Here is a 72,089-nt window from a genome sequence, read left to right as displayed (position 1 = left end):
GACAAATGTGTGATTTACAAATTTGACTCAATGACAACTAATCCAGAAAGCAATTCTTTATATTTATATAAACTAGTATGCCTAGTAAGGATTTAAAAATTGTTAGAATATATTTTTCACATTTATTTGTAACTGTTTATTTTTAATTTTTGTTGGTAGTGGGGATTGAAATCTGGGCCTGGACATTGTCCCTCAGCTCTTCAGCTCAAGACTAGTGCTCTACCACTTGAGCCACTGCCAGTTTTCTGGTGGCCCATTGGAAATAAGAGTCTCACGGACTTTCCTGCCTAAGCTGGCTTTGAACCTTGAGTCTCAGCTCTCAGCCTTCTTAGTAGCTAGGGTTATAAGCATGAGCCACTGACTCCTAGCTACACAATTATTTTTTACAAAGCTATGAAATATTGCTTGATAATCCCATTCATTTATATGTTGTGTAATAATAAAGCTACATCATATCCATTAATTTCTGCATATAAAATTTCTTTTTAGAGAGAATGCTCAAAAACTTATCTTCTGGCTAGGATGAAATATCTATTCTTAACTATAATCACTTTTCTTCTTGTGGTATACAATTAATATATTTAGTTTTAGTCCTGGAAGTCTGCTAATTAAAGTGACAAACAACATGAATTGTAAAGTGAAAGAAATTCATGGTTCCATTACTTGTTTTAAGAAAACAATTATGCCTTTTGTTTCCAATTATATTTCTGTAGGAATGTGTAATATGCATTGATTTAATTGTTAAAATTTATAACCGTTACATTATATCAAGTTGATTCAAACTTGTTTGGTCCTGGGGCTTGAACTCAGGGTCCCTGAGATTTGTTGCAATTTTTTAACAATTTACCATTTCAGTCATGCCTCACTTCTGGCTTTTTTGCTGATTAATCAGAGATAAGATTATCAGGGAGTTTATTTTGTGGGCTGCCTTCAAACAGCAAAACTCAAATCACAGCCTCCCAAGTAGCTAGGATAAGATACATGAGCCACCTGCTCACCACTTGTATATGAATTTTCATAGGCTAAATTGTTTTACACTTTCAATGAGTTCAACTCTTTCATTTTCCTTTCCTATAATTTTAATGCCAAATCTCAAAATTGTCAAAACATCTTCCGTTGCTGTAAATTTCCATCTCTCTTTTTGTTTTATATGCCACGTTTTAATCCTGTTTGAAGTTAACATTTGAATAAATTGTTATGTTTAAGTCAATGTTCACTTTTTAATTTTCCTAAATACTGCCTAATGTATCACCACTTATTAAACAGAACATCATTCCACAAATGTTTGGTTTTAGCCCTTATTAAATATTCCTTGATAATATTTATGTGGATCTAATCTGGTGCCCTACAGACCCATTGAGCTGGATAATCTTTCCTCTACAAATATAACAATTTTACACTAATAGCTTTAATATTGGACAGAGAAATATATTCCAGATTATTTTTCTTTGTCAATGACTCAAAGAGTGCTAGTCAGGTGTTCTTAGAAATTGTCATAAACATAAATAAAACTATGAAGCTGAGTGTTGTTGGTTTATGCTTGTAATCCTAGCTGCATAGGAGGCTGAGATCTGAGGATTGTGGTTGAAATTTAGCTGGAATGGGAATGTCTGTAAGACTGTTATGTCCTATTAACCACCAGAAAACCAGAAGTGGCACAGTTGCTCAATGAGTAGAGCATTCACTTTGAAATGAATAGCAGAAGGACAGCGCCAGGACCAGATTTCAAGCCCCATGAATGACCAAAAAAAGGGGAAGAGACAATTTATATCTTTTCTCAATTGTATCCTCCAATCGACAAAAATTATGTCTCCATTTATTTAGATGTTTGCTTTTATATTCAGCATTGTATAATTTTCAATGATGGTGAGTAAATAGTACTTTAATACATTTTGAGAATATGTGAAGGTAGCATAAAGAAATTCAAAGAAAACAGTTGAAATATAAAGGGCAATGGAAATGGAGAAAGCCAGAAACGGGTTAATCAGGCCCTTCATCAATATGTGAGAATGTAAAATATTGCAATAAGATATCTTCATATAATTAATATGCACCAATTAATAACTATCTTCCAAAGGCTTTGGTATTCAAGTATGACATAAAGGATAAATACACAGTCTGTGGTGAAATGAAAGAAAGATAGATGAGAAAATGCATACTTATAATGATTGTGTAAATAAACTAAGAAATTCAGTCAACATGCTGAGGGCTCATGGCTCATTGGACTCGAAAGTTGCTGGTATCTAAGATAATTCTAAAATGTTAGACTTGATCCTATCTTTAAGACTGCTTAATACTATTGCTTTTTGAGGCAGTAATCTTTTCCTTGTTGCTGGTTGTGGTGGTGGTTCTGGGCCTTGAACCCTGGGCCTGGGCTCTGTCCCTCAGCTCTTCCACTCAAGGCTAGAGCTCTACCACTTGAGCCATAGTATCACCTCCGGCTTTCTGGTGGTTTATTGGAGATAAAAGTCTCATGGACTTTTCCTGCACAGGCTGGCTTTGAACCATGATGCTCAGATCTCAGCCTCCTGAGTGCCTAGGATTACAGGCATGAGCCAATAACTTACAGACAAATAAAAATTATAATATATGTATCTCTATATATATATGTATGTACACATCTGTATATTCTTATATATGTATACATATATAGGTATTTGAATATATACACATATAAGTATGACTATATGCATATGTACATGTAGTGTGCACACATATATGTATTTATTTAAATAGACTTGAATCAGAAATATATTAAGAGCATATTAATGCCAATGAAATACTTTAACCATCCTGAATAAGTTATCCAAAAATCCAAATACATATCTCTATAGTAATATAACAACAATCAAGGAACATATGGAAAGATCATAACATACCTAGACATTACATACATATAGAGATTAGTGGAAATAGAAAGAATAAGATAGTCCTGCACAACCATTATGTAGAAATTGCAATCCTTATACATTGGTGCTTGGCACTTAAAATGATATAGTCAGTTTCTTAAATATACTGGAAATCTTTAAGACATTACACATAGAATTGTCTCTATGATCCAGTATTTTGAATTATAATTTTATATACAAAATAGGTTACAACATATGTCCAATGAGACACATGTACAAGAATATACATAGCAAAACCCTTCATAATATCATATAATAAAACATGGAAATGCTCATTGAGGATGTTATTCCAATATACACATGCATACAAAAAAATATGCTCTATCCATGAGAAAAATTTACAGGGACTTACTTTGGAAACAGTGATATTACACGGGAGAAATGGATAAAATAGACTACATTTTCTAATTATATGAGGTTTTTAAAATTGGCACATCTGTAGAGGTAGAATATGAAATAATAGCTGCTCAAAGGGAGAGTAGGTTGAAATGATGACAGGAAATGACTATTAATAAATATTTGAGTATTTTGAGAGGGTAGTAATGATAAAATGTTCCTGAACTGAAGGTGATGTTCTTACTCCAACTCTTTAACATTCTAAGAATCATTGGACTTTATCGAAGAATCACAGATTGCATTTGCATTAACCTTAGGAAAATTTTTAGAATAGTAGTGGGTTAAACTGAGTGATAATTTAGAATTTAAAATCACAGAATTCTATAATGCACAACTTTAGTATGTTGATGAATAAGACTATCAAGAAAATATGATCTGTGATATGTCCTCTGAGTGCCTATATATGACATTAAGAGACAGTGAGTATTCTACAAATTCATGTAAATTGAGTTATGAGATAGGATTAAGAAGGATGAGGGATAATGATCATAAGATGCATTGTATTGGCCATGGAATGTGGCCTAGTGGTAGATGCTTGACTTGCATGTGTGAAGCCCTGGGTTTGATTTCTCAGTACTATATAAACAAAAAAGCAGGAATTGGCACTATCACACAAGTCATAGAGTACTAGCATGAGGAAAAAAACTCAAGGACGTTGCCAAGGCATGAATTCAAGCCCCAGGACTAGGCAAAAAAAAAAAAAAAAAGTGCATTTTATTAAGCCGGGCACTAGCGGCTCACGGCTGTAATCCTAGATAATCAGGAGGCAGAAAATTGAGGTTTGAAGCCAGCCCAGGCAAGAAAGTCTGTGATATTCTTATTTCCAATTAAATCTCAGAAAAATCAGAAAGTGCTGCTGTGCCTCAAATGATAGAGTTCTAGCATTCATCCAAAGGAGCTCGGGGACAGCCCCCAGACCCAGAGTTCAAACCTCAGGAGAGGAAAAAGAAAAAAAAAACTCACTATACACTGCTAATATACTGCCTTGTCAAACAGCAAGTCCCCCACAACTACTTAAAGTTAATTAAAAATATGATAAAATACAAGTCATTTTGGGAACCAGACAAAGATGGTATACAGGGGACAAAGTAAATATTATATCATGCAGTTTGAGTTGAAATTTGTTCTATAGTCTTCTTAAATCATTTATGAAATTGACAATGCTGCCAATTATAGGTCAATTTCCTTGAGGAACAGATTGTATGCTGCTGTCTTTTATACGAAATCATGGAGGTGATATTTTGCCTTGTATTGAACTATATCTGATATTTTAAAGTAGATTTGTCCTAATATAATATTAATTTAATCAATCATTTCATTAAGGTGATGTTGGTTAGATTTTTTCCAGTAAATCTTATCCCCTATAATAAATGAGAGCATGCTGTGACAGTCTCCTATTAATATGAAAAAATACTTTATAAAATTAACTTAAAAGGGGGAAAGATTAAACTTGACTTCTGATTTTATACATTTCAGATTATGTTTCCTATCTTCATTGACTTGGGTTGGTGGTGGCACAGTACCCCATGTCAGGAATATGTGTTGGAATATGTGTATTCGTGGAAGACAGGAATAGGAGTGGGAGAGGGCGATGGAGGAAGAGGGAAGAGAGAGAGGGAGAAGGAAAAGAAGAAGGAGAAGGAGACAGAGAAGAAAAAGAAGGAAGAAGAGGAAAGGACTTTGATCTGAACACCTTTGATCACAAGTTCTCAGCGACCAAATCTCTACAACTATGCCCACATGAAAGGTTTCACCTCTTTATGGCAACTTAGTGAAAGCTAATTATTAATCTCAATCCTTTATGATTTCAGATTTAATTTCTAGAGTGTTGGGTAAATATTTCTATACATTGTGATAACTTCTGTTCCTAAATATTTACTTGAATTAATCAAAGAAGCTATTTGGCATGGAGGTGGTTTGGTTATACCATTGCTGGAGAAACATTTTGAGTGCAAATACATTTTATTTAACAGATAAGGAAGCTTCAGAGATTTCATTTGGTGACCTTCAAAAATGACTATTTCATCTAACTCATAATGACTTTAATTTTTCATAATTTTATGACATTTCTATTCAAGTTTTTGTCATCTATAGTTAGATTCTTTCTTTCTAGTTGAAGGAAAAATAAATACTATCACAATCATTTATTTCTTAATTATTCCATAGAGTAGGAATAATATGAATTTCCTACCATTCAAAAATAAGTTATATTCAAGTCTATAGGAATAATTCCATGTAATGGAATATCTTGCTTTATTTCATATGGAGACTGATTCAATTTCTAAAAATCACTGTTGACATAAAATACATGAAATTCAGTGTTTCTCTGAAATGTCTCGGTACTCAAACCTCAGAAATAAATAACTAGTAATTAAGATTTTTTTTTTTTTATTTCTTCTTAGTTTTTTTTAATAATCTTTAAAAAATTTAACAAATAGAAGACACTGAAAAGCAGATAGTATGGTAGGATTTCAAATATATTTTTCTGTTATTTATAGATTATATATCAATTGATGCCATGAAGAAATACCTTGGGGAGTTACATGACTTCATTCCCGGAAGCTCAGGATATCTGGCATATCATGTTCAAGATGAAATTAATATGTCTGCTTTAGATATGAATGCCTCTCGGTTGAGTAAAGCCAAGGAAGTAGGAGCTGATTTCATTCTCCAGATCAACAAGGAGAGTCCTAAGGAAATTGCCAGTAAAGTGGAAAAACTTCTGGGGTCCAAGCCGGAAGTCACCATCGAGTGCACAGGGGCAGAGTCCTCCATCCAGACGGGGATCTATGTGAGTGGACTGCAGGCGCTGAGCTGGGGGGCGGCTCAGGGTCACCACAGGGATGGACGGAGCCATCCGGAAGTTCTGGGCAGGATGAATGGGTGCTCGCAACAGACCTTCTCTCTTCGGCTCTTACACGAGCAGTGTGGCCCATTCCTCTAGTTCCGAGGCCTCACGCTGCAAAGGTGCCAGCCACCTTTGGAAATGGGCAGCGGACACGAAGGCCAACATGGCAGGCGGGAAAACAGCGACGCAGCACAAAAACCAGTAATTAAGATTTTTATATACTCCAAAAATGTATGAATCTATATTTTATGTCGAAAAAAGTTTTGGTTTAAAAGAAGAGAAAATCATGTGACCACAGTAGATAATATTTAATTTAATGAAAAATTACTTCATTCACCCTAACAGAGCCTATTGCTTTTAGCTTACATGAGAAATTTCATTAACAAGCCCTTCATCACTTTTGAATATTAGAGTATTTCAATTTGTGCAAAGATTCTGTCACTTAAACCTTTGAGTGTATATTTTTTCATAAAAATGAAAACTTTTTTTTCACACTGCAGGTTCAGATTCACTAACTAAATAAATATCTAAATATTAATTTGTTAAATTGAGCCTCTAGAATTCAAATAATAAGAAATTTATTTTATTCTTACATATATTATATCAGTGCTGAATATGGGTATCTCAAGCTTGTAATCGTCACTACTCAGGAAGCTGGGGTTCAAAGCCAGCCTTGACAACAATGATATCATCTTATAACTATGTTAGAAACAATTACAAGAAAAAAACATTTGAATACTTATTTTGGGGTCCATTTCACCTAACATCAACTTATCTGACCTTTGCTGCTTGTCTCAGATATGTCCCTCCCCCACTGCTTTCATTGTATTTGATGTTGGTACAATTTGTAGAGTGGAAGGGAAAAAGCAAATGGTTTAAATAAGGATAAAGGTGGACCCATTAAAACTATGAGGTGTAAAAGTCGTTATGTTGTAAAATGAACTTTACAACTTTGGCCGGGTGAGGGGCGGAGGGGGGGTAGATGGGAAGGTTTGGGAGGGGGAAACAAAGGAGGAGGCAACAATGCTTGATAAGAAATGTACTCATTACCTTGCTCATGTAATTATAACCCCTCTGTACAGTATTTTCACAATAAAAAAAAAAAAAAAAGAGGCCAGACTTGCCAAGAGTTTGTGAGTCGCATCTCAATTAATCACACACACATCAGAACACACGCACACACACACAAAGCCAGAAGTGGAGTTGTGGCTCAAATGTTAGAGCAATGTCCTTGCTAGGTAAAAAATCAAGGGATAGGTCTAGAGTTCAAATCACAGGAACAACACACACACACAATATTATGTATAAATTCTTATTTTAGTTTAAAGAAATAAACAATATCATGGAAAGTAATATTTGTTACATATCCTGAAATTTTGTGAAGTTGTTTTTATTATCATTTGTCTTAAGATACAACTTAGGTTATTAAAATTAATGTTAATATAGTATATTTATAATTACTCATAACACCTTGGAGTATAAGAGTTGGTATTTTTTCTATAGCCATAAGAGATAGTCTGAGTAAAAGAAAGAAAGGAAGAAAGGAAGAAAAAGAATGAAAGAAAGAAGGAAAGAAAAGGAAGGAAGAGAGAAAGAGAGAGAGGAGTAGGGATAAAGGGAAGGAGGGAGGAAGGAAAGAAGAAAAGAAGGAAGGAAGGAAAAAAGAAAGGAATTGAGGCACAAAGAAACGAAGGAAGGGAGGAAGGAAGGAAGGGACAAAAACAATTTAATTTATAAAATGTGCTATTTAGCCCAACATAAACTTGTAATTAACCCTTTAGTAAATGCAAGTTTGCAATTTTCATTTCTCTGCATGTTCCCAATGCATAAATGAAACCAACAAATGAAGGTTCAGAAATAACCAGGTGAATCTGTTTGCATCTGTAGTAAATATGTATGCAAATATTTTTCTCATTTTCCATACATCATCAAATAATTATTTGCAAACAATTTACATTTAGTTATAAATATTCTAAAAATTCAAGTAACCAAGGGATGTCAATATATTATATAATGTGAATACTAGTAATTATAATGCTATTAATATTAGTCTTTATGTTATATTAATTGTAACAATTTTATTATGTGTTTTATCAGAGAAATTAGCATACTCTAATTAAAATGAAAGGAGATCTGTATTTGTTGGCACAAATGAATATTTCTGAAAGCAATTAACTCATTGGAGATTGTTCAAATACATCAGAAGGGCCTTAGAAAGGCTGTACCACGTTAACATGGTTACCTATGATGTGATTCAAGAGCCACTAAATAATCATACTTCATTTGGCCATCACTATAATTATTCCCATTGTAAGAAGAATAATTCTCATAATTTACATGATATAATCTTGTCCTTAAGTTATTATGTTCTATGAAATAATATCCAAATGTACACCACACTGAGTTAAAGAAAAAGTAGCAAAATGTTTTGGATGATGTAACTCCTTCCAGATACACATGTTAAAATTCTATTCTCCTGTCTGGTGACATTAGAATCTACCTTTCAGAGATGACCCTGCAATAATGATTCTGATGAAAGAAGCCCAATATAATTACTCTGCCATGTGAACGCCCAGCAAATAGATTCTTATGAATCAGAAAGTAGACCCCCATAAGACAAAAAAATTGCTTTGAATAACCATTTTTAAACTCAATGTTTAAGCTTCTGGAGTATGGATAATATACTCCTGATATTTTTAAGCCACTTACGTTGAAATATTTTAACAGCCCAATGGCTGACAAAAAGCAAAGTTTTGATTTAAATTTCACAAATTCTGATAAAAAAGATTCATAAGGTTTTATTATTTGAATTTTATTCTCCAAGTCTTCGGGTTTTAAATGGGAATTGAATTGAGGTTCAACTCTCTATTCAACTATCATAATTAATTTTTTGAATATTTTTATTTTCTTTAGTTGTACAAAGGGGTTGCCATTCACTGAAACAGTATATGGATACAGTGCATCTTGATCAATCTCACCTCTTTCAACACTCTCATCCAATCCTTATGTATCTCAATATTATATTATGGAATTCCTTGCCATTTAACAAAGCAGTTTAGGTGTACAATGCACCTGGAATTGTGTCACCACTTCAACATCTTCAACCTCATTTCAAACTATCCCTTGCTTTGTATATTTCAATTCTGGGAAGTATACAATGGATTCTTGCCTGTATTCTATCCTTTTCCCCTTCAATTTCCTACCCCTCTCACATTGCCCCCCACTATCCTCTCTTGCACTACATATTTACTGGTATTCATTTTGTTGGCTTTCACTTAGCCTTTTAAGAGAATTATATTATTTTCACTCTCCATGGACTCTGACACTTCAGCTAATTCATTTGTACCTCCTTGCATACCATCCAATGTGTTTACTTTTACATTTATAGACACTCCTATCTACCACAAGTGAGGAAAGTCATGCAAACTAAGTTTCTCTGGGTCTGCTTTATTTCACTTAATATTATTTCTAAGTGTTTCATTTTTCCTTTAGAATGGTGCAATGTTATTCTTTCTGATGAATGAACAGAATTCCATTATGTATGTATTTATATGTTTGTATATATATATATATATGCATATATGTTTGTATACATACATTTATATATGTACATATATACTTGTAAATTGGGACCAATAAAATTAGATATATATATGTATATATAATCTAGATATACATATATATTTCTTGATCTCTTTTTACAGTGAGAGGCATCTGGGCTGATTCCATATGTTGGCTACAGAAAATAATGTGATAATGAACATGATTATGCTGGTAGCTTCAGTGTGGCCTTGTTTCGGCTCTATTGGATAAATGACTGGTGGGTAGCTCTCTATTCAGTTCTGTGAGCAATTTCCATACTGTTTTCCAAAGTGATTGAACAAGATTACATTCCCACCAATAGTGTAATAGAGTTTCCTTTGGGCCACATCCCTATCAGTATCTGTGATTGTTCATTTTTTCATAATGACATTGTAAGAAGGGTGAGATGAATCTCAGTGTTGTTTGGATTTGCATTTCTTTTATGGAGAGAGATGCAGCTATTTGTCATTCTTACTTCTTCTAAGAAGTTATCTTTAAGTCTTTATCCCATATGTTAATTGGGTTCTTGTTTATTTGAGGGTTTATTTTTGTTGGGTTTAACTTTTTGATCTCTAAATATGGGTTAGTTATGAAAACACTTGTCTAATGCTTAGCTAATAAAAATCTTCTTCCATTCTGTTCTCTTTCTATATATCCTGCTAACTTTTTCCGTTGCCATGTAGAAACTCTTCAGTATGATGCGATTCTATTGATCCAGAAATAATGATATTACACCATTCATAAGAAAATGGAAAGAGTTGGAACAAACTTATATTAAGTGAAGAAAGACAGACTCAAAGAAACATAGGTTGCCTAATTTCCCTCATTTGTTGTAGTAGAATGTGCCTCTAATTCTACAAGTAAACACAATTGGATGGTAAAAGAGAAAACATTACACTTGGACATGATAAATTGTATGGGATTCTAAACATTTATACAGTGAGATCAAAGGAGGATGACCTTTGGAGAGGATCACAAAGGATCAATAGCTGTACGAATATTATCATATAAAATAATGTTCATTAAAATTATCTCCAAGAAATGATTATGAGAGTTTCTTTATTATTTTGCTTTTTCCTTCAGTGTTCTGATGCCATTTTTTTTAATTTCTGCACCTTTGGTCTTATATGCACGTTTGGATAGGGCAACGGGGAATACAGAAATGGTGGGACAAAGGCTTAAATGCAGCAGTGCTACTCAATAGACATTACATTGTAAATGAACTATACAACTTATGCGAGAGGGAGTTTGAAAGGGAAAAACTGGGAGAATATGTGTGAAGAGGTGACACTGTTCAAAAAGAAATGTGCTCATCATCTGACTTATGTAATTGTAACCCATCTGTAAGTCATCTTTACAAATTAAAAATGGACCTCATAAACAGGCGAGTAGCTATACAAATATTAGATTAAAATGGCTTTAAAATAAAAGTAGTATGAAAGTAAAAAGAGACAAAGAAGGACATTAAATATTGACAAAGAAAACTCTCCATCAGAAGGATATAAAAATTCTAAATATCAATGTCCTGAATCCTAGAGAAATTCATCAGAGAAATCCTACTTACCCTAAAAACATGCATATATCCAAATAAATTGTTGGTTGCTTGAACAAATCTGGACAGGCCATCCAGGTGAAAACTTAGCAAAAATTTTTAGAGCTAAATAATTGTATTGACAAGTTATACCTAACAGAAATCTACAGAGTATTTCACCTACCAGTGTCACAATATATATTCCACTCAGCAGCCCAAGGAATGTTCTCCAAATTAGATCATATTTTATATCACAAGGAAAATCTTTCATAATTCAAAAATAAAAACGAAACTACTCTTTGTATCCTGTCAGACCATGATGGTACCAAATTAGATCTCGACATCAAAAGGCATCACATAACATTCTGAAACCCACAGAGATTGAATAACACATTGTTAAATCATCAGTGAGTCACTGAAGAGATATACAGGAAAGTTCCAACGTTTATGGAATTCATTGGAAATGAACACACAAAATACTACCTCCTCTGAGACACAGCAGCAGCACAGACAATACTCAGAGGAATATTTATAGCTTTGAGTATGTACATCAACAAATTAGAACAATCTTAAATCAGCACTAATGATGCACCACTAAGTCTTTGACAAAACAGGAAAAATAAAACCAAAAACCACTAGACAGAAATAATACAAATTAGATTAAAAAATAAGTGAATCAGTCTCAAAAAACATACAATCATAATTGACTTTTATCTACTAGTAGCTCAAAAATTCACCCAATGAATGTCAATGTAGCTATTTTCAGAGATAGACTCAACAAGCTCAAACCAGTGAACAAAAAAATCTAGAATTCTAACAAGCAACATTCTGTTTGACTTTAAAAAATTCTCTGTTGTTATTATTAAGGTGATTTATAGATGGATTCTAATTACAAGGATCAGGTAATGAGTACATTTCCTTTTGTGAAATGTCTTCAGTTCCCTCACTTGTTCCAGTCCCACCCTTCTGTCCCCACCCATGTGTTAAATAGTTCACTTTCATCAATGTTCAATGAACTCCACTGCTGCAATTTTTCACTCTTTTCCCTAAAGCTCTGTGCCCACCCCTCACCTTCCTGAAGACACACAATGAATATACCAGGCATAAGGTAAAAAAGACAGAATTATCACAAACTATAAACAACTACAAACACAAAACAAAAAAGAAGTTTTCTGTTTCTGTATCTCATAGTTCATTTGAGTATGTATATGTTGTTATATAAATCTAATTGTTTTTTATCATGAAGTCAATTCAGGGATTAAGGTGTAATAACATAATATTGCTTTCTATTAGTAATGCTTTTTATTTTAATATTAAAGTTGTAAGTAACACAATTCAAGTCCTAGTGAAATTTGAAAGTTCATATTTAGATGTTCCAAATGTCTAATAATTCCCTTTTGGCAACCAAAATTAAAAAAAAGTCATGTTTTATCCTCACGAATGTCATTATTTCATGTGTAAAAAGGAAAATAAATGTAATGTTAATTCAGTGGACATAAGGAATCAAATACTTATGCAATGCATCAGTACCATAGATTATGACATCTATTAATAAAATTAATAAAACTTGTTTTAAGTAGATTACTTCAGACATGAACCAAGTGATAATTTTCTTTTCTAAGTGAAGTTATATAGAAATCACAGTCCAAAGATTCCAGAATTCTGTGTGCTTTATACATGTCAATTTACACATATGCTAGGCTCATCTCAACGTTATTTGAAGATAACTGAGAACAGGATTAGAATAAAAAAAATCACTCAAATGGTTAGCTGTATTTTGTGACTAAATAGGTCTCTTTTATATCTCTTTATTTTATTTGAAAAATCTGGAAAATTTATTTAAGTCACATCAAAAATAATGAGAAATATACACCCTTAGCTCCTTAAAAGACAATCAATAAAAAAAGGAAACAACAAAGAAAAAATTGAACCTCATTTTGCACGTGGTCTTTGTATATTGTGGTGCTTTGTTACTGTGGATTATGTGACTCTCCCATGAATCTGGACTCAAATCACAAGGGCTACAGGAAGAAAATTTCAAAATCTAGAGCAGCTAATACACCTGTGCAGTTGTTTGTAGGTTTCACTAAAGTCGCAGCTGGACATCAACTGTACAAAGGAAATAATTCTACTTCTCTGCAGGCAAGAATGTGATGGAAATCATAGTGTTATCTTCTTAGATGAAATAAGAACACCACACTTTAAAAGCTGACTAAATGATCAGCCCTTTGAATAACAGTGCCATTTTTAATGCATTCTAGATAATTCAATCCTTCATCCCTCCACAACCATTAATGACATTCACAAATCATTGCCGAGGGGAATTTCCAGTTCTATTTGATATTTCAAATGGATTAGGAGTAACATAAACAATAATTGCAAGTTGTTGAGAATATTTAATTTAGAATAAGCAAACAAATCAGATTCAACTCCATAGCATAACCTTTAGGAAAAGTGAATTAAGGTATATGGCATGTCCTTTGTAATTTAATTATAGACATTAGGGCAAAATGCCCGAAACACTCTGCAAGAAGGAAACAGAAGTCTTTGATAAGATCTATTAAAGATTACAAGTAATTTTACCTACAATTTCTATTATAAGATAGCATATTTTTTCTGCTAATCAGAGACAAAAATATTTTTAATTATGATATGAAAAATGCATCATCATGAATGAATGAAATCAGGGAGTAGATGGCTCAGCGCTGGTTGGTTCTGTTAAATATTCTCATTATTTTGAATGATCTGGTGTTTTTGTCTGTGTGGAATTATGAATGCATTTAATGTCTGGGCTGGAAAATTTGATTATTAGATCACTGCTGACACCCAATGTCAGGAATCTAACCTGAGTCAGAGTGGTAAATATATATGTGTGCGTGTGTGACTGTGTGAGTGCCTCCAAGTCTGTATTTAGAAGGAAGTATCTTATTTCCCTCAGGGTATATACTTAATTCTATTAGTTATACTTCATTAATGACAGCAGATAAAAGTAATTGGAAGGATATGTAATCATATATGAAAATACAACATTTATTGATTTTCAAAAGCTACACTATTCGAGAAATATTTAGTAAAACAAGTTAAATTATGGAAAGATAAAAGTAATGTGATTATTTATTGCATACAGTTTTATATTTTAGTTTCGTCAAGTAAAAATGCCATTTATTTCTACTGTATAGGAAGGTAAACCCTAAATATTACAGTTTGTGCCATATTTCACAATGAGAAGGTTTGTTTATATCAATAAGTTTATTTCTTTTAGTTCTGCTGTCCTATTCATAATTCTTCTCATAGTATTCTTCTATGGACTTTTTCTTTCTGCCAGTTTGGGGCTTGAACATACATCATGCTCTCAGTTTTTTTGTTTTATTGTTTTTTGCTAACAGTGGTCAGTCTACTATTAGAACCATGCCCCAGCCCAGAAATTTTTGTAGTTAATTGGAGATAGAACCTCATGAATTTCCTACTAGCCTGAAAACCATTATCCCCTAAGTCTCGTACTTCTTAATCACTAGGATTATAGAGATGAGTCTTGGATCCGAAGTGTCAATGACTTTTCGTGTCTTATAGCTTCCACATGTTTGCTAGTAATTGCAATAATAAACTACCACAGATTGGGTAGCATTAATATTGTAAATACATTGTCTCTGAGTTGGTGGAATTAGAACTCCAAGATTAGAGTTGGCTTCTGATTCCTCTTTCATTGGCATATTCAAGGCATTCTGCTTCTTTTGGAGTAGACTTCAACTTAAATGCTACCTTTGAGATTCTGTTTCCCCATATGCAATCACTTTGTAAAACAATGGGTTTTTTATCTTTAGTCTGATTTCAGTGGGACATAACATATTACTTAATAGATAGAAGAAAATCTCTAATATGAAATTATTTGTTTGGGACATGGAAGTTATGGTTATACTTTTAAAAAGTAGCAAAAGAGGTAAAGGTTTTATTAGAGCTTGTAAGACAAGTATGAAGTCTTGACCTTAGACATGCCACATTTAAATTCCCAGTGCTATTGGAAAATTGAACTCAAAACCTATACTTGTGAAACAGCATCTCTGACACTACCATACCTGCAGATTATAATTTGATTGCTTATTTTGAGGTAGTATCACTATGCCTGGGCCTGCTTGGACTGAGGTCCTCCTAACACAAGCACAAAACATTTTGCCTGGAACTGGAATTCTCTAAGTTCTGTTTTCCAAGTAGATAATATTATAGATTTGAGCCACTTTATTCAGTAAAGTATACAATTTCAAAATATCTTGGTATTGCCTATATTTGTGCTTAACATATATAGCTAACCTTAATTTTCTCCCTCTTTTGTTTAGTACTCTGAGTTGAAACCATTGGCTTTCTTGATATACATGGCTTTGTTTTGGATGGAATGCCATCACAATAAAAAAAAGTCTCACAAAAGTTTATGTCAAAAATCATGGAAAGAAGGCTTCAGGTTCGAAAAAACACTGATCTTTAAGTTATAATTGCAGTATTATTTATAGTGTTAGTCAATTCTTGCTTAAGTATCAGGAGGAAGGCAGAAATGTGAAAGATGTCAGGTCTCTGTAGAAATTTTGTAGTTGTCATTTCATGTTATCTTCCTTCCTTAAAGCTTGTTTTATTAAAACCCTCTGGGTGTATATTGGTTGGACTGATTGGTAATCATCTCTGGAAATAAAGCTGATTTTAAAGGCTGGTGGTTTGGTAAATAAAGGAATGATCAGAATGAGCACAGATATTGTCACAGATTGAGCCGACCAGGTTAACTGCTGAACAGCCAAAAAAAAGCAGTTTCAAGTTTGATGATCCACATTGGAACATATACAGATAGATAGATATATACATATACATATACATATGCATATACATTCATACACGAAAAATTAAATCTCCAGTAGAATATAGAGAAACTTGGAGTGACAGGTATTAAACTATATCAAAATGGTTGCAGGAAAGGTACAGTAAAATATAGATAGTTTAGCATAGATTTTGTAAAGGATGAAAATTCTTCCTTCATTATATACTTTACAAATATCCTTATTATGTTTTAAGTTTTTTTGTGAAAATACCATACAAAGGGGTTACAATTACAGGGACAATGTAATGAGTATATTTCTCATCAAGCATTGTTACCTCCTCCTTTCTATCCCTTTATCATCCCTTTCCATCTCCCCTTCCCGACCCTCTCTCCCATCTTGAGCCAAAGTTGTAAATTTCATTTTTCTACATAACATCTTGTACATCTCATTGTTGCACTGGGTCGACCTGTATCCCTATTTAAACAATTTGGTTTTTCCCTTCCCCTCCACAAATTATACCAACATCAAATACAGTGAAAACTAGGTTGTTGTTTTTTTTTTTTTTATTGTACTAGGAGCATCTATACAATGCTGAAAATTTGAATTACACAAAATATGCAACATGGGTAGGCACTGGTGGCTCAAGGATGTAATCTTAGCTAGTTAAGAGGCTAAGATCTGAAGATCACAGTTCAAATCCAACCTGCATAAGAAAGTTCATTAGATTCTTATCTCCAATTAACCACCAGGGCAAATGGAGTTCCAGTTCAGATTGTATGTCAAGCACTGGCTTAGAACACAAAAACACCATCCAGGCCCTGAGTTTAAGCCCTGGGATCAACAGAAACAAAAATATGAAATAAAACATGGAGTTAGATATTTTATAATGAAACATAATTTAATATACTCTACATTGTTAGAAAGACTAGACTTATGTGTTAGCTTTATAACCTACCATAATAAGTGATGTTGTCTACTTATTAAACAGAAATGCTTATTCAGATTTCCAAGTTTGAAGGTTTCAGTATATGTTCAGTTGGTTTTATTGCTTTGGGAGCCTGTGAGAAGACAATGGCAAGGTGGGGAGTATGTCAAAGAGAAAATTTTTTTTAACCTAGACTGATTAAAAGATAAAATAATAAAGTAGTTGAGAGTCTATGTTCTCATAGCTTTCACACTGAAGAACTTAATCTCCAGAACTATTCAGATATTCTCCACATTCTGGGAGGAAATAGAAAGTCACTTTTCTTTAACTCATAGATCTTTCTGGGGCATTCTAAATTCAATTGGCAACACCTTCACAAATGATAATGACTTGTCCAGGGGAAGAAGCAATTAGATATTTCTGTAAATTCTAATCATAACTCAGCAGACTAAATATTTTATGGAATTCCTATTAAAATATTTTCTTGCAGACGGAGTGGGTCTTTATAATACAAATGTGTGTATCTGTATGTTTGTATGTGTGTATGTGTGTGTTGAATAAACTAATGTAACAATGTAGCAGAGAAAAGTATTAGAGGGGCTGGGAAAGTGTCTTAGTTGTGGAGCCCTTGCCTTGCGTGCATGAGGCCCTTGGTTCGCTTCCTCAGCACCACATAAACAAAAAGAAAAAACTGGCGCTGTGGCTCAAGTGGTAGAGCGCTAACCTTGATCTGAATAGCTGAGTGACAATGCCCAGGCCCAGAGTTCAGGCCCCACAACCGGACCCAAAAAAAATATTAGTATGGCCTTTCGTTTTTCTTCTTATACTATGAAGGTCTGCCACAATTCCCAATCAAATCCTATCCAAGATTCAAACATTAATGCTGTCCCAAAAGTTTTGCATGCATGAAGGGCTGGGAAGGTGGCTCAGTGGTAGAGCACTTACCTTACTTACCAAAAGTTTTGGGTGCCAACCCAAGTACATCTACTGCATTTAAGATGGCCATGGTATATAAAATTTTAAGTCCTTCAATTACGTTGTCACCAAAGAAACAACATATAATATTTCCTTAAAAATACCTAGACTGTAGAACACTTTACCCAGAAAATTGAAGGAATATACTTTATAGGATTTAATTTAAATTTAGTCACTGAAATGGATGTTCTATATCCACAACTCAGAGCCCTATTAAACTACATAATTTCAAAACTCATCTATTACCATCTTCTATGAACACAATCCTTCCTGAAAACAAACCAGATGTGGTAAACAAATTACCGTGTGTGCCATTGTCAAATGCAGCTGTTCTAAAGCATGGAACTGGCAGCAATTAATGCCTGTAAACAGCTGGTTCTAAGGAGTATGGAAAGTGATTTTTCCACTATAAGTAGAAAAGTCCACAGATGTTTCAGATGGTTTCATTGTTTGCATTTGTGAGATATATTTTGGAAAGCACAATGAATGAAAGCGTGCTGTTTTGTAAAACTTTGCTGGCTGACACACCAGGGAAGGAAAACTTTTGAAATGTTTCAAATGAAAAGACAGAAAATAGGGTGGGTAAGCTGTGGTATGCAGTTTAAATACAGACTGAAGCAAACCAAAGAATGGGAAAAAAACTTTTTCTTTAAGAAATGCTTTCTGGGTATATTGTGCTATACACTATAATGAGGAAATGATCATTTCTTTGGAAAAGTAAGGAAAAAACACTCACCTGTTGAACTTCTTTTTAAAGTGAATCTTAAATGACAAGGATGAAGAAATTTAAATGGATTCATATTATCCAGTATTACTTTAATTTTTTATTAAAAGTTAAAACAAACTGACAGGCTATTAGTCCATGAAGATTTACAGAGTAAGTTTCTGGCATATATTTTATTTTGTTCCTCTTTTTGGGGGAATGATATAAATATTTTATTTTAAAGAGGCAACTTGGTTTTAACCATTACCCACAAAATGTATGCAGTCATAGAATAAGAATTTTTTTTATTAATTTAAGACAACACTAGGCTCATTTTATGCCAACACAAAATATAAAAAAGAATGACATTTTCACTGAACAACCACTCATTAAAAAATCATGAAATAATATAGTAAAACTCCATGCCAATTTTTTTTGTTGGTTGTGTGCCTTGAACTCTGTGCCTGGGCACTGTGCATCAGCTCTTCATCTCAAGGCTACCACTGTACCATCTGAGCCACAGTGCCATTTCTGGTTTTAAGGTGGTTTATTGGAGATAAGAGTCTCACAGACTTTTCTGCCCAGGCTGGCTTTCAACCACTATCCTCATATCTCAGACTCCTGAGTAGCGAGGATTACAGGCATGAGCCATCAAAGTCCAGATCCAAGTCAATTTTTAAAAAGCAAGTTTATTGAAACTTTTAGCTTTTTCCAGTAAACAATCTTATTTTTTCAGAATTAGCTTATAACTGAGTTATTTTTAGATGTAACCGTGAATTTTTTATAGAATCAAATATAATTCTATTACTCAGTATTTCACAAAAATCCACTGTAATTGACTTTCTCCAAAATCAATTATTACATACTATCTCACACACTATATTCATAACATTCCAAATAGTTTGGACCATTTCATATAAATTCTAGGTGCTATTTTACATTATAAATTCACATCTGTGGTTTTAAACTAAGGAGAAAAGATTTTAGAGGTAAAATCAAATATGAATTTATAGTGTGGCCCAATTAAACCAAAAATTGTGAATTCATACAGACAAAATTATTTTCTTTCCACTAAGTACGTTGAAGTAATACCATTGGAAATAGTGAGGCAGGAAGTGGCAGAATTCAAATCTCATCAATATCTCTGTTATTCTGCTAACCACTACACTAAGAAACCCCCTTTTCCCAGTTGTCACAAAACTTCAAGTGTCTCTCCTTGAATTCTATTTGGAAAAGTTCTAAATCACTGATTCTTTTTGTATATAGGCACAAAACAATTGAAATAAAATGCACACATATTTTGAAGTCATCACAGCTGGAAAAACAACCAACAAATTGGAACTTCCCCAGGAACAAAAACATGTTGTGCCCAGTTTATTTTTTAAACTACAAAACTTTCAAACACATGTAAATTTAAGTAGAGCTATAAGTATAACTGTCTCTCAGAAATAAGGTTGTGTTACTTTGTAATTAAATTCATCTGGATCAACCTAATATAGAAAATCCCTTGAATGGATCAAATTGTTTAAAACAAATGTAACTGTATGTAAAGAAAGATCTGCACATACTTAAAAGAAAAAATGCTACAGTATGAAATCACAAAAATCATAACATTCTTAAAATTTCTGAAATGCAATTAGTAATTCCAAAATATCCATAATGAGAACTAAATACTACTGACTTAACAAGAACAAAATTTTCAAATAATAGAATCTGAGCAGTGTACATGAGTGTACATAATTTAAAAATACTCCAAATTATACAGTTTTTAGAAGACTGAATGTGGATTATCTAAAGGAAAACATCAGCACATTATATAAATGAAATTAAAAATCTCATGAAAAGAGAGAATAGTAGTAGTTTCTGGAAAATAATACTTTAATAAATGGTGGTCTAAATCCAGTACTGACTAAATTGTATACCTAATTAGTTAGATCCAAAGAAGACCGAAGTTACTCGAGCTGATTTGAAACTGGCAAAGTAGTAGAATACATCAGTAACATTATTATTGATATTGACTCTGGCATGGAATTCATTTCCTCTTTGATCTGACAAATGAATATATGAAAGAACATAACTTCTTCAACTAAATATCAAGACCTAGCTAAACATATAACTAGAAAAGTCATCATGCAATCTGTATTGCAACTGGGATAAAAAGAAAAATCAGTCATACTGATTCTGTATTTATTTTAAACGTTGGCTTTTTTCATAAATTATTTCCTTTGTCTTGCATTTTTAAAACGTTGTGTTAAATGATTTATATCTTGGTAACTAATTTTGGATGCCTCCTTAAATTTTGTTCTGGATATAATATCTCAATTCAGCTCCTAACCCATGAAATGATGTTGTTTACAAAATAAATTCTAATAACCTCTGTTTATAATACACAAAATCTCATAAGATGATTTCAGGAAGCATATGTTAACATTTTGATATTGTGGTCTCATGACTGATCAGGCCTATCTGCATGAGTAAAGTTGTACCTAGATTCCTCAGCCTAAATTTAGCCACTGTTAAAAAATGTTTATACCTTTATCTGTCACCCATCAGAGGTTAAACCTGAGTATAAAATCTAAGGAAAATCATAAGGTAAGAATTTAGCTCTTCTGGATATAAAGTAAACCAAAATGAAGCATAGAGTAACTCATTTGACTAAAGTCAATCTATTTCTCTGAAACATGTTAAGCATTCCCTTACAATGTGTATTATTCTCAAGAAGGGAATGAAGAATACGAGACGAGGACTAAGCAAGTATTGTCTTCAAATATACATAATTTGGATTTATATCTTTATTTCGTTATAGGCATTTTTGATAAAAACTGTTTGAATAATTGATTTCCTGGTCAGGTATAATATATCCTAGTTACGTTTACCAAACTTCATTCAGAAAATGGTATATAGTAATTGAGTAGAAAGATATTCAATTAGTAGCAAAATGTGTATACCTATAGGGTAATATTTTGAAGAGTCAATTGGAAATATTCTAATATAATAACTTGAACAATTTCACATTGACAGTAATTATCTAGAATACTTTAATGCTAATTGGACAAGATTGTCCTTCTAAATGAGCAAAACCAATTTCTCCTTCTACTTTATCAGGGAAATATCTCAGCTAAAAATGGAAATTAACCTATGAATCTGTAACAACTGGAATGAATTTTACTTTTTTTTTAGCAAATATCAATTTCACAAAAGTATTTTATTGTGTTATACACATATATCCACATAATGTAGTTTGTTAAATTTTATTCCTTTTATTAATTTCATTATCCTATTTTTATACTTATATTTTATTATGTCATCATACGAACTTATGAAATATTTGAACATATTTACTCCACAATATTTCTCTTCATCTCCTCTCTTACTTTTTTCCAAACTTAATCAGTTCCATCTTTTACACCTGGGTCATTCATTTTATTTTCTTGGTCTAGCATTTGCATATGAGAAATCTAATAATTGTTTTTCATAGTATCACTAATTGCTTTAATATGAAGGTTTCCAATTCTATTTTCTTGAAGATGATGTGATTTCATAATTGTGTGTGGCTAAATAATATATCATTGTGTGTATATATATATATATATATATATATATATATATATATATATAACAGTTTCTCTCTTCAATGAGTGATTAAGGAACATGCAGTTAATTCTGTAGTTATTTATGCTTTTTTATGTGGGAGAAGGAAGGATGAAAATAATGATGTTTGGAATAAGAAACATGCTCTTTAGGCAGGCAATCTACTATTTGAAACATCTCTCCACTGCTCTTTCATCAGTATTTCAATAATGCATAGTGTTTAAAAATAAAATTTAATTACATTTGCAAAGGTGTTCTTTTTCAGTATATATATTATTTTTTATTACAATGTTACATTTAGTATGTAATGTGAGTATGGGGATGTATGTGAGCATGAAAATCTAGGCATGTTTGTACATGTAGCTGACTCGAAGGAAACTGAATGTATGTGATATACAGGATTCAAATAAAAGTTTAAGACCTGTAAGTTGCCAAATTGATATATATGTCCAGTTTGTGGAGTGTGATTTCAAGATCACATTTTGGTAGGTTTTATACCAAGTAAGTAGCTGTTTCTAATCCAAAATCGTAAGAATTAAAACAACAACTCTGTTTCATAATCATTCAGTCTTAGTAACCCAGACATTGCAATAAGTGGAAAAAATGATTGAAAGTATGGTGGGTCAGTAGTAAGCCTTTAGACACTCTACATTTTCCCCAAAATCTTCAGATGTACTCTTTGGATATAAATTACAATTATATTTATAAATGTACAGATATAATATGATCTTATATATGTAAATATATGTATATGTTATAAATACATCATATATTTACTTATATTTTAAATGTGTATCACAAATATTGATTTATATTTAAATGTAATTCATCTCATCATAGATACATAGACAGACAGACAGACAGACAGACAGACAGACAGACAGACAGAGACAGATAGATAGATAGATAGATAGATAGATAGATAGATAGATAGATAGATAGATAGATAGATAGATAGATAGATTTTTTTTTTGGTCAGTCGTGAGGCTTGAACTCTGGGCTTAGGTGCTGTCCAAGTGCTCTTCTGCTCAAGGCAAGAGCTCTACCGCTTGAGACCTAGCGCCACTTCCAGTTTTCTGGTAGTTTATTGGAGAAAAGAATTTCATGGAATTTCCTGCCTGAGCTGGCATTGAACTGTGATCCTCAGATCTCAGCCTCCTGAGTAGCTAGGATTATAAGCATGAGCCATGGGCACCCGACTATACTTATATCTGAGATTTGTTAGTGGAACAAAAGATACAGAAACTATTATTCTTATCATGAAAGGACTTCACGCTGACAGGTATAATTACAAGAAGAAAACAATACCTATTCACAGTGGCACAAAAATTCCTTAGGTGCCTAGCAAGACAGCATGTGTTTCCATACACTGCATGTGGTGTGAGCAGTTTGAAACCCAAGTGACTGTGGGAGATATTGGACCCTAAACAAACCTGACAATTGCATAAACACCGCCCTCTATGACAGATTTAGCAAGGCCTATCTTAGAGATTCTTGTTAGGGACATGATGAAAAAATTTATAGTTTAGTTGTGATTACAGAACTCTTTTACACATATCACTCAGCCATTAACTATATTTCACATAGTTCCTATTGCTCTAACTTATATTTTCTTGGTTCAGTAAACTGTTTTTTGTTTGTGAAAACTTAGCTGTTCAAAACATAGACATGGGTTTTCAATATTTTTGAAATTGCTGTCTGCATAATGTTGTATGAGATGAGCTTCTCTTTACCATTTCATAGGAATAAATTTAATCTGATTCAAACTTGGAAACAGGTAGCTTGTTCTCTCTCCTAGAAAGCATCTATATAGACTTCTTTACATGTAAACAGACCCTCATTTACTTGCAAAAGTCTGTCAGTGGATCAAACCTAACTCACCCAAGTGAGATGAATTCTTCTCTCATGCTTCCTTTACATTAAAAGTGGTAAGAACTGTTCAGTAATGTGCATACTTTTTAATATGAAGAGTGACTTCTATTTTCCTTAATATGAATCAAGCAGAGGAATCAGTTTAAGATGTGAAAGAGCCTTAGAAAGAGTCTTGGACCTTGGAAACTGTCCTTTGTATGAATTTTTGGAGAAATATCCCTTTTCAAAGACAAAGGACTCATTTTTTTTTAATATTGTGCTGGTACTGGGATTTGAACTCCTGGCCTTGAGCTCTATCTGGGCTTTAATTCTCAATGTTTGCTCTATACCACCTGAGCCACACCTTCACTTCTTCCATTTACCACAAGTGGAGAAAAGAATCTCTTAGGTTTATCCACTTGGAATAGCTTCGAATTTCAATTGTCAAATTTGAACCTACCGACTATCTAGATGTAAGCCACTGGTGCTGTGCTAGAACTCACTTCTTAAGAATAAAAAAATCACAAAAAGAGGAGAAAAAATATTTGTTCAATTATTTATGTGTTGTCTGATAAACCAAAGCACTTGCTACTGGAAGGGAAAAAGAGAGAATATAGACATGAATATGCAGGAGAGAGACACAAAGAAAGAAGAAAGGAAGGGAGATTAAAAGAGGGGAGGGGAGTGGAAGGAAGGATACAAGAGGAGGGCGTAGCTGAGTAGAATTGTCTACTCTTCACTAAGGTTTTGTTGGACAATCAGTACCTTTGCATTTATGTAGCCAAAGCTTTTTATTTTTGGTAGTAGTAAGCTGAGATATAAAATACCAATTTACAGGTAATAACCTGTTAGTGTGCTTCCTTCTGCACCAAGGAAGTCACAGTTAGGTTACTGTCAGAGAGAAGGCAAGAGTAAGCAATTTAAGTGATTCTGAGAAACAATAATTGACATGCCAGGAATGCTCCCTTGTATGGTGAAGTCAAGCTTCACTCTTGTTCCCTGCTCCAGTCTTCCTCTCAACAAGAACAGCAGAAACAGGAGAAGAAGGAGATATGTGAGTAATGATCATCTCTCTGTTTACCCTCATCCCTTGGTCTCTCAAAATATAAAGTAAAAGGAGAATTAACCTGAACTAGTGGGGAACATGGGAGGAAAAAGTTCAGTCTAACTTATTGTGAAACTTTTAAAATAATTGGAGCAGCATTTCAAATACTGAAATAAAACTTTTTAAATTATTAACAAAAAGTAACTCGAAATTTATCGAAAATTTAGAAGACTACACAGCTCACTACATAGTGGAATCTGAAAATTGAAACTGATTCCTGCCTCTATCATCAGAAATTGAAGATTGTCCCTAAACGTCTAATACTAGGTAAATTACCCTTGATATTCACTTATACTGTGTGAATATAATGCAGAAAATATGACTGCTGAAGTGATAAGCGATGGGAATTCATGATGGATAACATAATGCTGACAGCATGGAAATTATTTCCCTTCCATCTTCAGTGAGTAGAGAATAAAAATGCTCTATTGGATGGCCCTGAAAGTCCAATTCTAAATTTAGGACAGAAGGTGAATAGTAAAGAAGATCTATCTTAGCCAATCTGAGATTAGAAATGTGGAGAAATATACTCATTTATGTATGTCAAACATGGAAAAGAGGATGTGGCAAGCCCATAGCCAAATGCCAAAGTAGAGATATTTAACAAAATACCATGAAGTTGAAACAAGTCTTAAAAGGAGATCTGGGCTAAAAGGGAGTAGGGTAAAAGAATGGAGAGGGAAATGGTGGACTAATACAGTCATACCATTCAATGTACACATGTCAGAATATAAGTAGGAAACATGAAGGGATAGGTGGGGTTGGGGTAAGGGAAGGAAGAAAAATGCACTGTATATTGAAATGCACACACACTCTATTCAACACTGACATGATGAAGCAAAACCCCTTTGCACAACTAGCTAAACATAATTTTTTTGAAGTTTTAATATTCAGAGACCAGAAGCATAAACCTTTAGAGATAAATAAGAAGAGAGAATTGACATATTGTTGAGGCTTATTTCCCTTTCAATATACAAAATTTAATGTGTGAAGTCTGCTGCAAATATAAATTTTATTTTGCCTATTCTTTTAAGCAAATTGCTTAAAATGTAGAGAACCAAATTCCAATTTCCCTTCATTTCCAATAAAAAAATCATATGCACCTTTAAGTTTCTCAGTTATTTCTAAATACCTAAATGCAATGCATTATTGGAACTAATTTCATTCCATATTTAAATTTATTTTTTTGTTGTTGTTGTGAAAATACTGTACAAAGGGGTTTCAATTACATGGACAAGATAATGAGTATATTTCCTATCAAGCATTGTAGCCTCCTCCTTTGTTTCCCCTTCCCATAACTTCCCGTCCTCTCCCCGCTCCCCACCCAGTCCTCCCCCCACCAAAATTTTAAAGTTTGTTTTCGACATAATGACTTGTACATCTCATTGTTTTAATGGTCCAACTGTATCCCTATTATATAAACGATTTGTTTTTTTCCCTTCCCTTCCTCAAATTATAACAACAAGTTCAGTGAAAGCAGGGTTTGTACAGTGGGGGAGGGACACACAAAGCAAAAAAGAAATATTCTTATAAATGTGTTAGAAACAATCACATGAAAGGGAAAAACATTTGAATATATAGCTTAGGGCTCATTTCCCTAACATCAACTTGTCTGACAGTTTCTGTTTGTCTCAGACACATACTAGTTATTGCAAATAAGGGAAATCATGGCACTAATGTCTCTTTGGGCCTGGCTTACGTCACTTAATATATTTTTTCCATCTTTCCATTTCCTAACAAATGGAGCCAATGTCATGCTTTCTGATGGAGGCATAGAATTCCAGTGTGTATATATACCACATTTTCTTGATCTACTCATCTACTAAGGGGCATCTGGGTTGGTTCCATATATTAGCTATGGTAAATAATGATGCAATAAACATAGTTGTGCTGGAAGCTCTACTGTGGCCTTGTATGTGAACATTTGGGTAAATACCCAAAGTGGGATTCTGGGTCATAGGGGAGCTCTATGTGGAGACTTTTGAGGAACCTCAATACTGATTTCCAAACTGCTTGAACAAGTTTATACTCCCATCCACAATACAGTAATGTTCCGTTCTGTCCACATCCCCTCCAGCATCTGGTGTTATTAGAGTTCTTGATTATAGCCATTCTAACTGGGGTGAGGTGGTATCTCAATGTTGTTTTGATTTGCATTTCTTTTATGACTAGGGAGGTTGAGCATTTTTTCATGTGTCTATTGGCCATCCTTCTTTCCTCTTCAGAGAAGTTTCTCTTTAAGTCTTTAGCCCACTTATTTTTGGGCAGTTGTTTCTTTGAAGATTTGTTGGGGGATTTAAATTTTTGAGTTACATGTATATTTTAGATATGAGACCCTTGTCCCTTTTATGGCTAGTGAAGATCTTCTCCTAATCTGTGGGCTTTCTATTGATCTTGCTAGCTATGTCCTTTTCCATGCAGAAGCTCTGCAATTTTATGCAATCCCATTTGTCCAACCATTCTTTGATTTGTTGTGTTTCTGGGTCTCTATTAAGAAAATTTCGGCCTGTGCCAACAAGACCGAGGGTTTCTCCTATTCCAATCTTTAATGTTTTCAGAGTATCTGCTTTGACTCCAAGGTCTTAGATCTATTTAGAGTTGATTCTGGTACAGGGTGATATATAAGGATCTAGCTTTAGTGTTCTACAAGTTGTTAACCAATTTTGCCAGCACCATTTACTGAAGAGGCTATCTTTCTTCCATTCTATTTTTTAGCTCCCTTACCGAAGATTAGATGGCTATAGGTCTGTAGGTTCATTTCTGGGTTTCAATTCTATTCCATTGGTCCTGAGGTCTGTTCTTGTGTCAGTACCAAACTGTTTTGATTACTATGGCTTTGTAGTTGAATTTGAATTTGGTATTGATATTCCTCCAGCTCTGTTCTTTCTGTTAAGGATCATTTTTGCTATTCAGGGTCTTTTATTGTTCCATATGAATTTTTTGATTGCCTCTTCTATTTCCTTGAAGAATGAGGTTAGAATATTGATAGATATCGCATTGAATTTGTAGATAGCCTTGGGAAGTATTGCCTTTTTCACTATGTTGATCTTTCCCAATCCAGGAGCATGGGAGTTTTTGCCACTTTCTAAGTTCAGTTTTGATTTCCTTTTTCAGTTTTTTAAAGTTTTCATCATAGAGGTCCTTCACTTTTTTGGTTAAGTTAAATCCTAGGTATTTTATTTTTTGTGGGGCTATTACAAATGGAGTTACTTTCCTAATTTCAGCCACACTTTTCTTATTGTTGGCATACAGAAAAATCCATTGATTTTTGAGTGTTAATTTTATACCATGCTACTTTGCCAGAGTTTTGAATCAGCTTGAGTAATTTTGGAGTGGACTCTGTGCAATTCTTTAAATACAAGATCATGTCATCTGCAAAAAGGGAGAGTTTTACTTCTTCTTTCCCTATAAGGATCCTTCTTATACTTGCTTATTACTGTATTTAGGCATTCCAATACTAGATTGAAGAGAAGTGGAGAGAGTGGGCATCCTGTCTCATTCCTGAGTTAAGAGGAAATAGCTTTAGTTTTTTACCATTAAGTATAATGCTGGCTATAGGTTTGTCATATAAAACCTTTAATGTATTGAGGAATGTTCCATGGATTCCTCATTTTTCCAGAAACTTCATAAAAAGGATGTTGGATCTTGTCAATTGCTTTTTCTGCATCTATTGAGATAACCATGTGGTTCTTATTCTTGCTTCTGTTGATGTGATAAATTATATTAATTGATTTGTGTATCTTAAACCAGCTTTGCATCCCTGAAATGAATCCTGTTTGATCGTGGTGTATGATTTTTTGGATGAATTGTTGAAGTCGATTGGCCAAAATTTTGTTGAGAAGTTATGCATCAAAGTTAATCAAAGAAATGGATCTATAGTTCTCTTTCCTTGATGAGTCCCTTCCTGGTTTTGGGATGTGTGTTATGATGGCCTCATAGAATGAGTTCAGTAGTGAACTTCCTTTTTCAGTTTCATTGAAGAGTTGGAGGAGTATTGTTGTTATGTCTGCTTTGAAGGCTTAATAGAATTCCGCTGTAAAACCATTTGGTCCTGGGCTTTTCTTAGATTGGAGGTCTCTTATTGCTGTTTCTATTTCAGTGCTTGATATAGGCCATTTAAGATAGTTTGACTCATCTTGGCTTAGTTTCGGCATGTCAGTGTTTTCTAGAATAAGGTCCATTTCTGCCAAGTTCTCAAACTTATTAGTATACAGGTTTCAGAAGGATTCCCTTATAATGTTCTGAATATTAGTTGTTTCTGTGATGATGTTTCCATTCTCATCTCTGAGTTTATTTGGGTGTGTTCTCTTCTTTTTCTGATAAGATTTGCTAAGGGTCTGTCAATTTTGTTAATTTTTTCAAAGAACCAACTCTTAGTTTTGTTGATTCTTTCTATAGTTTTTTTTTTGCATTCTAATTAATTTAATTCTGATTTAATTTTAATTATTTCTTTCTGTCTACTGGATTTGGGTTTATCTTGCTGCTTTTTTTCAAGGAGGTTCAGATGTCTCATTAAATTGTTGTTTTCAGATCTCTCCAATTTGTTGATGTAGGAGCTCAGAGCTATAAACTTACCTCTGAATACTGTGTTTGCTGTGTCCCAGAGGAGCTAGTAATTGGTGTGTTCAGTTTTGTTGAATATCATGAACATTTGAATTTCCTTTCTAATCTCTTCCATGACCCACTCGTGATTCAGCAGTGTGTTGTTCAGGATCCATGTGTTACAAGACTTTCTTTGGTTGCTTTTGGTGTTGAGTTCTAAATATATTCCCTTGTGGTCTGATAGAATGCAAGGTATAACTTCAATGTTTCTGAATTTGGACATTTGCTTTGTGGCCTAAAATGTGGTCTATTTTGGAAAATGTTCCATGTGCTGCTGAGAAAAATGTATTGTCTAATGCTGCTGGGTGAAATATTCAGTAGATGTGGGTTAAATCTAGTTGGTCTGTGCAGTTGTTTATATCTGCGGTTTCTCTGTTGAGTTTTTGTGAAGTTCATTTATCTAGTGGGGAAAGTTGTGTGTTAAAGTCCCCAACAATTAATGTTTATGGATCTATGTGGGATTTGAGGGAAAGTAGAGTTTCTTGGACGAATTAGGGTGCTCTGCTGTTTGGCAAATAGATATTTAGAATTGTAATATCCTCCTGAAAGAGTGATCCCTTAATTAGTATGTACCAACCTTTTCACTAATTTTAATTAAAAGTCTATTTTATCTGATATTAGGATTGCAACTCCATCCTGTTTATGGGAGCCGTTTGCTTGGTAGATTTTGTTTAAGCCTTTAAAATTGAAAATGTGTTTGTTTTTGTGGGCAAGATGTGACTCCTGAAGCCAGCAGATAAAAGGATCTTGCTTTTTAATCCAAGTAGACAGACTGTCGCTTAATTGGTGAGTTAAGTCCGTTAATGTTGAGAGATAGAACTGAGAGGTATTTGGGAGTTCCTGCCATTTTATCCAACTACTTCAGGGCTGTGGCACCTGTGTTCTTCCTATGGTTCTTGGATTCTCAGTTTGGGTGATATTTCTTGGCCTTTATTGTGGTCTTGTTGGTTTTCTCTCTGTAGGACATCTTTAAGATTCTTTTGTAGGGCTGGTTTGGTGGAGATATATTGTTTCAATTTTTCTTTGCTATGGAAGGGTTTTATTTGACCTCCGATTATTAAGGAGAGTATAGCTGGGTAAAGTATTCTTGGTTGATAGTTGTTTGTCTTTAGGGCATAGATTACATCATTCTAGGCTCTTCTTGCTTTGATTATTTCTGCTGAGAAATCTGAGGTGATTCTAGTTCCTTTTATAGGTGTTTGATCTTTGCTCCATGACAACTTTAAGGATCTTTTCCTTGTTCTGAATTGATCCTGTGAGTATTATAATGTGACAATGAGATATCCTCTTCTGGTCTAGTCTATTGGGAGTTCTAAAAGCTTCTTGTATCTGAATAGACCTATCTTTTTGCATGTTTGGGAAGTTCTCTGCTAGGAGCCTGTTAAACAAATTTCCTAGACCATTGACTTGTGGCTCTAGGTGCTCCTCTACACCCATTATCCTCAGATTAGGCCTTCTAGTGGGGTCTTCCGAGGCTTGAATGTTGAATAGATCTATCATATTTCTTGGATTTGTCTTTGATGGTTGTATATTCTTTCTCTATAATATCTAGGCTGTCTTCAATCCTCAGGATTCAATCTTCTGCATGGCCTATCCTACTATCGAGACTTTCTACTTTTTTTTTTCTTTTCCTTCTAGTTGGTCGGCTTTTATGGCTTCTAATTCTTTGTTGGATCTTTGTTTTAGATCTTGTATGAAATTCTTTACTTCCTTAATTTAGTGTCAAGTGTTTATTCTCAAATCACTTCGTTGATTAGTTATGGTTTCCTTGGACTCCCATTACTTCTGTTGGGATCCATTCAGCATTCCCTTTGTGGACTCCCTGACTTCTTTCAGCTCTCTGTTTATGGATTCCATGAATGCCTCTAGTGAACTTTGTCTATGCTCATTCTGCTCTTGAAATTCCTGTATTACTCTTTGATCAGCTTTCTCACGTTCATGCAATTCCTGTAGTTCTCTTTGACTAATCTGAGCCTACTCACACAATTCCTTTATTTCTATTTGAGTGTTCACAAGCTGCTCATGCAATTCTTTTATCTATCTTTGAGTAACTTCCTCACACCTATGAGCTTCCTGTTTTGACATTTGTTTGCCTCCTCTCTCTATATATCATGCTCACACAGAGTCCTTTGAAGGTTTTCAATCTTTTTATTTACCATGTTTACCATTAGTGTTTTTAGAGCTTTTTGGAAGCTCTCCTCTGGATTATTCATTATCTGTTCTGTCCACTGATTATCATGAGTGGGAGTTGAGATACCTGGACTTGCCATTTTTCTTGTGTTTTTCCGGCTTATTCTGCCCATTTGGCATGAGAGTAACACCAATTTTGTGCTAGAAAACTATCTTAAGGGAAGCATCAACAAAGTCTGTAGTTGCACAGTCAAAAGCCTGCAGATCCTAGTGAAGGAGAGATCCCTTGATTAAGTATGTAGCAACTTTCTTTATCTCTTCTCACAAATTTTAATTTGAAGTCTATTTTATCTGATATTAGGATTGCAACTCCAGCCTGTTTATGGGAGCCGTTTGCTTGGTAGATTTTGTTCCAGCCTTTAACATTGAAAATGTGTTTGTTTTTACAGGCAAGGTGTGACTCCTGAAGGCAGCAAATATTTTGCCCATGTAATTGTAACCGCTCTGTACAGTATTTCCACAATAAAAATAAATAAATGTTACAAAAGCCTGCAGATATAATCTAGTTCAACAGATACATTTTCAACATCAACCAACTATGTATTAATAGGCTATGAACCGCAAAGAAGAATTTGGCAAACCAGAAATTATTAGGTTTAGTGAGAGATGTGGGTATAAATAGGAATAGAGGGATGTGGAAAGATAGAGGGAGAGCTAACTTAGTCCTAATCTCAAAGTAGGAAATAGATTCGATAGAATGATAGTAGACAACGGGGGAAAAAAGAAAGAGAAAAAAAAGACAAGGAAAAATAGTAAAATAAAAATTAAAAAGTGAAACACTTAAAATTATGCAGATTAAGAACTTAATATTCAGAGAAGGATGGGAATATGATAAGAGAAGGGGAGGGATAGAAAGGAGACGTCAAAAAATAAAAATGCTTAAAATTTTATATAGGTATATAGAGGTAGTACAGCTATTAAAGAAGTTAAATCTAAGAGGTTTTGAATTCAGTAATAAATTTCTGGATTAAGTGTGTATACAATCGGGGATAAGGTCTAATAATCGACTACAGGTATATCTGAGAATGAGCAGAAATGCGACTAAATCACGCAAAGAAGAACGAAAGAGAAAAAAAAGTGAAAAGAATGAGAAAGAAGGGAAAAAAGGATCAAAAGGTCAGTAGTGGTAAACAAAAATGGAAAAAAAGCACACACACACACACAAACACGTATACCTGTAAAATAAAAATTATAAGAGGAAGAAAAAAAGTTAATAGAAAACAATTTTTTAAAGTTAAAAATTAAAAATTAAAATGTTAAAACAATTTTAATAAAAGGTGACAAAAAAGAGTTCGTTGCCTTTTGGGGATGAGAAGGGATGATCCTGTATCTCCCTTGTGTCCATAACCAGTCTCTTGTTGGAGTCTCTGGTCTGCTTGTGGTATTTGATTTTCCTGTAGCTTGGTTGTTTTCTTAAGTCAGTTTGTTTGAACAGGCAGAAAAATGCTTTGATTTACCCAGGATTTTGTCATCCTCCTCCCAGGCTAGTTCAATGGGAGGGAGATCTGCTTTGAGTATCACAAAAGATAGCTGTTTCTTCTAGTTTGGAGATGCTGTGATGGGGCTAGGTTCTGGGTAGAGTTGAGGCCTTTCAGCAAACAGTAGCTTTTCTCTGAGGCCTAGCTTCTGAGGCAGTCACAGAGCCTAGCCAGCAGCCATTCTCAGGGTTTATTGTTACTGAGTTTCAATTGATTGTCTAGGGAAGATCAGCCTCTGGCTCTGTTTACCCAATGAAGAAAGCCACTCCTGGGGCTGGTGCAGGCCCGGGATGGGTGAATTTTCCCTGAGTGGAGCTGAGCCTGGCAGGTCAGGTTAGGTTCCTGTGACCTGTTAAATGACTGTTTGTTTTCATCCAAGGACTGAGTTGGAGATAGCTGCTCAGCCAGGCCTTTGCCAGTATCAAAGATGGAGATCTCCGGTAGTGGGCAGAGAGGGGTGGCCTTCCCTTCTCTGCTCCCTGAGAAGGAGTGAGGAAATCAGGCTTCTACTCACACAGGGGTCTGGTTCCTGGATGATCTCTGATCTGCGATATGAAGGATGAAGATGTCTGCTCCTTGTCAGTTCTTGCTGGTGTTGAGTAGAATCCTCTCACCTGCTGCATCTGGCGCCTTTGTCCTAGACTCTCTGTGTTGCAGGTATGGTGGTTACAGCCGCCACCGCCCCCGCCATAGTTGCAACCATGGCTGCTGGCAAGTGCTCAGATTGTCTACTTGCCTGGATTTTCCCTCTCTGGCCTAACTCTCTGTACTGTGATGGCACATTTGGTGTGATTCTTTGGCTTAGTTAAGCTTCCAGCTTCTCCTTCGCTATCTTCCCGGAACCATAAATTTAAATTTTAAATGATAAATTCTTTTAAAATTGTTTCACTCGTGCACAGGTATGGATAGATAAGTGATGTGGGCAGAATCAGAATTATTCAGAAGGTTGTAAATGGATGCTTACCTAGTTTTCTCTCGGCTGGATCATAGAATACAGACTGTCCTAATTGAAAAAGTTAGCCTTCCTAGGTTTTTGCATATAAACACTCCATCAACATTTTATTAGAGGATTATTCAAGATTAGCTATATGTTGATTAATAATGACTGATCATGACAGAAATTTGAGAGAAAACCATCTACACTTCAGTGAGGTTCTGATTTGTGCTTCACAAACTGTTATGAAAGCTCTACATGAGAAATCTAGCAGCTGCATTTCTAAAAAGACCTTGGGTTGTTACACTTTCTGATATTATCTCAATTCAAGTACTTCTCCTTGGAGTTCCATACTATTCAATGATGCTGTATTAGCTCCTTGTTACAATTTTCAGACTGGTCTTTTTGATAAAATTTGTGCTTTTCAAAATTGCTCTCCAAATTCCATCCACAAACTGCATACAAAATTTATCTGAAAAAATTTGTATCTGTTTATATTGCATATACTTTTAGTTTTCATTACAAATATGGAATGTAGTAAAAATTCTCATAACAATTATACTGCGCCAGATTGTGGGCAGATTCTGATGTAAATAATATACTGTGTTCATGTAGAGATTTTGAGTATCCAAAGTAATAAGCCTGTGGTCCTAAAACCAATACCTTACTTATATTGAGTGACAAATACAACTTCATATAAGTACAGAAGTTTTCCTTGTATCTTTTTAACATATATTTTTATTATAAATACTGTACAGAGGGGTTACATTTACATAAGTAAGGTAATGAGTACATTTCTTATTGAGCATTGTTACCCCTTCCTTTGTTTTTCCCCTACCATCCCCTCCCTTCACACCTCTCCACCTCCCCCCTTCACCCATCCTCTGTTAGAATGTCTTGTATATTTCATTGTTACAATGGGTCAACCAGTATCCTTTCCTTATATCTTAAATGAAGAAATGCTGTCTTGATTTATGCTGATTCTACTTGTGTAGACACATCTAAAATCACTGCCCAAGTCCAAGAGCACATAAATGAAATGCCATCATTTTTTTGTCAGTTGGTATTTGTGTTCTACACATTTATTGACAGGTTACAAATTATTCTCAAACTTTAAAACATTAAAAATACTTTCTTTTTTTCTTATTTTCTTCGCCAGGAAATCAGCAAGACCTCAGTCAGCATTTCTCACCTAGGAATTTTCGCATGGGTTAGTTAAATGTATACGTAGAGTCCAGTTTTCTGAGGACTCACTCATCTGCCTAGGAATTCATGCTGGTTGTTGGAAAAAGAGCTCAAGTAAGGATGCCATTTAAAGCCTTATAACTTTACTCTTTACCAGGGTATTCTCCTGCTACTTTGGTTGTTGAGAATGTCTACAAGAGTAAGCATTCCGTGAGGAGCAGGAAGACACCATATGACTTATACTTACTGAGGTTTCCAAGTGACTTGCTATCACTTGTACTGCATTTTGAAAGTCAAATCTCTCTAAAACTACCAGTTTTAAGAGATAAGAATGGAAAATGAACTCTTAGGGACAAATACATCTTCAACATACATTGTTCCAATTATTCCTTTTAAGGCATATTCAACAACTGGTGAAACTTGTGTTGGCTGTAATTATGTGTCTTTCTCCATGAGTGCATGTATACATGAGAATATGTATGTGTGTGAATAGTAACATACATGTGTACATTATGGCTTATATCATCATTTATTCCTTGCTAACAAATAAAGAAGGAATCACTAAAGTTTTAACAGAAACTGTGTAGTTAAAGTCGAAACTCTTCACTCTGCTCCTTTACACAAAGACTTTGCAACTTCTCATTAATAAAGTTTCCATAAACTCTGAAATGTACATACTTAGTACTTAATGTCTGCTATCATAAATCTTAAATACTTTACAGAAAAGTTTTATACCTGCCAAACAGTCCTATTTTTGGCATATATAAGCAAAATCCCAAAATTCAGCATATTTAAAACATTAAAACTTTTAACAAACCTTAACACTTGCTGCAATGTTCATTTTGACAGGTGCCTTGTATAGAATAATTGAATTTCTCCTCCTACACATCTCTTGAACTACAAATATCTGGAATTAATTTGTTTTTGGCATGTCTATCTTGATTTTATTCTTAAATGTGTGCTTATGTAAGAAATACATGATTCTATAATTTCACAACAATTCTTTTGAACTTACTTTTTGTTGAATTGCCTAGCTTAATAAAATCAATTAAAAATTATACTTTATATATAAAAACTGTTCTGTGCTCAATTTAGCATCACATACACTAACATTGGAACGATACAGAGAAGATTAGCATGCACCCTGCGCAAGGATGACATGCAAAGTCTTGGAGCGTTCCATATTTTTACAGCAACAGATGCTGAAACGTATGTGGCCACAAGGGAACCGTACTGCATTCTTGGTGGGAGGGTAAACTTGTTCAACTACTTTGGAAAGCAGTATGGAGGTGCCTCAGAAGACTCCACATAAAACTCCCCTATAACACAGTAATCCCACTTTTGGGGATTTATCCAAATGATCATAAAAAAGACCATACTAAAACTACCAGCACAACTATGGTTATTGCAACATTATTTACGATAGCTAAGATATGGAACCAACACAGATGCCCCCATTAGATGAATGGATCAAGAAAATGTGTTATATATACACAATGGAATTCTTTGCCTCCATCAGAAAGAATGACATCGCCCAATTTGTTAGGAAATGGAAAGACTTGGAAAAAATTTATTGAGTGAAGTAAGCCAAGTCCAAAGAAATATAGGTCCCATGATTTCCCTTATTTTCAATAACGAATGTATGTCTGGGATAAGCAGAAAAGTTCAAAAGATATGTGCATATAACCAGATAAGATGATGTTAAAGAAATTGAACCCCAAGATAGGGACACAAGTGGTTTTTTGATTCTTGCTATTTTAGTTTCTAACGTACTTATAATGTGTGATGTCATTTTTTTGTTTTTTGTATGTTTCTCCCCACACTATAACCCCTGTTTTCTCTGTATTTGAAGTTGGTACACTTACATCTTGTATGTATGCTTCTCTAATTTGGGGAGGGGAAGGGAAAAATGCTCAAATAGCAATACAGGTTGACCCATTGTAACAATGAGATGCACAAGACATTATTTTGAAAAATGAACTTTACAATTTAGGTGGAGGAAGGAAGAGGGAGGGGAGTGTACTTGTGGAGGTGGGAGGGAAGGGATGATAGGGGAAATATAAAGGAGGAGGTAAAAATGCTTGTTAGGAAACTTACTAGTTTCCTTGTTCATGTAAATGTGACCCCTCTGCACAGTATTATTACCATAAAAAAAATATTAAAAAGTTCTTAGATGGAAGAGTTTATTTCCTCTATTTTACCCATATAATATTGTTAACAAAGAAATTAATTCAGAACACTGATATGAAGGTAATTTGAATAAATGTGTGTGTGTGTGAGTGCGGCAGCACGCAAGCATACACGCACGTGCATGAGAACACCATGCATGTATATTGGAATGCTCAGAATTTAAATCAGGGCTTCAAGGCCTTGCTAGGCCTTTCCTATCTAGATTGATGAGCTACGATATAAGCTACATCTCAATTCTTGGCTCTTTGCTAGTTCATTAAACATTTTGAAAAATAATTTCATGAAGTTTTTTTTTGGCCCTGATTAGCTCCCAAGTGTTATCCACAGATCTCAGTCTCCTGAGCAAATACTCAGAGTAGATAGGATTATAGGTGTGACCAGCCCGCACAAGGCTTTTAGAACAATTTTTTAAAAGTAAAAGAAAATTTACTTCATGGGGGCCTGTTTTATCATCACCGAATTTGAAAGCCTTTTGAGTGATTATATGTCAATTTAATTCGTTTGGGGATTGTTAAAAGATAGTAAGTGATGATATTTAAAAGTTTTAGTACTTTTTAAAAAAGAAACTGGAACTGTGGGACAGAAGAAATTTGGCTGTCTTCAGACCTCAATTTGTAAGCTCAGCTCTGTGCATGATAACCTAATGTCACCAACACAGTCTGTGTTGAAGACAAAATGTGACAGAAAACAATCACCATGGGAAATATTTGCTATGCTATTATTTCTTGGAAAATATGAATATTGAATTGAGAGTATAAGAGAATGGAGAGATTTTACCCACCTTTTTGGTATTGCTGAAAGACTTTTGGAAACTTTGACTCATTTTCTTCCTCACTGTGTGTATCTTTGGGCCATGCACTTACAGTTTTTTACTACAATTTTTCCCAACACTACAATGGTAATAACATTAGCATTATACCAAATGTTATCTTAAGAAGTAAGAGAATAAAACTTGTGAAACACTTAACATAAACCTATGAATGACCTTTGAGTTTAGCCAGCATTCTTTTTTAAATACTAAATAGAATATGATAAGTAGTACAGAAACCATTACATGTAGTGTTAGCAACCAGAAGTAATATCTGTTGACCATGCTCAGCTTCCAACGAAGCCAGGTGGATAACTTCTCATGCTGTAAATCAAACTGGTTATCTTATGTCGTGATAGTGTAAAAATATCAGAGACAGAACAATGAAGGAATGTTGTAGACTGAGGTGAAATCCATATAAAAATGTGCAAACTTGATAAAACATAAAAGTATCTGAGCAGTATATTGTGTTTTACATCATTTAAGTGACATAGCAAAGATAAGGAAGACCTAGAAGAATAAAATGACTTTTTGATATTTTATCATAGGTCCTTAGAAGGATGAACACTTTCCTCATTCTTGTAGAGGCATCATCAGATGAGGGGAACTGCATTTTTTGTTTGCTTCCTTCCATTTATTCTTCAGTTTGAAATCTGTACTACATGAGACTGAAAGAAAGCAAGTGAAATTAACCGTACAGGCTTTGGAAAGAACAATCAAAGTAAAATAAATAAAATATATATAGCCTTGTAAAAGGTCTAACTAAATTGAGTTACGTAGTCTCAAGCGTTTACAGAAAATGATTTAAGCAATATCATATTATTAAAAATTTAAAAATTTTAGGAGCTGCTTAATTTTTTTCCTTTCTACTACCTTGAATTAATTATTGATTTTCTATAGAGAGATTAAAGATGAGATTAACAAGAAACTTGATTAAAAATGGACAAAAGTTCTGAATAGACATGTTTTCCAAAAAGCCCTGAAAATTGCCTGTGGATTTACAAATTTGTATTTAATACAACTTCTGTGCTAGCTTAATGCTTTGTGAGCAGAAGTCATTAGAGAAATGCAATTCAAAATTACTTTGATACTACTTCTTAACTATTATAACTCTTACAAAAAATATCCAAGGAACCAGGTGTGGAGGTAAAGGCTGGTAATTCCAAGTGATTGGAGGTTGGAGTAAAAGGATTTGAGTTTAAGGCCAGTCTTGGGTACTGCACACAGTAAAAACCTGCCCTTTAAAAAAACTCAAAATGTAATAATGTTGGCTGGTGACAGTGTGGAGAAAAGGAAATTTTCGACACTCTTGGTCAAAATACAGGTTAGTGTTCTCATTGTAGAAAGTAGTATGCAGTTTTCTAAAGAAATCCAAAGTTGAAATATGATCTGTCTCACCAATCGTGTGATTATTTCTCTCTGGGTAACTCATAAATATATCTGTAATTCATTGTTATTCACATTATTCACAACAACAGCTAAGATAGAAATCGAAGTCCAGTGTTCACCTACAAACAAATAAAGCAACTGTGGTACATGCACAAATATCTTTTTCTGTTGATTCCAAAGTACTTTTTATTGTTTTCCTGTTTCCATGTGATTAACCTCCAAATTAGAAATCCAGATATATGACTTAATTTAACCAAAACTATTTATTGAGTATAAGAACCTTCTACACTCTGCATTCTTCACACTAAGATCACCAAATATGATGAGTCTGGAATAATTAGTCTTTTTTTGACCTATGTTAATATTCTTTACAATGTGAGTGAAATGTTTAAAAGTAGTATTTGTTTTAGATTAATTGCTCTGAAGAGACAATAAATGATATTATCAAAGCTTAAAAATGATTTGATTTAAAATTTAGAATTCAGGAAATGATTTTGACCACTCTGGTTACTGGAGCCTTCACTACAACCTCATGAGACAATTTATATTGATGAAGCAAAAATCTGACGTTAGACATTTATGAATAAAAAAATCATGTCATTCTGAATATGTAGAGCTACATATAAAACATAGAAAATTTAGCTTCTAAACACCTGAATATGCTAGTACATTTAATTGCAGGGTAAGTACTTGTTCTGAAAGGAGATAAAATTGAACTTACTTTGAAATGTAAACCTAAGTATTTATTTGAATAAAAGACAATGTTTAAAATATCACTCATTCAAGAAACAAGATGTACAGTTAGTTGTTTTTCATGCCAATTATGTTCTCTAAACTTACTACAAATACTAGATTAGTAAACCTAAGTCATTGCTTTGTAGGGAAATAGCAATTCCGTTTCTTAAAACTCATGACAATAACTTTTTCTCAAACAATTGCTAAGTAACTGTTTTATATTTTTTGTCATGGAACCTTATTTGATAAATTTTTATTCATTAAGTTAAATAATTGGCAAACAATATAAATTATGCATGGACAAAGTTTATCTAACACGAGTTTTTTTTTTCAGAAGATAGATCATGGCTCTCTTAAAGAACGCTAGAAGGCAGTGTGTTCTTTATTAATTTTTAGTTATTTTGTTAATAGATATTAATTGTCAGAAGTGACAATTCCATAAAATCTTTAACGGTATTTGATTATACTCCCTCTATTTCTTTCTCATTACTCCTTCCTCCAAAGATCTTCTGTTTTTCACATAAAATTATATCTTTATATATGCACATATAAACTAATTTGGAAGATTTAAGCTAAACTGCAAGTTAATTCAAGATGCACAGTGAATTAATAGAATAAATAAAAACCTGAATATCTTTTGTTAACTTTTGAATTGAGCTATCATTATTATTATTTTTAGGGTTAGGATCTCTGACAGAATTAGAATTAGGATTAGAGAAATAGAAAATTTAGGTTCATCACAGGATGACTCATTGCAACAATGATACTCACAAGACACTATGTTGAAAATGAAGTTTATACCATGGGAAGGGAAAGGTATGAGAAGTGGGGAGGGATGGGATAGTGAGAGAACAAGAAAGAAAGGGGTAACAATGCTCAACAAGAAATGTATTCCTTACTTTATATATGTAACTAATCCCTCTTTAAAGCATCTTTTCAACAAAATAAAAATTTTAAAAATAATGAAAAATAAAACCTGACAGGACATAGAAAAACAGTTAAAAATTTATGTTCAAAATGCAAGTAAAAGTTAGACCTACACACTGAGCAAGAGTTAGGATAAATATGAAAAAAGTGGCTTGCTACTAACATGATGATTCGGTTATACGTAGGCTTAGGATTAGGAAAGGTGTGCCAGTTAGAACGGGGACAGGATGAGAAAAACCTGTAAGACATTGTGTAAAACTGCCACATATTTTAAGAAGAATGAATGAAAACCAGTCTGTGTTACTTTAAACATTCAGATATAATTTGGTTTAAAGTGTGAGATACTTTTTTGTTCCGGTTAGGGTTAGGGAAGGATAAGCTTTAAGGTGAATTTTAGTTTTCCAATTAGAATTAGAAGCCAAAAAAATGTGTGATTGAATAGAATCTAGACAATTTTCCTTACATTAACCATTTGGTGTTAAATCAGAATGTGATTTGGATTAGGTTTCTGGTTAACCGGAGTTGAGGATAGAGTAAAGAAATGGGTTAAACTAGTGGCTCGCGCCTATTATCCTAGCTACTCAGGAAGCTATTTTCTGAGGATCGCAGTTCAAAGGTAGCCCAGGCAGGAAAGTCCATGAGACTTTTATCTCAAATTAACCACTATAAAACATAAAAGCGGTGCTGTGGCTCAATTGGTTAAACGCACACCTTGGGCTAAAGAACTCAGGGATTATGCCCTGGCCCAGAGTGCAAGCCCCACGACAGACAAAAAGGAAAAAAAAAAAAAAGAAATGTTAAATATTAAGTAAAGCTGAACCTTTTTTTAGGTTGTAGGAATTCAGGAAAAGCTGGGATAATAGAAGTACAATGTATTTCATAAAATCAAGATTTGAGATCAATGGGTATAATGATGCCTGTTGTGGGACAAAATACATTCAGAGTTAAGAGTGAAAAATCTGTAGGGTTTACAGAAAACCTACAATTTGTTTCAAGAATTACCAATGGAATTTCAGTTAGGATTGCACAAAATGAGCATTTTTCATAAATTTTAGAATTGGGATAGGATTAGTGTCAAGGTAATGGTTAGTTAGGATTCCAGCCATGGTTAGGCTTAGAGTGAAGGAGAAAAAAAATGAGGGTCTAATTGAAGGTAAATTTTAATATAAGCCTGGTAAGAATTAGAATGAATGTAAACTAGAGTATTGCTATTAATATTAGAATCTACTCACAATTAGGCTGATGGTTATTCTCAATGTTCCAGTTAAGAAAGATTACGTTTAGGGTTAGAAAATGACTAAGATATTGGAAAAATTTAAACCTATGTTTGGAAGGATGAGTGAAAACTAGTGTACTTGTGTTAGTGTTAGTATTGTCATATAATTTGGATTAAAATTAGGGTCAGTATTTTCTTCTGATTTTATTTACTGTTACAAATAATAAAGCTTTTAGTATAAAATTGTGTTCACTAACAAGTAGAAGCAAATATATGAGGCTGAATAGTAACTAAAACATTATCATTATATTTATTTCTCAGTGATCATTCTTGTAGTGATTAATGAGAGTTTTCCAGGCAGGTTTAGGTTGAGAGTTAGCGTTAAGTAATGGACTAGATGGTAAGTAAATCTGAAACTGTTTTCAGATACAGTGGTTCAGAAAAAGGCAGAATCAATGGAAACTACAGTATTTTTCCTGGTAAGAGAATGTGAGGACAAGTAATATAATGGCTCCTGTTAGGGAACAAGATAACTTTCGAGGTAGAGTCTGAAAATTTGTGAAAATTAAGGCAAACTGAAACTCATTTCCAGAGTGAAAACTGGAGTATTCATTAGAATGATTAAAAGCTAGAGTATTTTTCTTAAACATTAGAATTGGATTATCATTAGGGTGAAAGTTAGGTTTTAGTTCCAGCTAGGCTTAGTGTAAGCATTAGGGAAACGGAAAATTAGGGTCAAACAAAGTAAATCTTCGAATAACAAGTAGAGTTAGAATTAGGATGAATGTGAAATAGAAAACTGCTAATATTAAGATTAGAGTATGATTACGGTGAGGGTTAGGATTAGGTTTACAATAAAGACAAGATAATGAGTGAAACTAAAAACTATTTTTAGAAAGATGAGTTGAATTGAAGTTAGGATGAATAAAAACTAATGTATTTGTGTGGCTTTTAGACTCCAAAGGCTAAGGCAAGCCAGTGATATCCTCGTTCCCAATATCTACTGTGGGAGTATAGAGAGAATTACTGCATATTACCAAGAGAATGTCCCACAGGATCTTAGTTGTAGCAGCTTTCAACCGGGAAGCATTTTCAGGTGATGGAATCAGTCAGGAGTGCAGTCTACCTTTACCACGGCGGAGGTGATCTGAATGATGATGTAGATTTCCTCCAGGTAACTGTCAGGCTGTTGTTGAACTTTACCCATTAGGATGTGCAGCAGCAGCAGCAGGGTCTCTCAGTGGCTCCAAGGGGCTGTCACATCTCGTGCTGGACTGCAAATTCCTACATAGACTGGTAAGGATACATTGCATACGTTTGGCAGGCTGTGACTCCACTAGTTTTTAAGACAATTTACACAATAGCCCAGGACAATTTACCAAGATGACAACTTTTTAAACAAATAGAACTTTTAATAAAGCTAGGATTTTCTAAGCAGATATAGAGGACTCAGGCCTGTACTATTATTTCCCATGCCTTTTCCTTCTGTCTATTTTGCCACATTTTTTAAAAAAGTGAATATTTTCCCTTGTTCTTAATAAGGGATGATGGGCAAAGATTCATCTTCTGTCACTTCTTGAAGCTGACTCAGAAGTGTTGATCCTACCTAGCCAGGAACCTATAAACTTAGCCTATTTTACAAAGAGGTTAAGAACAATATTTTAACTTTTGACAAATGCACAGACCATTTTTCTGGCTACAGCAGTGGAGCTTCTTTAGTCTTCTGGTTTGCAAAAGGATCTTTATGAATGGCTTTGGAAGGTGATCTCTAGTAATCCTAACAATGTCTGAGATACCTATGCAGGCCTTCAGACAGATATCAATAGAAACACACTCTCAGGTTTACAAACTTTTCCTGAGAAGATGAATTTCATGTAGGTGGTGTCAGCTCAAAAGTTACTGCCAATTAGAGCATTTGGCACATACAGGGGTTGGGATTTAAACTATCCTCCACATTTTGCAACCTTAGCTTTTTACTAATATCACAGATGACTGACAAGTTCCTGTCCCTTTCAGTTATAGACATGCTTACAAACTATCTTCCCATGACCTTCTGGCTCTGACCAATTTTTGAAGGGCCATGCACAAATGACTCAAGGATCTGACATTATTTCTGCCTTCTAAGCAGTGGCTTACGGTCTCTGGATGCTTCTCCATTACTTTCGTCCAAGGAGTGTCTTCTCCACACTGGAAACAATGCCTCATTGGCAATTCCCTTAGATGGTTGCTGGACTTGAAATTGGGGCCTGAGTGCTGTCCCTCAGCTCTACAGCTCAAGGTTAGCATTCTGCCACATTGAATCCTAAAGCAGGTCTGCTTGATCTTTCTGCCTTCTGCTGGCTGAGTAGAGGTGACATTCTCACAAAGACCTTCATCTGCCCAGGCTGGATTCGAACCAGTTTTCAGATCAATGAGTCTCATAAAAGGCCATTTTACTCCAATTAAAAGCAAAAAGACAGTCAACATAGTAGTAGCTTTTAAGCATATTCTCACCTGAAACTTATTAAGAGCCAAAGTTACATCTGACAAACTTACAAGAATCCTCACTCCTTTTTGTGGATCTGCTGGGAACTGTTATGGAAAAAAAAAAAACAACAACCTATGAAACCAAACTGAAATAGGAATTAAGCAATAACTTTGGTAATTCTAATTTTTCCTTTTTGTACTTTGAGGCAAATGTTTAGAACAATTTTACTTTTAAACTTTATATACAGAAATCCATTCCTAATTTGTAAGCCTCCTATTCATCTCTGTTTTAATATTCTATACTTTAGTTTTTAGTTGTATTTTGAAAAACCCCTTAAACTCTTGAGGCTAGGTGTCACTCATTTCCTTTTGGCTGCTTGTTTTTAAACAGATACACATGAAAACTTTTAAGCTCAAATAACATTTTTTTCTCAATGCAAAAATTAGAATCAGCATCACTGTACCAAGAAGCTAGACTTAACACCTTTATGCCTTAAAAATAACATATCCAATGGCAGAATATCAGAGAGCAAACCACATTATACAAATAAACTTTTTGATCCTCTTTTTAAGGCCTTCTTAATTTTAATTTTAACACATCCAAAGGGCAGTTTTAGCAATGTTAATCAGATCTTCACATCACTCATTTATACCATCATGTTTCCAGTGTCTATCTGTAGGGAAAAGGGGCAGAATAAATATGGGCCACTTGGCCCTTCCTGTGGAATGGGCACACACCCAATCCGACTCTTTAGATTTGGTTGAACTGCGTTTGTGCCCGCTTGCCCTAATTCACGATGCGTGGACTCTTCCCAGGGCCTGTTCCACCATGCATGACCAGCTGAACTGCACTTCTGCCTGTTCATCCTTCACTCCTAACGATAGGTCTTCTGTTGGCTTCTAAATTTCTCCTTTTTGTTAAGCCAGATATCTTGATTACAGTGTAAACAGCTTTATGCATTCTAAAATACCAGATTTTCTAATTTTTAAGTTAAAGAATCCTTAAAAAGAAACAATGTGAAAATGCTTTAAAAATATTTTAGTAATGATCAAATCTCATAACCTTTGGAACTTTAAACTTAAACTCAGCCAATTGTTACAGCATGCTGACAATTTCTATCATGAACATGTTCACAAGCACATACAAAACACACTCAGATTTTTAAACATGCAAAAATCAAAATCAGTTATATGTACATTTTAAAGTTTTGAAAGAAAATTTTGAGACAGTATTTATTTTAATCTAAGTAACTTTGTTGAGCTTCATTTTCCCAGGGCTTGCTTATTTAGTAAGGCATTTCAAAAATTGGTCTTTTGCATCCCTTCTGTTGGAGGAAGGCTGGGGGTGGGGTGGGGAAGTCACCTGAAATTAAACTGGCCTGATTTTTATCCAGTTTTAGACAAGAGCACTTTACAATGTCAGGACTAGCTGAAAAGTCAAAAAAAGGCACAAATCCTTCTCTATGACTGAGCCCAGCTGGAGGCTGGAACTTCTATTTCCCCAGATATGTTCAAAATCGCATTTGTAATAAAAGTTACTAGATGAAACCTTCATAGATGAGGTGGTATAGGGTTTCTGGTGGAGCTCTGTCTGGTTTAAGGGAGGAGTTGGTATTGGCACAGCCTGTATGGTGGAACAGGACAGGGATTTGAGGGCAAAGGCCAGTCTGTGTAGGGCTTTGAGACATCAGGGAGGGAACAGCAAGGACTAGACTTGTTAGAGGAGGGGTCTCTTGTGCAGTAGGTGGGATTTAGGATGGAGGCTGGAAGGTGGACAGGTTTTCATTGGAAGAAGGTGGGGTCACTGGGGAGGAGGCTGTTTGGGACAGGGCTTTGAGAAGGAAGAACAAGGCTACAAAGGAGGAGGTTACTTAGAGGAGGGGATCTGGTGGAACACTGTGAGCCCTTGTGGGACATGTAGGGTGAGGTTTTCCATAAGGCAGGGCAGGGAATGGAGGGAAGAGGTTGACAGAAGGTGGGGATTCTGGAGTAGGAATGCAGAGCTATGAGGGAGTGGCTTTTCAGGGTGGTACTAGGAAGACATAGGCTAGTAAGGGGCAGGGTTTCTCATGGAGAATGGCAGGACTTTGGGAAGTGTGTTAGGGTGGAGGTGGGGTTTCCAGCAGAGCAGGATGTAGTCACAATGTATGGAGGCGTTTTTCAGGACCAGGGCTTTGTGAGAGCAGTGATAAGATCCAGTGCACTAGAATAGTTAGGATGGGGTTTCTGTTGTTGCCAGTTACCACTTCGAAAAGAGGAGTGAGGTTGGATGGGTATTTCAGTGTTGTAAGGCAGGACATGGACTATGGACAGGATTTCCAGCAGGGCAAAACAACCTTCCAAAGGGACTATGAAGGGACTGGGATTTAATGTTGAGTCTAGTGAGACTTCCAGAGGGAGGCCAACTGGTGCAGTGGTTTCCAGTGAAGCAATGACGGTGTCGAGAGATGGGAGAGTGTGGGGGAGGTTTTCTAGGCTTCCAGAAGGAGGTCAACTGGAACAGTGGTTTCCAGTGGAGCAATGTGGGTGTCCAGAAATGGCATAGTGTGGTGGGGGTTTTCTAGTGGAGTTTTTCAGAAACAGGGCAGGGTTTGGAGCCATGGGGCTAGTTGGAGGAGGGGCTTTGAGAAGGAATGTAAGAACTACAATGGTGTAGGATAATTGTGGGCAGGGTATCTGGTGGAGTAGGATGTGGAAGTGAGGGAGGAGCCAAGGGGGGGGTTATCTGGAGAGCAAGTCAGGGCATTGAGAGAGTATGTGTGGGAGATAGAGAGGCTTGTGGTGGAGCAGTGCTGCCTTTCCAGGCAGGAAATGGGCTGTGTGAGAAGCTTCTGGCCAAGCAAAGCAGGGCTTCATGGGCAGTTATAGGGAGATGAAGGGTTTTTGGTATAGCATGATGGGCTTTGTGGGAAGAGGTAGTTTCAGGGCTGTGTCTGAGAGATTAGGCCTCTTACAAGTAGGCTAGTTATGGGCAGAGATTCTGATGAAACCAGGGGGGCTGGAGTGAGAAGGCTGGTTGGGGATGGGGTATGAAAGGGAAGGGAAGAGTTTGGAGGTACTAGGATATGGGAGCAATGCGACTATGAGGGACGAGAGTAGTTAGGGGCGGATCTCATCTGGTGGACGAGGTGGGGATTTGAGAGAGGAGCCTGGTGTAGGCGGGGTTCTATTGCAGCAAGGTGGGACATAGAAGGAGATATGGATGTGGCCTGGTTTCTGGTGGTGCAGAGCAGGGATTCCAGGAAGGGGTGGAGTGGAAGAGGGATTTCCCTAAAGCAGAGGAGGGCTTTCAGGAAGGAGTCTGGTTGCAGTCAGGACTTTGAAAGTTTTTAGCATTGCTACCAGGGGGTAGGTTATTTAAGGTTGAGCTTTTTAAGGAGGATGCTGACTAGAAGTGGGTTTCCAGTTGATCTAGTCAAGTTTTATGGGAAGGAGGGATAGCAAATGGGCAAGACATAGTGAAGAGTGGGGCTACAAAAAACAAAAAGTTACTACTAATAAATAAAATATAAGAACACCATTTTCTGTCAGTGTAGAATTATATTACTTTTATGTGTGTGAGAGATACTGGAGAAAGTAACGAAGTGTTAAATCCTTCCTAGGGAAATTTTTCTTTATCCCAGTTGATTGAAAATAAAACCATAGGTCACATCAGGCTCAGAGGCACACAGTAGAATAAGACACATGAAGCTAAGAACATATCTCACTTGGTCATAATGGACAATGTTGTCTTAAAATTGTGAATGAATAGAACTTTTACTCTAACCATTTTAGAAATCCTAAAACTAAGTAAGTAGTAATGTTTTAACTTTATACAATATTGGAAAGTATACTAAAAATAATTAGGAAAATATAAAATTGTACACAGAATGTTCGTTCTGCAGCATCAATTCTAATCTAAAAGAATTTAAAACCAGAAAATTGTGATATAGTGAGATTGCAGCATGGTTTCTTTTCAATCATCAAAATGGTGACTTAAGCAATGTGTTTTTATCATCGGATGCATCGATGTTAAAAACATATCTAAGAATGTGAAGCATTACTATACAGACCCTGAAGAAACTCAGAAGGATCTGCAAAATGATGTTGGAATAAAATTAATGACTAATTAAAGTAGGAATTGATCTACACTAGGCCCATAAATACTTTCCAGAAGAAAAGGCTACTTTAAAAATAAACAGTGAATTGGAAGCAGGCAGGAAGACCTTGAAGTAAACATTACCCAATGAACAACATCTACGGAGGCATGATTGCAGTCTTCTTTTACCTAAGTTACAGTTACTGATCTATGTACTTCCCCAATGCCAAATAACAAAGCCATGAAAATGCAGTAATCATTTTCAAGGCATTAGACTTTACAGAAAGAATTCAATGAATGTATTGCTAGAAAGTAAAGATAGATGTCTGAGCTAAAGAGTGAAGAAAATATCCTCAATCTCTGACCCTCTGCGGTGAGAGGGGTACAAGATGAAGCACAAGGAGAATGGATAGAAGTACAGTAGTGCATAACAGTAGTTCCCAAGATGCAATGATGAATGTAACAGGGGAGAATATCAACATGATCATCACAGGACTTAGCATGGGAGAGTAGAGAGAAGAACAGTGAAAATCCAAGAAGAATTACATAGGATGTCCTTGCATATTTGGCAGAAGAGTGCACGGCATTGAGGTCTAAACTATGTGGAGGTATTATAGGCTCATATGGTGCCACAAGAAGTGATGAACTTATGATTTACAGGGCATTGAATAATCATAAAGGTGATGCTTCTGTAGTGCAGAGTTAAACCTTGGTAAATTCTGTTTTGAAACACACTCTAAAACCAAGGAAAGAAGATTCAAATTATATATGTGATTTGACCATTTGCAACGATAGAGTTCAAAAAAAATCAAATCACATAATGTGGATGTAAAAGGATAACATTAATAAAGTAATATTTAAACAACACACATTTTATGTGAATATTCTTGGTTATAAGCGATTTGCTTTCCTTACAGATTTTGAATGCACAAAACAACAAAAAAACAAAAACAAATCTAAGCAAAAAAACACTTGGCAATAAAGCTGGATGCCAGTGCCTCATCCCTATTGTTATATAGTCACGAGGCTGAGATTGGAAGATCATGGTTCACAGATGGCTGGGGTAGCAATCCATGAGATATTTATGTTCAATTGTTAAATCAAAGACAGAGTGAAACCTTGGTTGAAATAGTACAGACTCAGTCAGTCATGAATGAAGAAACCAAGCAAGAATTTGAGGCTCCGAATCAAGTTTCATTACTGTGCGTGTACACACACACACACACACACACACACACACACACACACACACACACACACACAATTGGCATGAAATAGGAAGAGCGAGAGAAAAAAAGGGAATATTAAGAGTTTAAAAAGTAAACCTGTCTGTCAGGACTATCCTAAGCATATATTAATTAATAAAAATGAGGCAAACCTTGGAACCTATTTTTCTTTGAGTAAGGCTTCCTTCACATAATATGATTGTTTTCCAAGTCTTTCCCTTTTCTTAAGAAAGGGGCTATCATTCTATCATTCTTTCTGATAGAAGCATAAAATTACAACATTTTCTTGATCCATTCATCCATTGAGGGGCATCTTGATTGGTTCCATATCTTAGTTATAGTAATAATGCTGCAAAAAATATAGTTGTAGATTTAGTGTGTTTTATTGAGATCATTTCTACAAGCCCAAGAGTGGGATTGCTGGCTCCAGAGTTATATATATTTGACCTTACAAAATGATGCTAATTGAAATGAACTCCATGACATGGAAACAGCAAAGTTTTTTTTCAGATATCAACCTTGATGTCGGTAGAGTATCTAGATATTATTTTATTTCATTTGTCTTTTCTATTGGTTTATCCCTAGCAAACTCTGTCTTGATTTTGGTACCTTCCATCTTGTATATACATTTATCTGATTTGGAGATGGAAAGGGAAAAAATATAGTGATGAAAGAAGTGCAAAGAGTGACCCATTGCAACAATGATATTCACAAGACACTTTCAGAAATGAACTTTACAACTATGGGGTGGGGAGGATGTGTGGAGAGTGGGAAGGGAAATGAGAACAACAATGGAGTGGATAAAAATATTCAACAAGGAATGTATCTTATTCATGTAACTGTAAACACTCTGTACAGTATTTTTGAAATAAAATAAAATTTAAAAATTGAACCTATCCTAGAAAAAATATAGTTTTCAAAATAAGACATCTGTCACAGTACTTGTGAGGGATTCTAGGGTCAAACTGTTAAACCTGGAAAGGGATAGATTGTGAAGCCATCTCAAACAGCAATCAAAAGACTGAGAGCTCTGCTCTGGAAAGGTCAGTCAAGGGAAGACAGGGGTATGAGTTATTACCTCAAAAGTATATAAATTCAAGCTGTTGGACACTAAAAGATTAAGACTTTGGAGACAAGATGGATGTCTGTGTTATAGATGTAATGACTATTACTCCCTTCTGCTCCCTAACAATAAGGGATTCAATTATCACTATGTATACAAACAATACCTCATGTTAATAGTTGTAACCAAAGCTAGGTTAATGCCTTAGTTTATGGACATACCTATAGCCACTGACCACCACCCGCCTTGTAGTAGAAGGAATATAAACATGTTAAGCAGGATTTGGTGATCCAGAAGCTGGCAATGAGTCTTTGGGTCCTCTGGTGTCTTCTTTCCTATCATTTCCAGTGATTTCTCAGTTTTTTGGCCAGGTATCCCATCATCTTTCCTGTCCCATGTTTGCGGTTAGTGACAGTACTGATTTTCTGAACACCTCAAAACAAACTATGGAAAAACACTTCCTCAAAAAAGATTGAGGAAGATTGAGCAAAAATACCAAACGTTAGCAGTGACCGTGTGATCCTCTAGCAAGTAAGTACAATTCAGGAATATCTTTACTTCTGATAATATGAGATGGATAATTGTCCCTTTTGTATATTTGGTATTTGGTATTGCATGCATTTTCAGAAACACATATGCATTGTTAAATAATGTTTTTTATTTCACAGGTCACAGACCATGTCACTGGAGTGATGACCCTAATGTCTTATCTCAGTTGCCTGATTCAGACTTAGGTGAGTGTGAATTGCCTAATTATGAACATTTCTCCATGAAACTCAACAACACAGAATGAAGTGTCAGGGTCAGGCCATTCCATACCTGTAAGGATTTTTACATATATTATAGTAATATACACCTACACTGCTCAGCACTCATGGCACAGTGGTTTGTTATAATTGTCCTCAAATCATAAATATGCTAGAGCTTAAAGCAGAATGATGGGCTATTCATTTTCAACGCAAGAGTAATGATCACCCCCTGAAATTACTCTCAGTGGAGAATCCTTCCTATACATTTTACTGACTTAGCTTCTACTCTCTGTTTACCATTATCAGGAAGGGTCACACTGTATCGAGCTACAATATTGCAGCAACTTAGCTGCCTTAGAATGTTACCTCCAATCTTGATACCAAGGTCAACTCTGCAACTCTAATCACATAGTTACTGGACACCCGAACTTTTCAAGCCTGGTTAAAAATTCAGCTATCACTGCTCATTGCCAGTGTTAAAGAACTCACTCCTTTAGATGTATTATGTATCTTCTTGTATTTCCAACACTGCCTTAGATGTTGGTTTTGGAAGTAGAGCTTTTAGTTTGCATTTGATTTATGGAGGTGTTAGTGATGCCAGTTGTTAGTAATTTGATGTTTTGACATTGTGGCTATTGAGGAAGTGAATACACATTACTTACAAAAGTTTCTTTATGTGTATAGGTATTGCGATATTGTGAACTTCCTAAAAGCCAGCCATGGGAGCACATGTCCCTAATCCCATCACTTATGTCACTGAGACAAGCCTTGAAAGGTCCAGATCAGTTGGCACTTTATAGTGAGAACCTTTTCTACAAAGAAAGGGGAGAGAATAGCAAACAAAAAAACAACAAATGAATCTTCCAACAGTTTTGTCACGTATTCTTTACACTTAGCCATTAAGAGTACCATAATAGTATTGTTTATGACTTCTTACCTACTCTTTTCCTGTTCTGAGATGTTTTATTTATGGATCTCTAAGATGTCATATAAGAATTACATAAGAAATGTATACAAATCATATAAGAAATCATAAAAAATAGTTTGTTAGGGATATATAATCCAAAGGTAATAATTTCAGGAAAATATTAAGCACATAAAATGTAATGCATTGACTATTGAAAACTTCAGCAGTTGTAGTTTATTTATTCTTATAACAAAGATTATAAACGAAGTTACAGTGGTATTCCAACTGGAACACAGAACTAGAAATATGAAGGGTAGCACTAAAGAATGCCACTGCTACCACTAATAGAGTAAGAATGAAATTTAGGCAAAACTCCTTCATAATAAAAGCCACAGGACAACCCCAACATTGCTTTCATTGTTTCATATGAGGACAAGACTTTTTTTAGTAAAGACAAATTTTCAAAGATATTAACATCAATTGGGTATATATTTCTTAAGTCCTTCAGGAAGGATGCTGTGACCATGTTGATGGAAGCTGACTTCTTGGGGACCTACTACACAATGTGCAGACACCATTCCAAGCACTGAACCAGCATTAGGGTAATTTAAGTGCTCATGAGTGTTCTTCAAGTTAGGAAATGAATTAAGATTTTTATTAAAAACAAAAGTAAGAAAGAAGCCCAAACAAATTTCCAAGTTGCTAAGACTGATCAGTTGAGACCCATAATTCAAATCCAGAATTCCACCATCCACATCTGAGGATATTCTGTGTCACATTCATTACTTTTCAAGAGCTATGGAGCAGATGAATCCACATTATCTTACTAATTATGGTTATGAGATCAATAACATTGATGCAGAATATAAATATTTTTAAATGAAAAGGGCGTGGATAATGACAGCACAAGTGATCTTTATATCAAAGGAAGATCAGTTTAATTTCTAAAGAAATACCTGAATGAACATCATTCAGCTTCCACTGTTTATTATTCCTGGTATCAAAAACACCTGTGCTGATGAACACAGGCTTTTATCAATCAGTACCCTCAATACACAGGGAATAGATTGTTATGGATATACAATCCAAAAGGAATCATTTTTGTGACTACTTACTTCCTTGTTGTACCAAAAAAAATCTATTCCCTATTCTAAAACAAATATCAATTTAATGGATATTAGTGTTATCAGTATAAATTAGGTGTGCATAATATATGTAATGTACCTTATTACATAACATAGAAATTATATATTTATATATCATATATATATACATATATATGTATCATTACTAATATTCTACGACTACTATAAATAATATATGTATAAAACATTTTAGTATTATACTGTGAAGGATACAAGGAATGACAACTTTATGTAAATAAACATATATGTATGTTTTTGTCACATAATTTATTTTTGTGCCATTACTGAGACTGGGTTTTGTCCCTGAGCCATTTCACTCAGACTGGCTTCATATAGCTATCTTCAGATCTCAGCCCCTAAGTAGCAGGAATTACATACATGAGTCAGGTTATAGATTTTTAACCCCATCCTTGGCATATTCTTACATAATTATTTTTTAATGCTCAATTATATTCTGATATTCCATTTCTAAACCAATTCAGAATAAATAACTACTAATTGAGTAAAACTCTAGGTTGCAATCGAAATTGTAAGGACCCTACTTTATTATCCATTTTCAAAGATATTGCTAGTTTAATTCCTGGACAGACAAGTAGAAAAATTAAATTATGTGTGCATAATATATGTAATATACTATATTACATAACATATAAATGATATATTTATTATATATGTATAATTAGTGATAGTCTATAATTACTATAAATACTATATGTATAAAACTGTGAAGGATATATATATGTATATATACTGTGAAGGATACAAGGAATGACAATATCCCTATCGTAACTGTCTCATTTTTAACAGTACACAAACTATGTTATAAATAGATATCTTCAAGAAAGCGCACCTCTGTAATCAAATATTCTCCTCATCATTATGAACATCCTCTAAGATTGGCTACAATTATCCACAGCAAACACTTTGTGATACTTTCTGGATAAAGTTGCTTGTCCTCATCCTTATCAGTCTTTCAGCAACTTCAGTGAAGAGCTTTTTCTCTTGCTTTGCCTGTAGACGATATCATCCTTTGTTATTTCCCAGCAAAGAAATTGTGGCTAGCAGGCTTGAGCATTGGTACATACAAAGGTTCTTTGGTTATGAATTTCTCCTTTCCTTTCTTGATAAGTGAGCTGTAATAAAAAAAACCTCTTAAGACAATGTGTAAATGAAAACATATTGATTTGAAAATACTACAAATATTCGTTCTTTGAACTTATTTTTAATTCAAATATAATAGGGGTGGTTTTATTGGTGTACACCTTTAAATCTAGCTATTTATAAGGCTGAAAACAGAAGATCGTAGTTTCAAGCTAGACCAGGTAAATGGACCATGACATTTATCTTCAACTAAGAACCAAAAAGCTAAAAGTGGAGCTGTGGCTCAAATGGAAGACTGACAACCTGAGCACAAAAGAAAAGTAAAAAAAAAAACAACCAAGGCCACGAATTTAAGTCATAGTATTAATATTCATATACTATATATTTATGGTTCCTAAAATATTATGTGAGTTAATTTGTCAAAACCTGCTCATACAATACATATGAGGTGTGAAATAGTAGGTAAGTCTGAAATGACTACAAGATATTTTGACAAGGCAACTGGAAGAGTTATCAATTAATCAAATAGTAATGAGGGATACAATCAAAGCTCACTTTGGACTCTTTTGAATTTGTTAAAATCAATAGCTAGGAGTTGTCAGTAGACATGATGCTATTAAGGAATTGAATTAAAGAAAGAACAGAGCTGGAGAAAAAAAAAGGAATAATTACATGTACTCAGTGGTAACACTCATGAGAAGGAAGATTACAGAACTAAGCCATGGGATACACAAATATGTATAACATGGCAAATGAAGAAAAACAGTAATAAGTATGTAATGCAGACTTATATGGATAGGTATTTTTAATGTTTAAGGACTATGAAGTGTTTATGTGATGACCTAAAATTTAAGAAATTGGTAAGGTCAACTATCTCTTGGGCAAACTATAGCAGATAGGTTAAGTAAAACAGGACCACAATAGAGTGTCTTGATTTGCCAACGTGAAAACAGGTCAATATTTGGAAAGCTATTTTTTGGACATGTGGTTGGAGTGACAATTGCTGCAGTTTGTTCAAGTGTCAGTAGAAGGGTACAGTTTTAGCACAATGATAGAAATCTTTCCAGGATCTGGTACATTTTCCCACTGTCTTCAATTTCCCTTTTTTTCTGAGAACTAAAATGTCATTACTGGAAGCCATTCCCAAATTGTGCCTTTGGCAAGTTTTCAGATATTCAATCACTTGCCCAAACAATAGAGAATGGGACCAGGTCTACATTGAGCACTCATAGTAGACAGGTTTCTGGCCATTCTCAGGAGGAGCCTTCTGCAATTGTGGGATGGATAGGGCTGGATAATTTACAGAACAGCCATCATAGATGGAAAGTATTCTGCTAATTTAACCCCTGATATATTGGATGTTTTATCTCCATTGTATTGATTTTTATGAATCAGTTAATCAGATTCTTTATACTATATGATGTTACTAAATTGTGAAATGCATGTTTATTGCATTTCCTTTGTATAACATATAGTATGTTTTGAAATTTGGTATAAATCATTCATGTTTTTATTTTTTTCAATGTGGATTACTCCTAGTTCTCAAGAGTGGGGAAATGCTTTGGAACTTTGTAACTTGAAGTCATATGTTGCCATGTGTCATATCCTATTTTCCTTGTACAGAGTTGATAATAAATTATATGTAATTTATTTTTCATTTTTATTTATTGTCTATTGCAGAGTTTGAACTTGGGTCCTGGGCACTGTTCCTGAGGTCTTTGGCTCAAGGTTATCTCTCTACAACATTGAGCCACAGTATCAATTTTAGTCTTGATTGAGTAACTGGAGATAAGTATCTCATGGCAAGTTTTCTGCCCAAGATGGCTTTGAACTGATTCTCAGATATCAGCCTCCAGATTAGCCAAGATTACAGGCATGAGCTACCAGCACCTAGCTATATGTAATTTCAACTGTAATTTTCTTCAAGTGTTTCATCCTGCACTGAAGTTTATTTTTCTGACAAACTTTCTAATAAATATGTAATCTATTTAATTTTGATAAGTACTGCTGTACCTCCCAATTATTTGTGGCATTTCTGAAATCCAAGTTCCTATGTGTGTCAGGGTAGATACTTTTGCCTGTAACAAGTATTGTTGTTGAATACATGACATCTGGCTACTAAGAGAACAAAGGATGTGAAGCTACAGTAGCAAGATAAATAACTACCAGGACAATTCAAGGGCAACTCATGTACTCTCTGTGTAGGTGCATACGGAACATAGAAAAGACATTAATTTTTTTGTGGGGGGGTCCGGTCATGGGGCCTGAACTCTGGGCCTGGGTGCTGTCCCTCGACTTTTCTGCTCAAGGCTAGCGCTCTACCACTTGAGCCACTGCAACACTTCTGGCTTTTTTCTTTTTGCTTATGTGGTGCTGAGGAATTGAACCCAGGGCCTCATGCATGCAAGGCAAGCGCTTTACCACTGAGCCATCTTCCCAGCCCGAAAAGAAATTCTTATACTTGAAAGTGATTGAGTGTGTGTGCACATAGATGTTGACTTAATTATCTGTTGCTATAGTTTTACACATTCACTAGTATAAAACAATATTTCATATATACATGTATATGTATATATATATATATATATGCAGATCACTGTTTCCAGAATCCAGAGAACCACCTCCATGGCCACTGCTTGCTTATGTTGCTCTTTGGGTAATAAGAATGAAACCTGGAATTGTCCAGTGGTAGAGAAATTACTCAGAGATTCAAGCATTTGTCTTTCAATATGTTACTTGTTCCTAACTCTAAAATTAGGAAGTTTGTTAATATATAATATATGTTATATTAGAATATATTTATTATACTATATAATGTATAATATATTTTACACTATATATTATATATAATATCTGACAGAATTATATATTTATAAGGAAATTTATAATAAACACATTAGTGTCCATACTTTCCTAGTCATGATTAAGTTCAGCAGAGTTGGTGCATTATATCTCAACAGGAAAACTCTACTGAAGTTCTGATGACCTTGAACTAGATAAGAATTCCTGTTTAAAAAAAAACAAAGCCTCTCCTCATTTATGAGAAAAAATAAGTTTGGAAGCTTTTTTTTGTTTTTGGGTTTTTTTTTTTTTTTTTTTTTTGGCAGGTCATGGGGCCTGAACTCTGGGTCTGGGTCCTGTCCCTCTCCTCTTCACCTCAAGGCTAATGCTCTACCACTCTAGCCATAGCACCACTTCTGGCTGAGGAATTGAACCCAGGGCGTCAAGCCTGCAAGGCAAGCACTCAACCAATGAGCCATGTTCCTAGCCCAGGTTTGGAAGTTTCTCGGAAGAGGAATTTGGCATTTGCTATGCATCCTTGATTAGTAAGAATAGGTATCATTTTGCTCCAAATTTTGTCTCCTTTTATGTTCCCTAGACAGTTACACAGGATCATCATTCCATCGCATATCTTTAAGTCCTTCTTTTATTTCTTTTTATCATTATTGTGTTGTTGTTGTTGTTTTGATGATCATGAAGCTTGAACTCAGGGGCTAGATAGTGTCCCTGAGCTCCAGGCTAGTGCTCTACCACTTGAGCCACAGGACTACTTCTGGCTTTTTCTGCCTGGGCTTGCTTTGAATCGTAATACTCAGATCTCACTCTCCTGGGTACCTAGGATTACAGGTGTGAGCCACTAGTGCCCAGCAAGTCCGTCTCTTTTAGATATTATTCTAAAAGCCTCCTAACCAAGGTCACTCCTCAGATAGTAAATGGACCTATGCCAACAGTTCCTTCACACTCTCATCTCCTGTTATGGCTATTATGTGTCTTTTCCATGTTATCTTGAACCTACTTCACTGTTTTCTTCCTAATCCATGATTGTATATGTGTTACTAATAATTACCTAAATTTAGTGGCTATCTACCCTAAATTACTCAACCATTAATTTCATTTATTTTTTTTTTCAATATGATTGTTGTTCAGTTCCAATCTGAGCTTATACTCACCTTTTCTACCTCTTGGCATGTGCAGATCCTGGGCCTTTTCTACCTCCAATGCAAGAGGTTAGCCAAAGTATAGCCTACAATATTCCTGCTTAGGATTCAAGACAAGTAGTTGAGTGCCTGAAAGAAGCAATGCATTCTTGGCATGGGAATGGGTGGGAGAGACAATAGCCTAGAGAGCAAACTGGTAGACACAACATGACCTCCCTCACAATGGCAGTGAGATAATACACCTAGTGAATTTTCATATACAAAGGAAGTTGTCATGTCTCACTGCACAACTCACTTTTAGTCAGAGAGGGTCATTCTTTTGTGTACTCCTTAGGCCCAGTCTCACTTTATCTCCATCTTAGACTTTGCCCAGACTCTGTTCCTACCAGAAGGTGCCTGATGAGGAGGAAAATATGATCTCTTGGTTTCTGACTGGCCCTGTGAGAACTGAGGTCACTTTAAGTTTTGAACCTATTCCTCCTGACAAAGCTGTGGTGAGTGGTGGGAAAGCTCATTCTCTGAATTGTGCCATAGTACCAAATCTCTTCAGAGAAAGTCAAGGAATGATGAATCCTGCCTGAGGGATTGAGTTTCTCTATTTCCAAAGAGGTCAATTAATATCTGATTCTGAGTAACAGGTGGAGGTCTTTTACCAGATCCTCCAAGCTGGACTGGATGTTCCTCAGATTCCAGACCATCCTCATATTTCTTTAGCTCTTTCTTATGAACCAAAAGGTCACAGGAGTTGAGTTCAGAAACAAGGAGAAATGAGAATAGCAGAAGAATTACTGGCAGGGGAAGGAATTAGAAAATTTGGGTGAAAAAGGGCTCAGAAAATCTACGATCACTCATATCATTTGGGAATCACATCATAAGATTAGGGAATAAAAGTAATAAATTACTGCCTAAATTCGTAACTCCACTGCTCTGACTACATTACAAGTGCTCTGTCAAAAGGTAGCTGTCCTAGCTCAACGTTGATGAGCAAAATGGAGCACATTTTTTCCTCACAAAGTTCTACTGAGTATCTTCATCCATGCCCCAGGTTGTTCTTACTTTCTGCTTCTCTGTTACTTTTCTTTGCTGGATTCAATAAATGATACTTGAATGTGTTATCATCTTCAGACATGTAATCACATTTTCTTTTTTTTTTCTTTTTTTAATTTTTTTTTATTTTATTTGTGAACATACTGTACAGAGGGGTTACAATTACATGGGCAGGATAATGCATACATTTCTTACCAAGCATTGCAGCCTCCTCCTTTGTTTACCCTTCACCTCCCTTCCCAGCCTCCCCCCTCCCCCCCAATCCTTCCCCTCCCCCCAACCCCCTCCCCCCCCTCCCCCCCGCACCGATGTTGTAAAGCTCGTTTTTGACATGACAACTTGTACTTCTCATTGTTGCAACAGGTCCACCTGAATCCTTAAAAGACTTGTTTTTCCCCATCTCCTCCACAAGTTATACTGACATCAAATATAGTGAAAGCGGGGATTATACTGTGGGGGAGGGACATACAAAGCAACAAAGAAATAATCTTATAAATGCGTTAGAAACACATGCATGAAAGAAAAAAAACATTAAAATACATATCTAAGGGTTCATTTTCCTAACATCACATTATCTGACCTTTTCCGCTTGATTCATACATATACTAGATATTGCAAATAAGGGAAACCATGAGACCTGTGTCCATTTGTTATAAATTAAAACAAATTATGGGGAACATATGTGTATGGTACATTTTCTTCCATGGCATACTTATTTGATGTTATTAAGTATTATTTTAATTGTTTCATTTTTAAAACTTGAGGAAAATATTTTGTTAGTATTAGCACTAATCAGTTGCACATTTTTTTAAAAATTTTCCATGTCTGTGTTTTTGTTATTAAGCTTCTAACATTTTCTTGTCCCCCAACTGTTGCCTTCTTAAAATTGGATCAAATTACAAACTGTATATGATGGTCCTTTATGTGTTCATTGATATATTTAAATTTCTTCTAATATCCACATATTATAGGATATCTTCAACCTATTGTAACTCCTCTAAAAATCAATATGGAGGTCCCTTTTAAAGAAAAACACGAAGCCACAAAACCTGTGAAATTAGGATTAGGTGTATATCCAAAAATATTTAGCAGTGATATTGGAGAAATTCACTTCTCTTATATACCAGAACATGTTTATAGTTATGAATAGCACATTTCTTTATTCCCTCTTTTTTGTGCATCTAAGTTGATTGCACAGCTTTCTTTCTTGCTGCCATGCACATGGATGTTGATGTTGATTTATATTCCTTCTTTATGTATCAAGGTTTCAGTAAAAGTCATCAACACATGTGTCTTTTTGGTATTGTCTAAACTTCCATTATGATCTCCATATGGGTTGCACTAGTTTACAATACCACAAAACCAAATACGGTTCCTGATTTATTTCAACCTCTCCAGATGTTTATTTATTCGAATGGTGATAGTTATTCTGGTGTGTAGGATGGGATTTCAGTGACTTTCCTATTTATTTTCCTTTGTATTTCCTATGTGGATAAGAATCTCAAATATTTCATTTATTTATTAAACACTTACATTTGTACTGCATTCCTGATCAGTGTCTTTCTTTTACTTTTGGTATTTTATCAGTTTTTAAGTTCTATAATATTTGGTTTTTTCACGTTCTAAATATTCACTTTAGTAAGAAGTATTTTTTCATTGCTGTGGTGCACAATCAACTAAAATCAACAGATTGTACATTTATACCACTGGAATTTTTTTTTGTTGGTTTTACAGCCAGGAAATTGTTTCAATAAAGATGCAGAACTTTTTTCACTAGATAGATTGAAATGATAGTATTTCATATTAGCCTAAACTAATCTCAGAACTAACAGTCACAGCCTGGGCCACATAGTCTGGGCTAACTAAAACCACTAACACAGCACATCCTGCATTTAAATAGAGCAAAGGGCTTCATAAAAGTTAGAAGAAAGGCACCCCCTTTATGAAGCAAATTCTGAAGTTCAAAGCAGATATTAGGAATCTGAATATTAAGAAGATCTAAGGATAAAAGTATATAGAAGAACATATTTAGAGTTCAGAATTCGGGAGGGGGAACAACCACTAGATACCAAAACTCAAGGCTGAAGGGAAGAAGTTTTTTACACCAAACCTCAGCTGTGTCTGACTCTCTCACACCAAACACACACACAAACACACACACACGCACACACACTCACACACCCCTAGTGAGAGACCTTAGCCAAAGTATAGCCATTCTGGACTTTGTCCATTTTGAAGGTCTATACTGAAAGTATCCATTGTGAAGGCATTTACTGAAAGTACCTATTGCAAAAACTTTTACCAAATGTTAGGACTCAGGTTCCTGGAAAAACCATGAAATGTCCGAATAACCTTCTTCCCGTAACTCCTCTAGCAATAGCCATCAGAGGATGACAGGAAGGTACCTAAAGCTACAGATGTTTCTTAAGATTCCATAGTTAACATAATTTGCTTCTTACTGCTAAGCCTGCACATGTTAGCCAATAAGATCGTTACAATATTATCTCATTAAATGTCAACCAATCATGTAACTGACAAGCTATGAACCAACTTACCTCAGCCCTATGCCCTATAAAAAACCCTGTTAACTGAAGGTTTGGAGGTCCCAACTCTGACCCACTGCGATGCTGACAGTTGTGAGTCCAGGCTCGAGCTTGCAATAAATGACCCTCGTGTGCTCACATCAGAAATGGCTCCTTGATGGTCTTTGGGGATCATTATCTCAGCACAAGACTAGTGTACACAGAGAACCCCAAGGGCAGCTGTATCTGGGGCAATGAAGTTTTTCCCTCTTCCAAACTGAAATTGTGGTACCCGTTGCCTGGAGGATGGCACTCTATGAGCCCTGCATGCATGGTGAACCAGACGTGGGAAGCCCTGTAAGCATCTCCGGGATGGCCTCTTAGAGGCTGGAGAACGTTACTCCTATAGTTGGAAATGGCACTAGGCAGGAGGAAAGTGGGAATCCAGAAGGGGCACAGGAGTAAATGTGCCTATCCGTGGAGCCACCTTGACCATGCTAAGGAATTTCCCAGCCCACACATAACAGCCACCATGCAAGTCCCCAGAGGCCACTTGTCTGGGGGGCAGTCCCTGGTCCTGATCCAGAGCCAGAACTTCCCCAGTGGCCCTGTGCCTGGCTAGGGTGGAGCAGTACCCACCAGCCTTTCTTCCTCTGCCATGCTCCACATAACCTCCCAGCAGCTGCCCGGTCCCCAGCACTCATGGCAAACCAGCTCTGTGGGGTAACCTGAGGCTGAGCCCGCAATTCCTGGTACCTGCTTCAAGGCAAGAGTGAGGCCTAGTCACATCAAGGGCCTCCAGAGAGGCATGACCACCACTGGCTCAACACTACTGCCCTCCCCACCCCCAGAGTTTACCTACAAGTCCCTGCTTTTTTTCTTGAAATTCTTCAACCACTGGTTGTCTCATTTCTCATTGTCTGTTTGGGTGGGATTTGAGACTCCTTCCTCTCCTCACCCAGCCACGAGGCCCCAGGGGCCAAACTCTGCACCTCACAGACACTCCCCAGAACCCAGCTGCATTTGGGGCTGCTGCTTCCTGAGCCATTGGCCTACTGCCTCCTTCCTCCCTTCACCAGCCTCTGCCAGGGCCTCCCGTACTCTCCCTACTACCCCCATCCTCAACCCTAGCTCAGCCTCCCCCGAGGCCTCCCCTCCTCTCCACACAGCTCCCAGTGCCAACCCCAGCAGGGCTACTGCTCTGGGGAAGACAACTGTGGGCCTGGCCCAGCAGAATCAAAGGTTCCACAATGTGCAGCAGGCTTAGAAATTGAGGCAGCATAGGTCACTGAGAAGTGTCTTTCACTTCACTTACACAAGTATTAGTTGTATTAATTTGGTATTCAATTTTGGATTTTGTAACCTCTTATTAAGCCTTTGAAGAATAGCTGGTAGAAATATAGTTCCAAAATTCAGATTGTCTCTTGTTTCCTTTGAGATTCAAAGATGTTTAAGTAGTTATAACCATCATGAACTCTCATTTCTATAGCAGAGTCTATTCAGAAAATACTTGCTTATGCATCTGTTATCAATTACTTACAAGACTTGAAACTTTTGAAGTTTCAAATATTACAGGAAGATCTTTGATTCATGTTGAATGGAAGTGATTAGGTTGAGCTGTTGCATTCATTCTTGTGTGTTCCTGTGTGTTTGTGTGTGTGTGTGTGTATGTGTGTGAGTGTGCATCTGTGTGTAGGGGGGTATATGTGTATCATTGAAATCAAGGATAAGGATGTTGAGCCCTGGTCTGTACTTGTTTCCTTTTTCTGAGATATACATTATGGCGTTTCTTTGTTGGTGCTATGCTCTGATTGCTTGCCTTTGCCTGATGTGCACATTCCAGCTCAATTTTTCAATTAAAGCTTCTTTTTTTTATAATTCAGCATAAAGGGCTCTGATAGTGTTTTTAGTCTGCCATCTAAGATCTTCTTTTCCTCTTCAAAAATTAACATTTAATATAAATTTTACCTCCTGACTGATTTTCCCTTTAATTTGCATTTTGAAATAAGGATTATATGTCCTTTAATCTCTGTATTTATGAAGAAAACTCATTTTGAATTCTTTGCTTAGTGTAATAACATCTGGACAGTTTTGTTAGCACCAAGACCTTAAAATTACTTTTGTAGTTTTAGTTTAAAATACCTCCTCCATGTTTGCAGCATGGGGAGACAAACAATTCCTAGTAACAATGATAACAGTTTTATTCATTAAAATATCAGATAATTCATAAATTTTGATTATGTCTAGTGGCAAATGAATACATTTGCTCAATAGATTTGTTTGATAGACCCTTGCACAAAAATACCACTTATGGGGGCTAAGAAGGTGGATCAGTGGTAGACAGATTATCTTGAATGCACGAGACCCTAGGTTTGATTCCACAGCACCACCTAAGCAGAAACAGCTAGAAGAGGTACTTTGACTCAAGTGGTAGAGTACTAGTTTTGAGCTGAAGAGCTAAAGGACAACGACATTTCACCATCATCAGCAAATTAAATAAATAAAACTCATATTCAAGTACATTAATTTCAAAGGTTGATTACCATTTTAGTTAGGGGCAGGGTGCCAAGATACAGCAGAAATCTGTTGAAAAACTTTACAAAGGATTTCAACACCTAACAAATACTAAAACCAGAAAGTAAAACATTAGCTCTGCAAACAACATACAGAATTGCTACTCAAAGAGAAACCAGTACTAAGAATGAAATACATGTTATAACATTTCTTAGGAGATTATGGCTTTATATTAATTATCATATAAATTGACCTTCAAAACCTCCATTAGTGGGCCTGAGTCTTAAGGGCACCTACAAAAACTGGAGTAGAGAATCAACCCGGATTTTTAAAATTGTTACTGTATTTTTAAAATTGTTATAGGGAACCTTACTTCATTGTTGGTGGGAATGTAAACTTGTTCAACCACTTTGGAAAGCAGTATGGAGGTTCCTCAAAAGACTTCACATAGAGCTCCCCTATGACCCAGCAATCCCACTTTTGGGCATTTACCCAAATGTTTACAAACAAGACCACACTAAAGCTACCAGCACAACTATTGCAGCATTATTTACCATAGCTAAGATATTGAACCAACCCAGATGCCCTTCAGTAGATGAATGGATCAAGAAAATGTGGTATATATACACAATGGAATTCTGTGCCTCCATCAGAAAGAATGACATTGCCCCATTTGTTAGGAAATGGAAAGGCATGGAAAAAATTATATTAAGTGAAGTAAGCCAGGCCCAAAGAAACACAGGTCCCATGGTTTCCCTTATTTCCAATATCTAGTATATGTATGAGTCAAGCGGAAAAGGTCAGATAATGTGATGTTAGGAAAATGAACCCTTAGATTTGTATTTTAATGTTTTTTTCTTTCATGCATGTGTTTCTAACGCATTTATGAGATTATTTCTTTGTTGCTTTGTATGTCCCTCCCCCACAGTGTAACTCCCGCTTTCACTATATTTGATGTCAGTATAACTTGTGGAGGAGATGGGGAAAAACAAGTCGTTTAAGGATTCAGGTGGACCTGTTGCAACAATGAGAAGTATAAATTGCCATGTCAAAAACGAGCTTTACAATGTCGTTGTGGGGGAGGGGGGAAGGATTGGGTGGGGGGGGAGGGGGGAGGCTGGGAAGGGAGGTGAAGGGTAAACAAAGGAGGAGGCTGCAATGCTTGGTAAGAAAGGTATGCATTATCTTGCCCATGTAATTGTAACCCCTCTGTATAGTACGTTCACAAATAAAATAAAATAAAATAAAAAGATAACAATTTTGTAAGTCAGGTAATGAGTTCATTTCTTGTTTGACAATCCCATCCCTCCTGTCCCTGTCCACAGTGGTATAGCTCGTTGTGAACACAATATCTACAGTGTACAAGTACTGCATTTGTTTGCCTGTTCTCCTTGAATATCTCTGGCTCCTTCAATGCCATAAATGGATAAACTAGAACAGAAAAATCCCTCTTGTTTCCAATTCCTGGAATACATTTCAATATAAACATCAGTAGTTTTATGAGCGTGTCAGGCTTTGTACACACATCCCAAACACGTATACTTTCTACACCCAGTCATAACTCCCACCTGATTCTAAGGTCCACGCAGTAATTCTTTTCACTTTCCACACAGGAAGAACTGAGATTCAGAAAGATTATGTAAGTCACTGGAAATACTGAACATAGTGGCTCACTCTTATACATTACCTACTCCAGAGAGTAAGATCTGAAGATCATAGTTTGAAACCAACCCAGGTTGACATATCCATTACATGTTTATCTCCATTTAACCAGAAGAAAGCGAGAATTGTGTGTTTCACATGGTAGAGCTAGAATGCCACCAGACTTGAATGGGAAACCTAAAGAATATTGACAAAATGATGGGTTTTAAGAACTAATGCTGTACCATACATAATCTCAGACACCACACACACACACACACACACACACCCCACAATCACACTCCTTAAAACAGATGTTAGTACTGAAATCCAAATAGATTTTTTCAATTTTATAAGTTTTATTTTTTGCTTTAGTGAGGTTTGACTTGATAGTTTCTACTGATGAGCCACAACTTAGAACTTTGTTATAATTATATCCATATCTGTATTCAGAGGAACATTCTCCTAGTTAAGTCTTCCCATTTTTTCAGCAATGATAAGTTTTCTCTTGTTGGTCCAGTTTCTTTTTGGGATCTCAATCTCTTAGACTTTTCTGTCTTGCATGGTCTGTAAGTTCATTGATGCAGTAGAACTCAGCCATCCTAATAACCTGGACAGAACCTGTCATGGGAAAAGTGTCCTAAGCTCACCATTCAGTGGAGGTTGTTAGTACGCACCAATAATAACGTTCTCTTCAGAATTGGTAACTTGTTAGGTCCAGGAATTCAGGGAAAGCACTCACTGTGTGCTATTTCATGTTTTTTTTTTTAATTTAATGGCAGCTTCCACCTATTGTCTACTTTAAGCATTGTGTGAAGAGAAGGATTGCCCCTAAGAGACATAAGCACTTTATTAACTGTTGCTGTCAAAACATAGAAGGAGAGAAAGAAGTTCTGAAGGAAGCATAGAGCCTAGAAACTGATTTTGTAGAAACTCAAACTGCCTTTTATCTTAACTTCAAAATAGAAAGTCAGAGACTGCAGTTACTTGTAAGCTCCATTTCTATTCCTGAGCAGGGGGCTCCCTTCCCCTTTGCCCTTCTGACAATTTACATCAGGGGCAGGTGGGAAGATGTAACAAGAACACTTAGAGATTGGGTCTGGGATTAAAAACTCCTTTTTGTGATCATAAACATTCCACCACCTCCTGAATTGGATCTGAGGGGCAGAAGGAAAAAAGGTTAGAAATTCAGAAACTTATAATTACTTCTAAGTTTGCTATCCAAACTCATCCATTCCCACCCTTCAGAATTCTATTTCCCAACTGTGTAGACACCCTTACACTCTGTTCTCCTGGAGCATTTGAGTGTGGGGCATCATCTCCTTCTTATGTGTACTGCTTTACAAATGGAGATTTTCTCCTAGGCTCAAAATGATTTCATTGATTGGGACATTGTGCAATATGCTAAACAGAGAGCTACCTGGAAGGAAGGTCCTAGAAGGCAAAACATCTACTAGGACAATGGAAACCCATGGTTTGGCATGCTTAATGTTTTAACTTGTGCACTGAACTAACAGGAGAAGATGACACACTAAGAAATCTGCCAATTATGCCAAATAAAGAGATATGATGAAGGTCAGAGAAAGGACATGAAGACATTGATTTCATCTTGGTCATGACAAGACAACATCTTACCACACCTTCAAAATACTAATCCATACTCACCTACTTTTTTATTCACCCATATCATTAGGTCTGAGTTGTATGTAGGAGTCCTCAGGGCCTTCAAAACAGGAAGATCTCGGGGAGAGATTAACACTGGTCTGCCATTTTGAGCATAAAATAACCAGTTTGATGAAAGCTCTTAGTAATATCCTACAAATATGTGCATTTATCCTACTAAACTTGGTAAGTATCCTCTCAATAAATTATCTTTGGTTTTGTCACTTGCTGACATAGCAGCTGTCTGGTAACTCCATTGTGAATTCACTTTATGCTGTGAACCAGAAATGGAGGAGAGACTGACCAGAACACATTTGCATTTTTCTCAATGAGCAGTGAATGGCAGCGGAGTATTTAAGAAGCTCCCCATGTTATCAGTTAGCTAGTACCATCTTGGATTCCAGCTCAAATATTGATAAACAGATACAGAAGTTAGCTTGTTGTACCATATTGACAGCTAGAGAGGTAGATGAGAAAGTGGAAGGGTTTGGTGTGAAAGCCACAGGTTGATATGAAGCACAATTCAAAAGATGTGGAGATGAAGCGAGCTAACTGGAGGGAAATGGAGAGGCAGCTGAAACAGAAGAGCACCTAGAGAGAGAAGATAGAGCAAGTTTGATGCCACCTATACATCAAAGTATTCCATCTGTGGTACAACAAACTGGTTGTGCAGAGCCACAGAGAGAAGTTGGAAGAACATCAGCAAGTGCTCTTGCCCATTTCTAGGGAGCTCCCAAATTGCCATGGTATGAATTGGTAGCTTTTCAGAGCACTGCTGCTGAGCACATCTCAGATCCCTTGCTACCATTATAATTGACACTTGAGAGGAGCAGCAAGAGTTGTATGTGGTGATTGCAGCTCACTATGTGGAGCCTGTTCTGTAGCATTGTGGAGTGTGGTCTCTCAGGATGCTTAGAGCAAAGATCCTATAGCTGATGTCAAAGAATGCAATCTACTTGGAGTAGACATTTATATATGGCACATGCCTGAACACAAGCTGATAATGAGCTGCTAGAGGTAGTTTCCCTAAAGATTTAACAGCCAAAACTGGACAGGAAAACCCAGAGCTCTGCACCACATCAGGCCACCATGCCAATTGCTTCTACCATAGTACTGGCTATCCAGTTTACAAGCCCATGACCTTGTTACCCTGATTGTGCCCCACAATCCTTCACAACTTTTACTCTTTCACTTTGTCTATGCTTACTTGTCCCTGCTAAACAGTTCTGGATACCTGTGTTAGCTACCCCAACCCCTGAAAAGCTGTTGTTGCTAACCGATTTCTTAACACTGGAACTCAGCAATTACAGTCACAATTAACCTTTACCTGGTATCCTAGTCTCTACTACTCTTTTCTGGTACCCATAATTCATAACACCATGGTTCCAGCCACCTGAACCCTGACACCCCTGTCTCCCCGGTCTCTGATACCCCATTCCCAAACAAAGTAAGGGAATAGTGGGCACAGAGAATTGACTTGGATACTCCTCTTGCAGGCATATTGGGACAAGTTATTCCTCAGGTTTTTTACGCGAGGGACTAACTGGTGGTGGAAAGAAAACAGCTTACTCAAACTTGACAAAAATCCAAGGACATGACATAACTTATTGCTAGGAAAAGAAGGCCCTGCAGTGAAAGTTAATGAGAAAGAAAATTTTACAAATAGCATTGGGAACGATGCAAAAGGTTGAGCTTACTCTCTTCTACTAGTGGTCTGAATTATTTTATGACATATGATATGTAACTACATTGCATTTTAAAAATTATATGAAGATGCACATTTATGTGGTATTTATATTAATTGATGGACTAGTTGAATAGGATCACGTTAATGATATTCAATAGTTTATGCTCTATGATATGCCCATGGGTCTGCCTTTGGCAATATGTATTGAGCTATCTAACAACAAATGGAATTTCATTGTCAAATACTACACGGAGATTATTCGTGCTAGTACCAAAATGAAAGCGGGAACAAGAAAACTGAATAAAGCTACAAGTTTGAAGGGAGGGGGTCACTGGTAAGGGCTACGATAAAAGAGAAATTCTTCACCATGGAATCTTGGAAGAATAGAATGTGTTTTATTGAATTACTAGCTTTTAAAACATTCTTAGAAAGCAAAACATTGTTTTTATTCTTGATATTTGGAACCTCTTTAATGAATAGTTTAACAAAAAATTCTCAATACGAATTTGAATATTCAATGATGTGAATTATCAGATTAACATTATACTCAAAAATTTCCTTGAGAGGCAGGCAGGCTGCATTCCTTTTCTATTAAATTAATGGAATAAGCTTCCTTTTGAATGGTTGAACAATCCATGACACTTGTTCCAAAACAAAAAATATACTGTAGAGAAAAAAAAGAGTAGTGCCGGGAAGATGGCAGAGGAGAACCTGGAGGCTAAACAAGCTCTCACCTAGAAAGCAGTTTTAGTGTTCCAGTGAACAGTCCTAGGTGGGAGAATTACACCAAGTGTGCCATCCCAGTACAGAGTTTTGCCAGAAAGGGAAAATCCAGGAAAGGAAACAGATCTGAGCAATTGTCGGTAGCTGTGGCTGTGGTTACAGCGGCGGTAGTAGTGGCCGTTGCTGCCATACCTACAACACAGAAAGTCCTGGACAAATGTGCCAGACACAGCAAGTGATCGGATTCTACCCAAAACCAGCAAGAATTGACAAGGAGCAGGTATCTTTATCCTGCAGATCACAGACCAGAGACGACTCAAGAACGAATACACTGGCATGAGTCGAACCCTGACATAATAACACCTTCTCAGGGAGCAGAGGAGGCAAGGTCACCCCTCTCCCTCCTTCTCCCCACTGTGCCACTATCTGAGATCTCCATCTTTGATACTGGCAAAGGCTCAGAATATAGCTCCAACCCTGGCCTTGGAGGAAAACAAAAGAGTCATTTAGCAGGTCACAGGAACCTGACCTGACCTGCCAGGCTCAGCTCCACCCAGGAGAAAGTCACCCAGCCCAGGCAGTGAAAACTCTGCCCCCAGAGGAATGTCTTTCTTCACTGGGTAAACAGAGCCAGAGGGTTCCCCTCCCAATAGCAGCCTAGATAACCAATTGAAATTAAGTAAACATAAACCCTGAGAATTACTCCATGCTGGGCTGTGTGAGTGTCCCAGAAGGAAGCCCCTCAGGGAAA

The 72,089-nt window shown here is 35.7% G+C and overlaps 1 non-coding gene across 1 annotated transcript; it reads left to right on the top strand.

Annotated features, from left to right (window-relative positions):
- The first annotated feature begins 36,686 nt into the window (after positions 1 to 36,686).
- Positions 36,687 to 36,793, top strand: LOC122123163. Its single transcript, XR_006150331.1, has one exon. It is a non-coding gene; the product is annotated as a U6 spliceosomal RNA (small nuclear RNA).
- The last annotated feature ends 35,296 nt before the right edge of the window (positions 36,794 to 72,089 follow it).

Source organism: Dipodomys spectabilis, unplaced genomic scaffold (genome assembly GCF_019054845.1).
Source record: "Dipodomys spectabilis isolate Male_0828 unplaced genomic scaffold, ASM1905484v1 ptg000224l, whole genome shotgun sequence".
In the NCBI taxonomy this organism is placed as follows: Eukaryota; Metazoa; Chordata; class Mammalia; order Rodentia; family Heteromyidae; genus Dipodomys; species Dipodomys spectabilis.
Note: the sequence above shows the minus strand (reverse complement) of the source record. Positions and strands in the feature narration are given on the sequence as shown.